The sequence below is a fragment of the Ochotona curzoniae genome, unplaced genomic scaffold (assembly GCF_017591425.1).
Source record: "Ochotona curzoniae isolate NIBS_2020 unplaced genomic scaffold, NIBS_Ocur_1.0 contig_999, whole genome shotgun sequence".
Lineage (NCBI taxonomy): Eukaryota > Metazoa > Chordata > Mammalia > Lagomorpha > Ochotonidae > Ochotona > Ochotona curzoniae.
Window position 1 is genome coordinate 1 of NW_024466638.1, and position 70,590 is coordinate 70,590.

General features: G+C 49.6%; 1 protein-coding gene and 4 long non-coding RNA genes across 5 annotated transcripts; all 5 read left to right on the forward strand.

Annotated features, from left to right (window-relative positions):
• Positions 1-5,343: 5,343 nt before the first annotated feature.
• On the forward strand, positions 5,344-6,755 carry LOC121166242. Its single transcript, XR_005885375.1, has 3 exons — positions 5,344-5,380; positions 5,842-5,938; positions 6,489-6,755. It is a non-coding gene; the product is annotated as an uncharacterized LOC121166242 (long non-coding RNA).
• A 2,085-nt stretch (positions 6,756-8,840) lies between these two features.
• On the forward strand, positions 8,841-10,700 carry LOC121166243. The gene is made up of 3 exons (XR_005885376.1): positions 8,841-8,868; positions 9,546-9,633; positions 10,661-10,700. It is a non-coding gene; the product is annotated as an uncharacterized LOC121166243 (long non-coding RNA).
• Positions 10,701-10,790: 90 nt separating this feature from the next.
• On the forward strand, positions 10,791-12,650 carry LOC121166245. The gene is made up of 3 exons (XR_005885378.1): positions 10,791-10,818; positions 11,496-11,583; positions 12,611-12,650. It is a non-coding gene; the product is annotated as an uncharacterized LOC121166245 (long non-coding RNA).
• Positions 12,651-16,640: 3,990 nt separating this feature from the next.
• LOC121166244 lies at positions 16,641-18,500 on the forward strand. The gene is made up of 3 exons (XR_005885377.1): positions 16,641-16,668; positions 17,346-17,433; positions 18,461-18,500. It is a non-coding gene; the product is annotated as an uncharacterized LOC121166244 (long non-coding RNA).
• A 7,729-nt stretch (positions 18,501-26,229) lies between these two features.
• Positions 26,230-33,611, forward strand: LOC121166241. The gene is made up of 7 exons (XM_040995345.1): positions 26,230-26,359; positions 27,035-27,125; positions 30,214-30,395; positions 31,455-31,590; positions 32,162-32,337; positions 32,605-32,817; positions 33,319-33,611. Exons 1-7 carry the CDS (start codon positions 26,230-26,232, stop codon positions 33,342-33,344), a joined length of 954 nt encoding a protein of 317 aa, XP_040851279.1. The 3' UTR covers positions 33,345-33,611.
• The last annotated feature ends 36,979 nt before the right edge of the window (positions 33,612-70,590 follow it).

Genomic DNA, 70,590 nt, shown 5'->3' on the forward strand with positions numbered 1-70,590 from the left:
GAATGCATCTGAGTTTGGTTTCTGCAGGGCAAAGGAGGCGGCCTGGGGAGAAGGTCCCGAGTGCCAGCTTCCTGGAGCCCACCTTCCAAGGTGCTGTGAGAGAGCAGTGTTTCAGTGGCATGCTGGCCTGGAGCCCTCCCTCTGTGCCCTAGGTCAGCTGCAGGGCCCGTGAGGATGAAGCACAGTGAACAGTGGCAGGTGAAAACTCTGCATCAAGTCTCCACAGCCGTCCCTTGGAGCAGGATGGCTTCTGCAGGCCAAGGACCAGGTGGATGCATGTATGAAGTGCTGTTAGGGTGTGCAGTGCCTGAGCTCAGCAAAGCTTGTCCAAAGCCACGGATCAAGCTGTTCACTGTCAGAGGCGTGCGAATGTGTTTTGGGGAGAGAATACAGGGGCTGTGATCAGGCTGTCACCCCTTGGCAAGAAGCTGTGGTTTACAAGCCTTCGCTTTCTTGCCATTTCTGGTTATCAAGTGCCTGTTGGGGAAGATTGGTGGCACAGACCACAGTATGTTCTAGTCCTCAGATGTTCTAACCGTCATCCAATTGCTTGTTCTGACTCCCGGTTCTTAAAATGTGCTTGTATTTGGAGCTGCTCTAATGTTACAGGGAGGAAGCTCACTCTGCAGCGCTCCTGTTTCCTGGTCTGCTGCTTTGATGTGCAGGTGCTGCTGGGCGAGCTAAGATTTCCGTGGCTTGGAGTACCTTCAGTGTCCTGATATGGTTAGTGATGTCTCCTTTTGCTTACCAGATACCCCCTGGTCTCCCTGCGCTTTCTGAGGAGGAGACTGCTTTGATTGCAGTGGTGGACCACCTGGGTTCCAGTGATATCCACAGGCAGAAGCATGTGCACAGAAGTCCTCACCTGCCTCGATTCCTGGTTGGTGCACCGCAGTATGTAGCACTAATGAATATCTTGTAAGAATCCAGCAAGGACCTGGTGCCACAGCCTAGTGGTTAAAGTGCCGGGATCCCATATGGGCACTGGTTCTAATCCCGGCAGCCCTACTTCCCATCCAGCTCCTTGCTTATGGCCTGGGAAGGGAGTTGAGGACAGCCAAAGCCTTAGGACCCTGCACCCCTGTAGGAGACCTGTACAGCACTGGCCATTGCGCTCACTTGGGGAGTGAATCATTGAACGGAAGATCTTCCTCTCTGTCTCTCCTCCTCTCTGTATCTCTGACTTTCTAATAAAAATAAATAAACCTTAAAAAAAAAAGAAGCCAGCAGCAGTTTGGTTTGGTTCAGTTCTATTCTGACTTGAAGGAAAATGACAAGTTTTAGTTTTAGAAGAGTTCTGGGTTAACGTGAGCAGATAGTGCAGAGACTCCTGGCGTGTCCCACCTTGCCTCAGTGTGGTCTGTGCATCATGGTGGGTGAACCAGAGTGGATGCACTGCTCTCCGCTGGAGCTCCGTGCGTGTGGCTTAGCAGGGCTTTGTGAGGTTGGTCAGTTCCCCAGCAGGTTTTCATAGTCAGTGACTTGACTTCTCACACTCCTCACGGCATCGTTCACAGATTCTTTTTAGTGACATTTATAATCCCTTCTTTGATGGTCTGTGTTATTTTTTAAAAGAATTCCTCAGCAGTGGACAAGGTTGCCTAGATCTTTTTGTGTTAGAAATCTTAAACCTAATTTGGGAAGTCTTAAAGTCTCTGTCTTGATTTTCTTTAAGATTTATACATTTCTGTTAGACAGGTAGATTGGGTTTACACAGTGAAGGAGATACAGAAAGATCTTCCAAGTGCTGATTCACTCATCATATGGATGCAGTGGCCGGAGCTGGGCTGAGCTGAGCTGAAGCCAGGAGCTAGGAACCTCTTCTGGATCTTCCACATAGGCGCAGGGTCCCGAGTCCTTGGGCCAAAAGCAGGGAGCTGGATGGGAAGTGGAGCAGTTGGGACATGGGCTGGCACCCAAAGGGGTCTCAGCTTTTGCAAGATGAAGCCTTAGCTGTTGAGGCATTGCATTGGACTTGATTTTTTTTTATTGAAGTCGAAGACGTTCAGTTGTGCCAGCATTACTGATTGACATGATTATTGCTTGCTTAATAATCACCTGTGCACCTTACCCACAGAGGTCTCCTTCCCCACTCTGCATTGCTTCCCATGAATTTATATATTACTTTACCCTTTCTTTGTTTACTAGCTCTGAGACATTTATTTTATGAATTCATTTATTTTTAAATTTTGATAATCTTTACATAGTTGATTAGCATACAAAGGGTCAAGGCTACAGGAAAGTGGGTAAGACCATTGTTTCCACATTTTTTTTTCTGTATGTGGGGTAAGGAGGAAAATAAAGGGAGAAACCCCACCCAGCCTCATATCCCATCCCAGGGTCCCCGACTCGGGGCATGGTCCAAGGGCACTGCTCAAGTGGTCTTGATAGTTGAGCAGCTTTGGATTGCTGCAAATCTTGTCATTCCAAACATGATGAAATCACTCCAGAATGCGCTGGCTGAAATAGTCCACCTTAGATCTCCATTTGTCCAGATTTTCACTGCCAACACATGGCTGGGGTACTTGATTAATTTTTCTGTCCTCCATGCTCTGTTGTAGTACCAGGTGTCCTCTGCAGGTTCCGATGGACTTCCATATCCTCCATGTGTACCTGGGTATGCTGTCCACTGCTCCGCGTGAGCCTCTGAGGAGGCTCAGCTTTGACGCTTGCACTCCATGGTCAGACCATGGAACTTGCACTTCTCTTCATGGTTGGGGTTCTGAGATCAGTTCAGTTGGAGTGATCCCCAGAGATACTTTTTCTGAGATGATATCTGACCTGATACTTGTGTGTTCATGCCAGTACAAGGTCTGGCACAGTTGGTCGCTCCAGTCAGCTTATGCGTATGCTGGTGGTTGCAATTTCTGGGTCAATTCTGTCTCCAGCCCTGTCTTCCATGCAAAGTAATGGATATTGCAGTCCAGCCTGATTGTGCCCACCATACACTCAACCTTCACACAAATCAGTGGGAGCTTCAGCCTAGTCAGAGCAACCCACAATAATCCCAACCAGGCCTGCCCACTGCCCTGGTTCTTGTGCTTGCCAGTATGTACAGTAGACTGGTCCAGTCTATGACGCATCCCATACATGTCAGCTCTCATACAAGTCAATGGGCATTGAAGCCCAGTTGAACCCAACCAGCCCTACTATCCAGCCCACAGACATGCTGGGGGAGGGGGTGCCATTCTGTCTAGCTATGCCTGCCCCAGTTCTGGTTCTCATGGTCTCCAGTAGGAGTGGAAACCCAAGAGGGAGTAGTGAAATGTAACATTTCATTACTATGACTTCATAAGAAGTCCTCGTGTTACTATAAATTGCTAAATACTAAAATGAAAATAGACACAAGACAGCTGAATAGTACCCTATAGCCATTTTAAGGTGAGTAGAAGCCGTTCATATATAAACTAAAAATGAATTGTCTATGAAGTAGTCACAGGATTTAGTTAAGAACTTGCATTTTTAAAAACATATTGGTTACTCAATACCATGTCAATTAATTCCATAATGTTGTAAATTGTTATGTTGTGGCTTTTAATAGATCGGGATGATGCTCTGCCTTCAGACCAGAGATGGTCTCCCCAAGAAACCGTTGAATTAATCTGGACAGTAAGAAGCTGGACTCTATGCTTGGTATATGCTTCCAATGAAAGACTCTTTGACTGAATTTGAACTGTACTACTGCAACAAGGTGGAGGAATCCACCATGGGGGGAGGGTATGTGGAGGGGTTGGGGGAATCCCAGAACCTATGAAACAGTGTCACATAATGCAATGTAATTTAAAAAAAAAAAGTAGTCCTAGTATTAGTAGTACCAATATTGTGGGACTTTTAAATCCAAATTTAATTAATTCTTTATTTTTATATTTATGGGCTTGAATATATTCAAATTCAGGAAGAAAGAGAGACTGGAGGAGAGAGTGTTGTCATTTGCTGGTCCAGTCCCCAAACATGGCTGAGCTGGCCTGGGCTGGGGCTGAAGCCAGTAACTAGCAGCTCACTTGGGATTACCTCCATGGGTAGCTGGAATCCAATGACTTGAACTCTCAGCAGTGTCTGCATGAGCCAGAAGCTGGAGGAGTGCAGAGATCTGCATCAAGCTCAGGTCCTCCTGTGGGGCAAGGGTTTCCCAGTGTCTTAACCACTCAGCCAAATGCCCACCCTCATTACATTTTGTTCCTTTTGCATTTTTCAAGATGGCTCTGTTTTATTCATTAGCTATAGATGAACATATAACCCTTGTATATTTTAACCCTTGTACTCTATTTCAAAACGTATATAGAAAATAAGCCAGTCTTATAGGAAAATTCGACTTTTCATTTATTGACGTGACCTGACTTTCTTTGTGTCTTTCTATAGTGTCTCACCCCATCATTTCTTCTTTCTGGAATATTTATGCATTTCTAAATTATTTCCAAAGGAAAGGAAGAGGGAAGGGTAGCAAGCAAGAGAGACCAAGAGATCTTCCTCTGCTGAATCACTACCTAAGTGGCTGCAACAGCTAAGGCTGGGTCAGCCTGAAGGCAGGAGACCCGAACTTAATTTGAGACCAGTGTGTTGGTTATGTATCTGCTGTCGTGACTGCCAGAATACACACGCACAGGAACCTGGAGGAGGAAGCCAGGCTGGGACTTGAGCCCAGGCAGGCAGCTGCAGGGGACGATGTTCCTGAACATCTTACATGTTGTGAAGAGACCCAGGCCGCACCAGAGTCCCCAGAGTCTCAGGTCCACAAAGGCTGGACGGGCAGGAAGCCAAGGGAGCCAGGAGGTGAGTGCTGCCAAGTAGGCAGTTGTCAGGCACCAGGTACCAGGCAGGCATGATCATTATCCTCACGATGCTAAGTAGTTAGTGGAGTGCAGTGCCATTCAGTAGGGTCCAGCCATAATGAAAAACAAAAAGGCCAAAATCCATCAGCTTCCAAACCACTGAAACTGTGAAATATATCTTGACACTAGAATGCTGGACTTCATGCCATTCTTTATACCTACACTATCTGTATACGCTTCAATAGCAGGATGATGGATTTGTGATCATTGTTGATGGACTAAACTGTTACAATATAGCAGAAAACAGTAGGGGAAGGGAGGGGAGTAGGGGAAAACCCTGAGCCTAAGGAACTGTATCATAAAAAATAGAGTTAAAAAATGACGGTCCTGGTGCGGCAGCTAGTGGCTAAATCCTCATCTTGCATGTTTCCATTTGGACACCAGCTCATGTCCTGGTCACTCCACTTCCCATCCAGCTCTCTGCTTGTGGCCTGGAAAGGCAGTGGAGGATGGCCCAAAGCCTTGAGACCCTGCATCCATGTAGGAGACCCAGAAGGAGCTCCAGACTCCTGGCTTCATATCGACTCAGCTCCAGCCATTGTGTCCACATGGTGAGTGAACCAGCAGATGGAAAATCTTTCTGTCTTTCCTTCTCTTTGCATTACTGACTTTACAACATTTTTTTTTCCTAAAAAATTGAAGACTTCACTCTGAAGGAAAAAAATTGCCATTAAGCCCTGTTCTGTTGAATTATATGTAAACTACTTGAATCATTTGCTATGTTGGAAAAGTCTGTTGTGGAGCTGAGATGAAAGTTGTGATACATAGGAAGTGTTCTTTTTAGTTGACGTTGGGAGCAAAACAAAGCCCCCAACTCAGAGGAAGGACATGGATACAGGATGCAAGATGTGTATAGACAGGTCCTTAGTGGAATGATGCTCCCACATACAGCCTGGGTGAGGGAAGAGAGGCAACCCAAATCTGGAGTGCCACCCTCTTGAGGTAGAACACAAACAAAGTTTGAAAATGAATTATGTGTTCACTTTGTACTGTCCCCTGCTTCTGTTCCTAGACTATTTAATGGACATAGGAAAGCCTGCCGAAACACAGAGAAGACTGCGCGTGGTTTATAACGTGGCATGTCTCCCTGGAGGAAAAGCCTGGGAAAGGTGGAGTGACTTCCTGGCAGTTCTTGAGAAAGCAACACTTGTTTGAAAGCTAATTCTGCCATCCTGCTTTACAACCACAGAGAGTGATGGGCAGGGAGAGATGTGCTTCTCTGTTATAGTGAAAAAGGCAGGACTTTGAAATCAGTCTTGGGGACCACAACTCCCAAGACTGATGGATGAGGGCAGGTCCCTTTAAAGGGCAGGTGACCTTGTTTACCAGTGGCCCGGGCAACTGGAAGGCGGGGGCTCTGGAGATTCCATGACTCAAACAAACGCTGCTGCTCTAACTGCCTGGCAGTTGGCTGACAAGGAGGGCCTTCGAGCTTAACTTGGGAATAGCTACTGAAAAACTGAATTACAGTTATTTCTGAATTATAGTTTTTATATACCAGTTATATATTAAAAAGTTGCAGTTTCTGTGGGGGGGGGTTCCCCCCCACAGAAGTGTAAGTAAGTACAAATGATACTTAAAGGCACCGTCCACTGCTGATGAGGACCACAGTATTTGACTGATTTTAACTGCTTCTCTGCTTGTGTTTCTTCATGCTAGTCCCTGAATTGGTGAGGTACTGAATTGCGAGCAAGATGGCAAAACCACTTGATCCTATGACTGCCATATCAAATCTCGACATCAGGTTAAAGCAGCTCATTCTAGAAGAAGCTAGAATAGAGGAGAAATTGAAGGCCATCGAACAACAGGAGATAGCACATAGAGCACGCGTGAAACAATTATGTAAGTTCTGTAGCTCCTCCCAACAGAGTGATGAATCATTATGTTATCATTCTGGGTCATGAAATGTTTTCCACGTGTAATGCTCCCATCCAAGTACTAACGAGGCCTGACCCTGCCCAGCTTCTGAGATCAGATGAAATCGGGCGTGGTCAGGGTAGTATGGCTGTAAATTGCACATCTAATTCTTCTGTTGCCTTCATCGACGACACTGTCATTGTTACCACCCTCTGAGAAAATAGTATATATATTTTCTTTAAGTTTACTGAATATGGAATAAGCAAGGCATGAACAGGGAAGTATTTCTGCAACAGTACCTGTCACTGTTACAAGGAAACAAGATATTTCAAAGTAGTTAGTTGAGTATTTCATACCGAAGGTTCTGTTATATGTACTGACATACAAGCTTACATTGCATATAAAATCACACACATATGTACTAGCCAAACAGGCAAATGTGGTGAAGGGTGGCAGGTGGTCCGACATGTAGGGCACAGGGGAATACATTAAGGATTCCAATTGATGGGTGTAGGTGATGTTGTCAGGACCACTGACTGTCCCACTAAAGAGGGTAACCTACTTATGCTGTACCAGTGACAGGCTCCAGTCACAGAGCCATGTGTGTGTACCCCAAGAGGGCTTGCCAAGGCTACGGGTTCCTGGAGTGTCCAGCACCAGGCCCGCTGTGGACGGAGGGCGGGAGGGAGGAAAGGAGGGCACTGCAGACTTTGAGAGGCCATGTGGCCAGCCATCGGTGCCAGGTTGTGCAGCATGTGGGGGGCAGGTGCCCAGGCAGACTGAGGCATGAGCTGAGGGCATGGGTCTTCCATGGCTGCTGGGGCTAGCTCGTTGTGGACCCTCACGTGCGTTGGTCTCACTGAGGCTACCTTGCTCCTGCTTTACAGTGGACTCCGCCGCCGCCGCCTTGCCTCCGTCTTCCCAACTCCGATGGACGACAGGCTGGCAATGACCAAAAGGCAACAGTGGGCACAGGCCGCACCGAGGTGGAGCCCGGGTAAGTGTGTGTGTGTGTGTGGCAGTGGCTGTGGCCATGAAACATGGCTGGCCAGGCCTGAGTGGAATGTGGGGTGTCCCAGGTGCCATTGGAGGAGGCGGCAGGCTGGGCTGTGGAAGGCTGGTTCCTGGTGTTCCAGGAAGGTTGCATTCTGCCCCTGCACTCCAACTCTGCTATGGTCAGGGCCCGCCAGGTCTGTAGAGGCTTTGGCACTGTGCCTTGCCAAGAGCTGTCCCTGGTGCTGGCTGTCAGCCATTTGTGTAGAAGCCCCCTGGGGTGCTGCCTGTGTGCCTCTGGGTCCTGCTGGGTCCTGGGAGCGCAGGGGCCAGAGATCAACCGCCTCGTGGGTTGTGCGTGGTGCCCCATCTCCGTGAGGCCCCATGAAAGGAGTACCCCATCGCAGTCTCTGTTTTGGTGCTGGGCAAAGTGTGGGTGTAGGATGTGTGTTGTTGCTGCGGCAGCTGGTGCAGCCAGCGTCGGGGACAGAGAGCGAGCAGAGAGAAAGGTGGCCAGGGCAGCCCGTGGCGTGTTTGGTGGTGGGGACCGCCAGGGCCAGGCTCATGGAAGTGTCCCAGGCCTAGCATACCAGCACCTTGGTGTTGACCAGCATGCACGGGCTTGCTTCTAACCGGACCCTGACTGAATGCAAGCGGGAGAGAGCAGGGCCTTGGGGTGGGCGGTGAGATGGGGTCCTCTGCTGCAGAACCAGCCTCCTGCACGGCCCCCCACCTCCTGCATGTCCCCACACGGTCCCAGCACCACCCTGCCTGGACCATGGTCCCCAGAGGTCTCCGAGCTCTTTCCTTAACCTCCAGCCGCGGGTGCCCTGGTGCCAGGCATGCGTTGCTGAGGCCCCCGGTTGCATGGGTTGCCACTGCCACGCTGTTTTCCCCTGTGGCCCTGTGCCCTTGGGCCCAGAAGGGAGGCCGAGCGCCAGCAGTGGTGGCTGCTGAGGACCCGGGCCCCTCGGTCCTGCCCTGAGGCCCAGCAGCGCTCACCTCACTTCTTCCCCGTCCTGTCTCCTCAGGGCCAGGTCCGTGGCCCACATTTTCCCACAGAACGCCCGTGCCTACAAGGCTGCAGAAGTGCTGCATGACTGGGCCCCAGAGGCCAGCCCCATGCGCGTGGTCCCCAGCCCTAGCACAGCTGTAGAGGCACCACTGAGCTCGGCCGAGCCGGTGGAAGGTGAGTCATGTCATGGGATGCCGTGGGGCTGCTCGGCCCCAGGGCTGCTCGTTCACGCATGGCTCCTGTGGTGTCCAGAGCCCCAGGACACGCCCCGAGCCTGTTGTGGGCCCAGGCGGGCATTGTTGGTGCTGGTGGCTGGAAGTTGTTCCCAAATCCCTCACCCTCTCGCGTGGCCCCTTTAGCCCTGACCTCCAGGGTGCGATGCCTGGCTGGAACGAGGTGGTGAGGCAAGGGTAGTTCCCTGGGCAATATGGAGCCGGATTCCTGACCTTGGCCAGGAGCGGGCGTGACCAGAAACCATGGGCTTGTGATTGAACGGTCGACCCGTGCATGAGAATAGCTGCAGATGTGCCGTGCAACCGGCCCCATTTGCAGTGCCCGTGTGTGTACCCCAAGAGGGCTTGCCAGCTTGCCAAGGCTACGGGTTCCTGGAGTGTCCAGCACCAGGCCCGCTGTGGACGGAGGGCGGGAGGGAGGAAAGGAGGGCACTGCAGGCTTTGAGAGGCCATGTGGCCAGCCATCGGTGCCAGGTTGTGCAGCATGTGGGGGGCAGGTGCCCAGGCAGACTGAGGCATGAGCTGAGGGCATGGGTCTTCCATGGCTGCTGGGGCTAGCTCGTTGTGGACCCTCACGTGCGTTGGTCTCACTGAGGCTACCTTGCCCCTGCTTTACAGTGGACACCGTCGCCGCCTCCGATGGGCAACAGGCTGGCAATGACCAAAAGGCAACAGTGGGCACAGGCCGCACCGAGGTGGAGCCCGGGTAAGTGTGTGTGTGTGTGTGGCAGTGGCTGTGGCCATGAAACATGGCTGGCCAGGCCTGAGTGGAATGTGGGGTGTCCCAGGTGCCATTGGAGGAGGCGGCAGGCTGGGCTGTGGAAGGCTGGTTCCTGGTGTTCCAGGAAGGTTGCATTCTGCCCCTGCACTCCAACTCTGCTATGGTCAGGGCCCGCCAGGTCTGTAGAGGCTTTGGCACTGTGCCTTGCCAAGAGCTGTCCCTGGTGCTGGCTGTCAGCCATTTGTGTAGAAGCCCCCTGGGGTGCTGCCTGTGTGCCTCTGGGTCCTGCTGGGTCCTGGGAGCGCAGGGGCCAGAGATCAACCGCCTCGTGGGTTGTGCGTGGTGCCCCATCTCCGTGAGGCCCCATGAAAGGAGTACCCCATCGCAGTCTCTGTTTTGGTGCTGGGCAAAGTGTGGGTGTAGGATGTGTGTTGTTGCTGCGGCAGCTGGTGCAGCCAGCGTCGGGGACAGAGAGCGAGCAGAGAGAAAGGTGGCCAGGGCAGCCCGTGGCGTGTTTGGTGGTGGGGACCGCCAGGGCCAGGCTCATGGAAGTGTCCCAGGCCTAGCATACCAGCACCTTGGTGTTGACCAGCATGCACGGGCTTGCTTCTAACCGGACCCTGACTGAATGCAAGCGGGAGAGAGCAGGGCCTTGGGGTGGGCGGTGAGATGGGGTCCTCTGCTGCAGAACCAGCCTCCTGCACGGCCCCCCACCTCCTGCATGTCCCCACACGGTCCCAGCACCACCCTGCCTGGACCATGGTCCCCAGAGGTCTCCGAGCTCTTTCCTTAACCTCCAGCTGCGGGTGCCCTGGTGCCAGGCATGCGTTGCTGAGGCCCCCGGTTGCATGGGTTGCCACTGCCACGCTGTTTTCCCCTGTGGCCCTGTGCCCTTGGGCCCAGAAGGGAGGCCGAGCGCCAGCAGTGGTGGCTGCTGAGGACCCGGGCCCCTCGGTCCTGCCCTGAGGCCCAGCAGCGCTCACCTCACTTCTTCCCCGTCCTGTCTCCTCAGGGCCAGGTCCGTGGCCCACATTTTCCCACAGAACGCCCGTGCCTACAAGGCTGCAGAAGTGCTGCATGACTGGGCCCCAGAGGCCAGCCCCATGCGCGTGGTCCCCAGCCCTAGCACAGCTGTAGAGGCACCACTGAGCTCGGCCGAGCCGGTGGAAGGTGAGTCATGTCATGGGATGCCGTGGGGCTGCTCGGCCCCAGGGCTGCTCGTTCACGCATGGCTCCTGTGGTGTCCAGAGCCCCAGGACACGCCCCGAGCCTGTTGTGGGCCCAGGCGGGCATTGTTGGTGCTGGTGGCTGGAAGTTGTTCCCAAATCCCTCACCCTCTCGCGTGGCCCCTTTAGCCCTGACCTCCAGGGTGCGATGCCTGGCTGGAACGAGGTGGTGAGGCAAGGGTAGTTCCCTGGGCAATATGGAGCCGGATTCCTGACCTTGGCCAGGAGCGGGCGTGACCAGAAACCATGGGCTTGTGATTGAACGGTCGACCCGTGCATGAGAATAGCTGCAGATGTGCCGTGCAACCGGCCCCATTTGCAGTGCCCGTGTGTGTACCCCAAGAGGGCTTGCCAGCTTGCCAAGGCTACGGGTTCCTGGAGTGTCCAGCACCAGGCCCGCTGTGGACGGAGGGCGGGAGGGAGGAAAGGAGGGCACTGCAGGCTTTGAGAGGCCATGTGGCCAGCCATCGGTGCCAGGTTGTGCAGCGTGTGGGGGGCAGGTGCCCAGGCAGACTGAGGCATGAGCTGAGGGCATGGGTCTTCCATGGCTGCTGGGGCTAGCTCGTTGTGGACCCTCACGTGCGTTGGTCTCACTGAGGCTACCTTGCCCCTGCTTTACAGTGGACACCGTCGCCGCCTCCGATGGGCAACAGGCTGGCAATGACCAAAAGGCAACAGTGGGCACAGGCCGCACCGAGGTGGAGCCCGGGTAAGTGTGTGTGTGTGTGTGGCAGTGGCTGTGGCCATGAAACATGGCTGGCCAGGCCTGAGTGGAATGTGGGGTGTCCCAGGTGCCATTGGAGGAGGCGGCAGGCTGGGCTGTGGAAGGCTGGTTCCTGGTGTTCCAGGAAGGTTGCATTCTGCCCCTGCACTCCAACTCTGCTATGGTCAGGGCCCGCCAGGTCTGTAGAGGCTTTGGCACTGTGCCTTGCCAAGAGCTGTCCCTGGTGCTGGCTGTCAGCCATTTGTGTAGAAGCCCCCTGGGGTGCTGCCTGTGTGCCTCTGGGTCCTGCTGGGTCCTGGGAGCGCAGGGGCCAGAGATCAACCGCCTCGTGGGTTGTGCGTGGTGCCCCATCTCCGTGAGGCCCCATGAAAGGAGTACCCCATCGCAGTCTCTGTTTTGGTGCTGGGCAAAGTGTGGGTGTAGGATGTGTGTTGTTGCTGCGGCAGCTGGTGCAGCCAGCGTCGGGGACAGAGAGCGAGCAGAGAGAAAGGTGGCCAGGGCAGCCCGTGGCGTGTTTGGTGGTGGGGACCGCCAGGGCCAGGCTCATGGAAGTGTCCCAGGCCTAGCATACCAGCACCTTGGTGTTGACCAGCATGCACGGGCTTGCTTCTAACTGGACCCTGACTGAATGCAAGCGGGAGAGAGCAGGGCCTTGGGGTGGGTGGTGAGATGGGGTCCTCTGCTGCAGAACCAGCCTCCTGCACGGCCCCCCACCTCCTGCATGTCCCCACACGGTCCCAGCACCACCCTGCCTGGACCATGGTCCCCAGAGGTCTCCGAGCTCTTTCCTTAACCTCCAGCCGCGGGTGCCCTGGTGCCAGGCATGCGTTGCTGAGGCCCCCGGTTGCATGGGTTGCCACTGCCACGCTGTTTTCCCCTGTGGCCCTGTGCCCTTGGGCCCAGAAGGGAGGCCGAGCGCCAGCAGTGGTGGCTGCTGAGGACCCGGGCCCCTCGGTCCTGCCCTGAGGCCCAGCAGCGCTCACCTCACTTCTTCCCCGTCCTGTCTCCTCAGGGCCAGGTCCGTGGCCCACATTTTCCCACAGAACGCCCGTGCCTACAAGGCTGCAGAAGTGCTGCATGACTGGGCCCCAGAGGCCAGCCCCATGCGCGTGGTCCCCAGCCCTAGCACAGCTGTAGAGGCACCACTGAGCTCGGCCGAGCCGGTGGAAGGTGAGTCATGTCATGGGATGCCGTGGGGCTGCTTGGCCCCAGGGCTGCTCGTTCACGCATGGCTCCTGTGGTGTCCAGAGCCCCAGGACACGCCCCGAGCCTGTTGTGGGCCCAGGCGGGCATTGTTGGTGCTGGTGGCTGGAAGTTGTTCCCAAATCCCTCACCCTCTCGCGTGGCCCCTTTAGCCCTGACCTCCAGGGTGCGATGCCTGGCTGGAACGAGGTGGTGAGGCAAGGGTAGTTCCCTGGGCAATATGGAGCCGGATTCCTGACCTTGGCCAGGAGCGGGCGTGACCAGAAACCATGGGCTTGTGATTGAACGGTCGACCCGTGCATGAGAATAGCTGCAGATGTGCCGTGCAACCGGCCCCATTTGCAGTGCCCGTGTGTGTACCCCAAGAGGGCTTGCCAGCTTGCCAAGGCTACGGGTTCCTGGAGTGTCCAGCACCAGGCCCGCTGTGGACGGAGGGCGGGAGGGAGGAAAGGAGGGCACTGCAGGCTTTGAGAGGCCATGTGGCCAGCCATCGGTGCCAGGTTGTGCAGCGTGTGGGGGGCAGGTGCCCAGGCAGACTGAGGCATGAGCTGAGGGCATGGGTCTTCCATGGCTGCTGGGGCTAGCTCGTTGTGGACCCTCACGTGCGTTGGTCTCACTGAGGCTACCTTGCCCCTGCTTTACAGTGGACACCGTCGCCGCCTCCAATGGGCAACAGGCTGGCAATGACCAAAAGGCAACAGTGGGCACAGGCCGCACCGAGGTGGAGCCCGGGTAAGTGTGTGTGTGTGTGTGGCAGTGGCTGTGGCCATGAAACATGGCTGGCCAGGCCTGAGTGGAATGTGGGGTGTCCCAGGTGCCATTGGAGGAGGCGGCAGGCTGGGCTGTGGAAGGCTGGTTCCTGGTGTTCCAGGAAGGTTGCATTCTGCCCCTGCACTCCAACTCTGCTATGGTCAGGGCCCGCCAGGTCTGTAGAGGCTTTGGCACTGTGCCTTGCCAAGAGCTGTCCCTGGTGCTGGCTGTCAGCCATTTGTGTAGAAGCCCCCTGGGGTGCTGCCTGTGTGCCTCTGGGTCCTGCTGGGTCCTGGGAGCGCAGGGGCCAGAGATCAACCGCCTCGTGGGTTGTGCGTGGTGCCCCATCTCCGTGAGGCCCCATGAAAGGAGTACCCCATCGCAGTCTCTGTTTTGGTGCTGGGCAAAGTGTGGGTGTAGGATGTGTGTTGTTGCTGCGGCAGCTGGTGCAGCCAGCGTCGGGGACAGAGAGCGAGCAGAGAGAAAGGTGGCCAGGGCAGCCCGTGGCGTGTTTGGTGGTGGGGACCGCCAGGGCCAGGCTCATGGAAGTGTCCCAGGCCTAGCATACCAGCACCTTGGTGTTGACCAGCATGCACGGGCTTGCTTCTAACTGGACCCTGACTGAATGCAAGCGGGAGAGAGCAGGGCCTTGGGGTGGGCGGTGAGATGGGGTCCTCTGCTGCAGAACCAGCCTCCTGCACGGCCCCCCACCTCCTGCATGTCCCCACACGGTCCCAGCACCACCCTGCCTGGACCATGGTCCCCAGAGGTCTCCGAGCTCTTTCCTTAACCTCCAGCTGCGGGTGCCCTGGTGCCAGGCATGCGTTGCTGAGGCCCCCGGTTGCATGGGTTGCCACTGCCACGCTGTTTTCCCCTGTGGCCCTGTGCCCTTGGGCCCAGAAGGGAGGCCGAGCGCCAGCAGTGGTGGCTGCTGAGGACCCGGGCCCCTCGGTCCTGCCCTGAGGCCCAGCAGCGCTCACCTCACTTCTTCCCCGTCCTGTCTCCTCAGGGCCAGGTCCGTGGCCCACATTTTCCCACAGAACGCCCGTGCCTACAAGGCTGCAGAAGTGCTGCATGACTGGGCCCCAGAGGCCAGCCCCATGCGCGTGGTCCCCAGCCCTAGCACAGCTGTAGAGGCACCACTGAGCTCGGCCGAGCCGGTGGAAGGTGAGTCATGTCATGGGATGCCGTGGGGCTGCTTGGCCCCAGGGCTGCTCGTTCACGCATGGCTCCTGTGGTGTCCAGAGCCCCAGGACACGCCCCGAGCCTGTTGTGGGCCCAGGCGGGCATTGTTGGTGCTGGTGGCTGGAAGTTGTTCCCAAATCCCTCACCCTCTCGCGTGGCCCCTTTAGCCCTGACCTCCAGGGTGCGATGCCTGGCTGGAACGAGGTGGTGAGGCAAGGGTAGTTCCCTGGGCAATATGGAGCCGGATTCCTGACCTTGGCCAGGAGCGGGCGTGACCAGAAACCATGGGCTTGTGATTGAACGGTCGACCCGTGCATGAGAATAGCTGCAGATGTGCCGTGCAACCGGCCCCATTTGCAGTGCCCGTGTGTGTACCCCAAGAGGGCTTGCCAGCTTGCCAAGGCTACGGGTTCCTGGAGTGTCCAGCACCAGGCCCGCTGTGGACGGAGGGCGGGAGGGAGGAAAGGAGGGCACTGCAGGCTTTGAGAGGCCATGTGGCCAGCCATCGGTGCCAGGTTGTGCAGCGTGTGGGGGGCAGGTGCCCAGGCAGACTGAGGCATGAGCTGAGGGCATGGGTCTTCCATGGCTGCTGGGGCTAGCTCGTTGTGGACCCTCACGTGCGTTGGTCTCACTGAGGCTACCTTGCCCCTGCTTTACAGTGGACACCGTCGCCGCCTCCAATGGGCAACAGGCTGGCAATGACCAAAAGGCAACAGTGGGCACAGGCCGCACCGAGGTGGAGCCCGGGTAAGTGTGTGTGTGTGTGTGGCAGTGGCTGTGGCCATGAAACATGGCTGGCCAGGCCTGAGTGGAATGTGGGGTGTCCCAGGTGCCATTGGAGGAGGCGGCAGGCTGGGCTGTGGAAGGCTGGTTCCTGGTGTTCCAGGAAGGTTGCATTCTGCCCCTGCACTCCAACTCTGCTATGGTCAGGGCCCGCCAGGTCTGTAGAGGCTTTGGCACTGTGCCTTGCCAAGAGCTGTCCCTGGTGCTGGCTGTCAGCCATTTGTGTAGAAGCCCCCTGGGGTGCTGCCTGTGTGCCTCTGGGTCCTGCTGGGTCCTGGGAGCGCAGGGGCCAGAGATCAACCGCCTCGTGGGTTGTGCGTGGTGCCCCATCTCCGTGAGGCCCCATGAAAGGAGTACCCCATCGCAGTCTCTGTTTTGGTGCTGGGCAAAGTGTGGGTGTAGGATGTGTGTTGTTGCTGCGGCAGCTGGTGCAGCCAGCGTCGGGGACAGAGAGCGAGCAGAGAGAAAGGTGGCCAGGGCAGCCCGTGGCGTGTTTGGTGGTGGGGACCGCCAGGGCCAGGCTCATGGAAGTGTCCCAGGCCTAGCATACCAGCACCTTGGTGTTGACCAGCATGCACGGGCTTGCTTCTAACTGGACCCTGACTGAATGCAAGCGGGAGAGAGCAGGGCCTTGGGGTGGGCGGTGAGATGGGGTCCTCTGCTGCAGAACCAGCCTCCTGCACGGCCCCCCACCTCCTGCATGTCCCCACACGGTCCCAGCACCACCCTGCCTGGACCATGGTCCCCAGAGGTCTCCGAGCTCTTTCCTTAACCTCCAGCTGCGGGTGCCCTGGTGCCAGGCATGCGTTGCTGAGGCCCCCGGTTGCATGGGTTGCCACTGCCACGCTGTTTTCCCCTGTGGCCCTGTGCCCTTGGGCCCAGAAGGGAGGCCGAGCGCCAGCAGTGGTGGCTGCTGAGGACCCGGGCCCCTCGGTCCTGCCCTGAGGCCCAGCAGCGCTCACCTCACTTCTTCCCCGTCCTGTCTCCTCAGGGCCAGGTCCGTGGCCCACATTTTCCCACAGAACGCCCGTGCCTACAAGGCTGCAGAAGTGCTGCATGACTGGGCCCCAGAGGCCAGCCCCATGCGCGTGGTCCCCAGCCCTAGCACAGCTGTAGAGGCACCACTGAGCTCGGCCGAGCCGGTGGAAGGTGAGTCATGTCATGGGATGCCGTGGGGCTGCTTGGCCCCAGGGCTGCTCGTTCACGCATGGCTCCTGTGGTGTCCAGAGCCCCAGGACACGCCCCGAGCCTGTTGTGGGCCCAGGCGGGCATTGTTGGTGCTGGTGGCTGGAAGTTGTTCCCAAATCCCTCACCCTCTCGCGTGGCCCCTTTAGCCCTGACCTCCAGGGTGCGATGCCTGGCTGGAACGAGGTGGTGAGGCAAGGGTAGTTCCCTGGGCAATATGGAGCCGGATTCCTGACCTTGGCCAGGAGCGGGCGTGACCAGAAACCATGGGCTTGTGATTGAACGGTCGACCCGTGCATGAGAATAGCTGCAGATGTGCCGTGCAACCGGCCCCATTTGCAGTGCCCGTGTGTGTACCCCAAGAGGGCTTGCCAGCTTGCCAAGGCTACGGGTTCCTGGAGTGTCCAGCACCAGGCCCGCTGTGGACGGAGGGCGGGAGGGAGGAAAGGAGGGCACTGCAGGCTTTGAGAGGCCATGTGGCCAGCCATCGGTGCCAGGTTGTGCAGCGTGTGGGGGGCAGGTGCCCAGGCAGACTGAGGCATGAGCTGAGGGCATGGGTCTTCCATGGCTGCTGGGGCTAGCTCGTTGTGGACCCTCACGTGCGTTGGTCTCACTGAGGCTACCTTGCCCCTGCTTTACAGTGGACACCGTCGCCGCCTCCGATGGGCAACAGGCTGGCAATGACCAAAAGGCAACAGTGGGCACAGGCCGCACCGAGGTGGAGCCCGGGTAAGTGTGTGTGTGTGTGTGGCAGTGGCTGTGGCCATGAAACATGGCTGGCCAGGCCTGAGTGGAATGTGGGGTGTCCCAGGTGCCATTGGAGGAGGCGGCAGGCTGGGCTGTGGAAGGCTGGTTCCTGGTGTTCCAGGAAGGTTGCATTCTGCCCCTGCACTCCAACTCTGCTATGGTCAGGGCCCGCCAGGTCTGTAGAGGCTTTGGCACTGTGCCTTGCCAAGAGCTGTCCCTGGTGCTGGCTGTCAGCCATTTGTGTAGAAGCCCCCTGGGGTGCTGCCTGTGTGCCTCTGGGTCCTGCTGGGTCCTGGGAGCGCAGGGGCCAGAGATCAACCGCCTCGTGGGTTGTGCGTGGTGCCCCATCTCCGTGAGGCCCCATGAAAGGAGTACCCCATCGCAGTCTCTGTTTTGGTGCTGGGCAAAGTGTGGGTGTAGGATGTGTGTTGTTGCTGCGGCAGCTGGTGCAGCCAGCGTCGGGGACAGAGAGCGAGCAGAGAGAAAGGTGGCCAGGGCAGCCCGTGGCGTGTTTGGTGGTGGGGACCGCCAGGGCCAGGCTCATGGAAGTGTCCCAGGCCTAGCATACCAGCACCTTGGTGTTGACCAGCATGCACGGGCTTGCTTCTAACCGGACCCTGACTGAATGCAAGCGGGAGAGAGCAGGGCCTTGGGGTGGGCGGTGAGATGGGGTCCTCTGCTGCAGAACCAGCCTCCTGCACGGCCCCCCACCTCCTGCATGTCCCCACACGGTCCCAGCACCACCCTGCCTGGACCATGGTCCCCAGAGGTCTCCGAGCTCTTTCCTTAACCTCCAGCTGCGGGTGCCCTGGTGCCAGGCATGCGTTGCTGAGGCCCCCGGTTGCATGGGTTGCCACTGCCACGCTGTTTTCCCCTGTGGCCCTGTGCCCTTGGGCCCAGAAGGGAGGCCGAGCGCCAGCAGTGGTGGCTGCTGAGGACCCGGGCCCCTCGGTCCTGCCCTGAGGCCCAGCAGCGCTCACCTCACTTCTTCCCCGTCCTGTCTCCTCAGGGCCAGGTCCGTGGCCCACATTTTCCCACAGAACGCCCGTGCCTACAAGGCTGCAGAAGTGCTGCATGACTGGGCCCCAGAGGCCAGCCCCATGCGCGTGGTCCCCAGCCCTAGCACAGCTGTAGAGGCACCACTGAGCTCGGCCGAGCCGGTGGAAGGTGAGTCATGTCATGGGATGCCGTGGGGCTGCTTGGCCCCAGGGCTGCTCGTTCACGCATGGCTCCTGTGGTGTCCAGAGCCCCAGGACACGCCCCGAGCCTGTTGTGGGCCCAGGCGGGCATTGTTGGTGCTGGTGGCTGGAAGTTGTTCCCAAATCCCTCACCCTCTCGCGTGGCCCCTTTAGCCCTGACCTCCAGGGTGCGATGCCTGGCTGGAACGAGGTGGTGAGGCAAGGGTAGTTCCCTGGGCAATATGGAGCCGGATTCCTGACCTTGGCCAGGAGCGGGCGTGACCAGAAACCATGGGCTTGTGATTGAACGGTCGACCCGTGCATGAGAATAGCTGCAGATGTGCCGTGCAACCGGCCCCATTTGCAGTGCCCGTGTGTGTACCCCAAGAGGGCTTGCCAGCTTGCCAAGGCTACGGGTTCCTGGAGTGTCCAGCACCAGGCCCGCTGTGGACGGAGGGCGGGAGGGAGGAAAGGAGGGCACTGCAGGCTTTGAGAGGCCATGTGGCCAGCCATCGGTGCCAGGTTGTGCAGCGTGTGGGGGGCAGGTGCCCAGGCAGACTGAGGCATGAGCTGAGGGCATGGGTCTTCCATGGCTGCTGGGGCTAGCTCGTTGTGGACCCTCACGTGCGTTGGTCTCACTGAGGCTACCTTGCCCCTGCTTTACAGTGGACACCGTCGCCGCCTCCGATGGGCAACAGGCTGGCAATGACCAAAAGGCAACAGTGGGCACAGGCCGCACCGAGGTGGAGCCCGGGTAAGTGTGTGTGTGTGTGTGGCAGTGGCTGTGGCCATGAAACATGGCTGGCCAGGCCTGAGTGGAATGTGGGGTGTCCCAGGTGCCATTGGAGGAGGCGGCAGGCTGGGCTGTGGAAGGCTGGTTCCTGGTGTTCCAGGAAGGTTGCATTCTGCCCCTGCACTCCAACTCTGCTATGGTCAGGGCCCGCCAGGTCTGTAGAGGCTTTGGCACTGTGCCTTGCCAAGAGCTGTCCCTGGTGCTGGCTGTCAGCCATTTGTGTAGAAGCCCCCTGGGGTGCTGCCTGTGTGCCTCTGGGTCCTGCTGGGTCCTGGGAGCGCAGGGGCCAGAGATCAACCGCCTCGTGGGTTGTGCGTGGTGCCCCATCTCCGTGAGGCCCCATGAAAGGAGTACCCCATCGCAGTCTCTGTTTTGGTGCTGGGCAAAGTGTGGGTGTAGGATGTGTGTTGTTGCTGCGGCAGCTGGTGCAGCCAGCGTCGGGGACAGAGAGCGAGCAGAGAGAAAGGTGGCCAGGGCAGCCCGTGGCGTGTTTGGTGGTGGGGACCGCCAGGGCCAGGCTCATGGAAGTGTCCCAGGCCTAGCATACCAGCACCTTGGTGTTGACCAGCATGCACGGGCTTGCTTCTAACTGGACCCTGACTGAATGCAAGCGGGAGAGAGCAGGGCCTTGGGGTGGGCGGTGAGATGGGGTCCTCTGCTGCAGAACCAGCCTCCTGCACGGCCCCCCACCTCCTGCATGTCCCCACACGGTCCCAGCACCACCCTGCCTGGACCATGGTCCCCAGAGGTCTCCGAGCTCTTTCCTTAACCTCCAGCCGCGGGTGCCCTGGTGCCAGGCATGCTTTGCTGAGGCCCCCGGTTGCATGGGTTGCCACTGCCACGCTGTTTTCCCCTGTGGCCCTGTGCCCTTGGGCCCAGAAGGGAGGCCGAGCGCCAGCAGTGGTGGCTGCTGAGGACCCGGGCCCCTCGGTCCTGCCCTGAGGCCCAGCAGCGCTCACCTCACTTCTTCCCCGTCCTGTCTCCTCAGGGCCAGGTCCGTGGCCCACATTTTCCCACAGAACGCCCGTGCCTACAAGGCTGCAGAAGTGCTGCATGACTGGGCCCCAGAGGCCAGCCCCATGCGCGTGGTCCCCAGCCCTAGCACAGCTGTAGAGGCACCACTGAGCTCGGCCGAGCCGGTGGAAGGTGAGTCATGTCATGGGATGCCGTGGGGCTGCTCGGCCCCAGGGCTGCTCGTTCACGCATGGCTCCTGTGGTGTCCAGAGCCCCAGGACACGCCCCGAGCCTGTTGTGGGCCCAGGCGGGCATTGTTGGTGCTGGTGGCTGGAAGTTGTTCCCAAATCCCTCACCCTCTCGCGTGGCCCCTTTAGCCCTGACCTCCAGGGTGCGATGCCTGGCTGGAACGAGGTGGTGAGGCAAGGGTAGTTCCCTGGGCAATATGGAGCCGGATTCCTGACCTTGGCCAGGAGCGGGCGTGACCAGAAACCATGGGCTTGTGATTGAACGGTCGACCCGTGCATGAGAATAGCTGCAGATGTGCCGTGCAACCGGCCCCATTTGCAGTGCCCGTGTGTGTACCCCAAGAGGGCTTGCCAGCTTGCCAAGGCTACGGGTTCCTGGAGTGTCCAGCACCAGGCCCGCTGTGGACGGAGGGCGGGAGGGAGGAAAGGAGGGCACTGCAGGCTTTGAGAGGCCATGTGGCCAGCCATCGGTGCCAGGTTGTGCAGCGTGTGGGGGGCAGGTGCCCAGGCAGACTGAGGCATGAGCTGAGGGCATGGGTCTTCCATGGCTGCTGGGGCTAGCTCGTTGTGGACCCTCACGTGCGTTGGTCTCACTGAGGCTACCTTGCCCCTGCTTTACAGTGGACACCGTCGCCGCCTCTGATGGGCAACAGGCTGGCAATGACCAAAAGGCAACAGTGGGCACAGGCCACACCGAGGTGGAGCCCGGGTAAGTGTGTGTGTGTGTGTGGCAGTGGCTGTGGCCATGAAACATGGCTGGCCAGGGCTGAGTGGAATGTGGGGTGTCTCAAGTGTCAGTGTTTTGGGGCCATTGGAATTTGCTACTCAACGCCGACAGTGTGTTTTGAAAGTTGGATTGTAGACCTGCATGGCACCTCTGGCTGGGTGGGCACCGCTGACCTCCAGAGCCCTTGGCAGGCTGCCTCCCCGAGAGCCCCGTCCGTGGCCGTCAGCCATGGTCTTGAAGAGCCCTGGGGCCTTCCCTGTCTTGCCTGTGTCCCACAGGACCCGGGGATCGGGACCCCTTGTGGGGTGTCCTTGCTGTCACATCTCCATGCATGTGTTGTGTGCAAGTAGGCGGTGAAGCCCGTAGCAGTGTGTATGTTAGTGCCCGGGGAAGTGTGGGTGAAGGATGTCATTACGCGAGTAGCTGGTGTGGCCGGCATGTATCCCATGCACAGAGCAGAGGGCAAGGTGGCCGCAGGATACCCTAGCATCTAGCATGTTTGTTCCTGGGTGTTGCTGGTGTTGGGCGCCTGGGCATGTCCCAAGTGTGCAGAAGCGGGACCGTTGGCATTAGCCAGGCTCCTTGGGCTTGCTTTTGGCTCGATGAGGTGTGTGCCCAAGCGTGAGGGAGCCAGGGACTTGGGGCTTGGGGGTGACGTGGGATGCTGTGCTTCGGAGCCCACCTGTTGGCCTGGACCACGCAGCACAAACACCCCCCACCCAGCTGGACCACAGCCAGCAGAGGTCTCAGGCTCCTTCTGCCAGCTTGCACCTGTAGGAGCAGTGGTGTCCCATGATGGCTGTCTCAGGCCCCGAATGGCATGGTTTGCCACTGCCACGCTGCTTTTCCTTGGGAGGCCAGGCCCTTGTGCCCAAGAGGGAGGCTGAGTGCTGGCGGTGGTGGTTCCTGTGCTCCCTGGGCCCTCAGTGATAGCGCTGAATTCAGCAGCGCTCAGCTGTCTTCCTTCTGGCCTCTCTGCTCAGGCTGGGCTCGGCCCCCCACGAACTGCCTGGAATATGCTACATGTATGACCGCCCAGGAGACCTGTCCTCCCCCTGGGCCGTGTACCAGTGGGCAGCCAGCGCGGGCATCATCTCCAGCCCGAACACCAGTGAGGATGCCCAGCCGTTTCACTGGGCAGAGGCCGTCGAGGGTGAGTCATGTGATGCAACTGCCACAGGGGGAGCTGGCCCTCAGTGCTGTTGGCACTCCTCTCCTGGCGCTGTTGCCCAAGCCCCGGAACACGTGTGAAGTTGCTGTGATCCCAGGCAGACCTGTGTGATGCTGCTGCTGTCTGGGAGTCGTACCCATGCTCCCCTCTTTGTCGCACAGCCAGCCCTTTACCCTGAGGTCCAGGGTGTGTGTCGTTGCGAAGGATGGCTGGACACAGTGGTGCTTGCATGGGCGCTCCAGGGCTGGGTTGCAACCTTGAGTACTGGGGCCAGCGTTTGCCTGAAGCCCTGGCTGCATGGAGGTGGAAGGGTCCTCCCATAGGTTAGGAAACCTAAGCTCCCAGTGTGCCTCAGGCCCCAGGGGCGGTGCACATGTGCTCCCCAAGGGCAGAGGGCTGCTTGCCGAGGCTGCGGATTCCTGGTGTGGGCAGCACCCGGCTCCCCATGCAGAGAGGGAGAGCTGGAGGGAGGGAGGGGAAAGCACATTGGGCTGGCAGAGACCATGCGTGCCAGGTCGGACAGCGTGCAGGCCTGCTGCCCACCCAGGTGGTGAGCGTGAGCTGAGGCCACGGCCCTCCACAGGGTGCTGACGGTGACACGCTGGGGACCCTCGCGTGCTTTGGTCTCACGAGAGTTCCCCTGCCCCTCCTTTGCAGTGGACAACACCGCCCTCTCTGAGGGCCCACCAACCCCCAATGATGACAAAGTTCCAGCAGCTGCCACAGGCTGGACCGAGGTGGACCCGGGGTAAGAGTGTGTTCGTGGCAGTGGCCATGGAACATGGCTGGCCAAGGCTGTGTTGAACGTGGGGTGTGTCTGTGCTGCCTGGGAAGGGCTGTGGGAGTGGGCTGTGAAAGGCTGGCCGTGTGCCAGGAAGGCCCCATTGTAGACGTGCACGGCACCTGTGGTGTCATGGGGCACCGCTGGTCTCCAGAGCCCTTGGCAGGCTGCCTCCCTGAGAGCCCCGTCCGTGGCCGTCAGCCATGGTCTTGAAGAGCCCTGGGGCCTTCCCTGTCTTGCCTGTGTCCCACAGGACCCGGGGATCGGGACCCCTTGTGGGGTGTCCTTGCTGTCACATCTCCATGCATGTGTTGTGTGCAAGTAGGCGGTGAAGCCCGTAGCAGTGTGTATGTTAGTGCCCGGGGAAGTGTGGGTGAAGGATGTCATTACGCGAGTAGCTGGTGTGGCCGGCATGTGTCCCATGCACAGAGCAGAGGGCAAGGTGGCCGCAGGATACCCTAGCATCTAGCATGTTTGTTCCTGGGTGTTGCTGGTGTTGGGCGCCTGGGCATGTCCCAAGTGTGCAGAAGCGGGACCGTTGGCATTAGCCAGGCTCCTTGGGCTTGCTTTTGGCTCGATGAGGTGTGTGCCCAAGCGTGAGGGAGCCAGGGACTTGGGGCTTGGGGGTGACGTGGGATGCTGTGCTTCGGAGCCCACCTGTTGGCCTGGACCACGCAGCACAAACACCCCCCACCCAGCTGGACCACAGCCAGCAGAGGTCTCAGGCTCCTTCTGCCAGCTTGCACCTGTAGGAGCAGTGGTGTCCCATGATGGCTGTCTCAGGCCCCGAATGGCATGGTTTGCCACTGCCACGCTGCTTTTCCTTGGGAGGCCAGGCCCTTGTGCCCAAGAGGGAGGCTGAGTGCTGGCGGTGGTGGTTCCTGTGCTCCCTGGGCCCTCAGTGATAGCGCTGAATTCAGCAGCGCTCAGCTGTCTTCCTTCTGGCCTCTCTGCTCAGGCTGGGCTCGGCCCCCCACGAACTGCCTGGAATATGCTACATGTATGACCGCCCAGGAGACCTGTCCTCCCCCTGGGCCGTGTACCAGTGGGCAGCCAGCGCGGGCATCATCTCCAGCCCGAACACCAGTGAGGATGCCCAGCCGTTTCACTGGGCAGAGGCCGTCGAGGGTGAGTCATGTGATGCAACTGCCACAGGGGGAGCTGGCCCTCAGTGCTGTTGGCACTCCTCTCCTGGCGCTGTTGCCCAAGCCCCGGAACACGTGTGAAGTTGCTGTGATCCCAGGCAGACCTGTGTGATGCTGCTGCTGTCTGGGAGTCGTACCCATGCTCCCCTCTTTGTCGCACAGCCAGCCCTTTACCCTGAGGTCCAGGGTGTGTGTCGTTGCGAAGGATGGCTGGACACAGTGGTGCTTGCATGGGCGCTCCAGGGCTGGGTTGCAACCTTGAGTACTGGGGCCAGCGTTTGCCTGAAGCCCTGGCTGCATGGAGGTGGAAGGGTCCTCCCATAGGTTAGGAAACCTAAGCTCCCAGTGTGCCTCAGGCCCCAGGGGCGGTGCACATGTGCTCCCCAAGGGCAGAGGGCTGCTTGCCGAGGCTGCGGATTCCTGGTGTGGGCAGCACCCGGCTCCCCATGCAGAGAGGGAGAGCTGGAGGGAGGGAGGGGAAAGCACATTGGGCTGGCAGAGACCATGTGTGCCAGGTCGGACAGCGTGCAGGCCTGCTGCCCACCCAGGTGGTGAGCGTGAGCTGAGGCCACGGCCCTCCACAGGGTGCTGACGGTGACACGCTGGGGACCCTCGCGTGCTTTGGTCTCACGAGAGTTCCCCTGCCCCTCCTTTGCAGTGGACAACACCGCCCTCTCTGAGGGCCCACCAACCCCCAATGATGACAAAGTTCCAGCAGCTGCCACAGGCTGGACCGAGGTGGACCCTGGGTAAGAGTGTGTTCGTGGCAGTGGCCATGGAACATGGCTGGCCAAGGCTGTGTTGAACGTGGGGTGTGTCTGTGCTGCCTGGGGAAGGGCCGTGGGAGTGGGCTGTGAAAGGCTGGCCGTGTGCCAGGAAGGCCCCATTGTAGACGTGCACGGCACCTGTGGTGTCATGGGGCACCGCTGGTCTCCAGAGCCCTTGGCAGGCTGCCTCCCTGAGAGCCCCGTCCGTGGCCGTCAGCCATGGTCTTGAAGAGCCCTGGGGCCTTCCCTGTCTTGCCTGTGTCCCACAGGACCCGGGGATCAGGACCCCTTGTGGGGTGTCCTTGCTGTCACATCTCCATGCATGTGTTGTGTGCAAGTAGGCGGTGAAGCCCGTAGCAGTGTGTATGTTAGTGCCCGGGGAAGTGTGGGTGAAGGATGTCATTACGCGAGTAGCTGGTGTGGCCGGCATGTGTCCCATGCACAGAGCAGAGGGCAAGGTGGCCGCAGGAATCCCTAGCATCTAGCATGTTTGTTCCTGGGTGTTGCCAGTGTTGGGCGCCTGGGCATGTCCCAAGTGTGCAGAAGCGGGACCGTTGGCATTACCCAGGCTCCTTGGGCTTGCTTTTGGCTCGATGAGGTGTGTGCCCAAGCGTGAGGGAGCCAGGGACTTGGGGCTTGGGGGTGACGTGGGATGCCGTGCTTCGGAGCCCACCTCTTGGCCTGGACCACGCAGCACAAACACCCCCCACCCAGCTGGACCACAGCCAGCAGAGGTCTCAGGCTCCTTCTGCCAGCTTGCACCTGTAGGAGCAGTGGTGTCCCATGATGGCTGTCTCAGGCCCCGAATGGCATGGTTTGCCACTGCCACGCTGCTTTTCCTTGGGAGGCCAGGCCCTTGTGCCCAAGAGGGAGGCTGAGTGCTGGCGGTGGTGGTTCCTGTGCTCCCTGGGCCCTCAGTGATAGCGCTGAATTCAGCAGCGCTCAGCTGTCTTCCTTCTGGCCTCTCTGCTCAGGCTGGGCTCGGCCCCCCACGAACTGCCTGGAATATGCTACATGTATGACCGCCCAGGAGACCTGTCCTCCCCCTGGGCCGTGTACCAGTGGGCAGCCAGCGCGGGCATCATCTCCAGCCCGAACACCAGTGAGGATGCCCAGCCGTTTCACTGGGCAGAGGCCGTCGAGGGTGAGTCATGTGATGCAACTGCCACAGGGGGAGCTGGCCCTCAGTGCTGTTGGCACTCCTCTCCTGGCGCTGTTGCCCAAGCCCCGGAACACGTGTGAAGTTGCTGTGATCCCAGGCAGACCTGTGTGATGCTGCTGCTGTCTGGGAGTCGTACCCATGCTCCCCTCTTTGTCGCACAGCCAGCCCTTTACCCTGAGGTCCAGGGTGTGTGTCGTTGCGAAGGATGGCTGGACACAGTGGTGCTTGCATGGGCGCTCCAGGGCTGGGTTGCAACCTTGAGTACTGGGGCCAGCGTTTGCCTGAAGCCCTGGCTGCATGGAGGTGGAAGGGTCCTCCCATAGGTTAGGAAACCTAAGCTCCCAGTGTGCCTCAGGCCCCAGGGGCGGTGCACATGTGCTCCCCAAGGGCAGAGGGCTGCTTGCCGAGGCTGCGGATTCCTGGTGTGGGCAGCACCCGGCTCCCCATGCAGAGAGGGAGAGCTGGAGGGAGGGAGGGGAAAGCACATTGGGCTGGCAGAGACCATGTGTGCCAGGTCGGACAGCGTGCAGGCCTGCTGCCCACCCAGGTGGTGAGCGTGAGCTGAGGCCACGGCCCTCCACAGGGTGCTGACGGTGACACGCTGGGGACCCTCGCGTGCTTTGGTCTCACGAGAGTTCCCCTGCCCCTCCTTTGCAGTGGACAACACCACCCTCTCTGAGGGCCCACCAACCCCCAATGATGATAAAGTTCCAGCAGCTGCCACAGGCTGGACCGAGGTGGACCCTGGGTAAGAGTGTGTTCGTGGCAGTGGCCATGGAACATGGCTGGCCAAGGCTGTGTTGAACGTGGGGTGTGTCTGTGCTTCCGGGGAATGGGCCGTGGGAGTGGGCTGTGAAAGGCTGGCCGTGTGCCAGGAAGGCCCCATTGTAGACGTGCACGGCACCTGTGGTGTCATGGGGCACCGCTGGTCTCCAGAGCCCTTGGCAGGCTGCCTCCCTGAGAGCCCCGTCCGTGGCCGTCAGCCATGGTCTTGAAGAGCCCTGGGGCCTTCCCTGTCTTGCCTGTGTCCCACAGGACCCGGGGATCGGGACCCCTTGTGGGGTGTCCTTGCTGTCACATCTCCATGCATGTGTTGTGTGCAAGTAGGCGGTGAAGCCCGTAGCAGTGTGTATGTTAGTGCCCGGGGAAGTGTGGGTGAAGGATGTCATTATGCGAGTAGCTGGTGTGGCCGGCATGTGTCCCATGCACATAGCAGAGGGCAAGGTGGCCGCAGGATACCCTAGCATCTAGCATGTTTGTTCCTGGGTGTTGCTGGTGTTGGGCGCCTGGGCATGTCCCAAGTGTGCAGAAGCGGGACCGTTGGCATTAGCCAGGCTCCTTGGGCTTGCTTTTGGCTCGATGAGGTGTGTGCCCAAGCGTGAGGGAGCCAGGGACTTGGGGCTTGGGGGTGACGTGGGATGCCGTGCTTCGGAGCCCACCTGTTGGCCTGGACCACACAGCACAAACACCCCCCACCCAGCTGGACCACAGCCAGCAGAGGTCTCAGGCTCCTTCTGCCAGCTTGCACCTGTAGGAGCAGTGGTGTCCCATGATGGCTGTCTCAGGCCCCGAATGGCATGGTTTGCCACTGCCACGCTGCTTTTCCTTGGGAGGCCAGGCCCTTGTGCCCAAGAGGGAGGCTGAGTGCTGGCGGTGGTGGTTCCTGGGCACCTCGGGCACCCTGGCCACCAGCCATAGTGCTGAGTTCAGCAGCGCTCAGCTGTCTTCCTTCTTTCCTCTCTCCTCAGGTTGGGCTCTACTCCCTACGACCCTCCCGCAATATGCTACCTGTATCGTGGCCCAGGAGACCTGGCCCACTGGACATTGTACCAGTGGGCAGCCAGCATAGGTGTCATCCCTCGCGCAAACACCAGTGACAAGACACCGTTTTGCTGTTCATATACATGTGTTGGTGAGTCGTTTTAACTGAATTCCTTTCAGATTCTCATCCTCAAGTTTTACCGTTTCTCTGCTCTGTGTGTCAGTTTTCCCTCTGTTCCCTCTTCTTCGCACTTGGATTTCTATATTTCTTGTTGTATTGTGTCTTTTTTGAATGAGTGTAAGTATATTCGGCATCTTTGTCTTCTTTTCCTCTGTTTCTTGATTTCTCTGTTTTTCACAATGTAATTGACTGTGTTTTTCACATCCTGCTGCTGCTCTACTGAGTATGTCTGTTTTGTGCTGTTCCCACCGCCTTGGCATTTCACGGTGTGGCATTGCTGTCTACCCATATCAGCCTCTCTGAATGTCTGCCTTGCTGCTAAATTCAGTTGGGTCATGATTTTGTTTGTTATTTAGTTTTCTCTCATTGCTTTGTTTGTGCAATTTCATAATGTACAGCCACCCTGTTTTGTTGTTATTGCCCAGGCTCGTGGTTAACCCAAAACCCCTTGAGCCAAGCTAGATATCTTGTGCTTTCCTTGCTCACCCACCCTGGCAGTCGTGTCCCCCTTGTGCCCTGCCTTCACCTCTCTCCGTTGCAATGCCTGGCCACAAACCCGACTGTGATTGTAAGTTTTTCTCTGCATTCCAAGGCCTGATAGCTGAACCTCTAAGCCCCCTTGAGAGGTTTTGTGGATCAGCTTGTACCTCGGATAAGTGGTGTATTTTTTCCTTCATTTGTCGCCAACACCAGGCAACTGACCAGCCTTTGAGTGTTGGGGGTATGTTTTGGTACACCTGAATGTTACCATAAACCCAGTATGACGACTTTGGAATCTGAAGACTAGCAGATTTCATGAGATTAGTCATGGTGCAGGGATTGTCCAGTTGTGGGTTTGACTGTCACCAGCCAAAGTCACAAATATATCAGGGGATGATGAATGACAGATGGGATCTTTTTTTCCTTGTTACATCTTGGCTTTGACCTTTCATTGTGTGCCTTCTTTTCTAGTCCTTGATACCTTGAGCAGCGAACTTAGGCAAGAAGGTGTGTGTCTAGAGAATGGAGTTGTATCTGCACACCTGGTGAGCACCCAGCGCAGGTAAGTGTGCCTGGGCCGCTGTGGCTGCTCCTCCGCTGTGCACATCTGTGAATGCAAGGTTCAGAGGTGATCGGATGTGTGTGTTATTTTATGGTGTGAGTGCTGTGCTCCCCCATGTGCCCTTCCCAGAGTGAACTCTAGTCCATCCCAGGGTCCTTTCCCAGCCCTTTCCCACATGTCTGGGAACTGCTGGCTCTTTAGTCTGCATAGAATGTGAGCCCCGATACCTCTAGGTCTTCCCCTTCTTGGGACTCATGTCCTTTGTGGCCTGGACATGTTCCCCCACCTGGAACATTTCTGTCATGGATCCTGTGTTGGCTGCACAAAAATTGTCTGAGCCCTGTCTTCACCCCGGGCTGATCCTCTTCAGTGACCCTTTTTGATGTAGACTGAGTGTAGTCAGCAACCAGGGAGTGGTAGTGGTGAGGCCAAGGGGGGACGGGTAGTTGAGTTGCTCATTGATGTGTCTGAGTTCTCTGGCCAGACCTTGGGCTGGCTGCAGTGTAAAGCTGTTGGCTTGACTGGTAATCTGGACTTGGAACCTGTTCAGCCCCGTGTGTGCCCAGGACCTTGGTACTTTGGACATTGCAGCAGACCCTGGCCTTTGAGTTGCCTCATAGCTAACCACCTAGTCCTAGGTCACCTCATCTCCATAATGCCTACAAACCTTCCTATGTTCCTTCTGTGTGAAGCCGGTAGTGGGTCAGATGGTTTCCAGCTGGTGGGCTGGGTTTGGACCCTTTGAGCATGCTCTGTAAGTCCATGGTCATGGTTTGATATACAGGGAATCCTGGGGATCCAACCACAAAATACTCTGTCATCCTCAGTAACTCTTTTTCAATCTGTCCACAGCCTACAGAGCTCACAGTTCCTCACTGAGGCTGCAATCTGGCCATTCGATACAGAACAAGCAGTGTATTATTGTGCCGTGCTGGCAGGCCCTGTGGACTTCACTTTGGGAATTCCCTGGGCTCCTGGCCAGGACTCTTGCCTGTACCATGAGAGGCCCCAGCGCTGGGCCTGTGCCATTGAAGGTGAGTCTTCCCCTGGGAAACTATGAGCTTTCCATGAATGATCCTCGCAGCAGAACCAACACTGGTGCCTTGCTGCTGCTGCCTGCACTGGGTGCGTCTCAGCATCCAAAGTGGCTACATTGGCCAACCCAGGGACACCCCAGTTGGCCCGTGGCATTTAGGGTTGTACAGAGTGACAGCTGTTACCCCCATCTGTGGCCATCTCACACAGACCTGGCCCCTTATCCTGGACCCACATCCCACCTTGTCTGTTCACCCTTGTTGGGTCAGTGATGCTGCTGCTTCAACCTTAGCCCTGCAACCTGACTTGAACCTTGGGTATGCCTAGACCTACAGTCCCAATGCTGGTAGCTGGGATTATGCCCATGCCCCTTCCCTCCTAGTCTTAGCAGCATGGTGATAGGGGTACACAGAGTAAATTGTGTTGAGTACTGGATGTTTGGCCCAGGTATTATTATGTCATGTTTTCCTCTACAAGAGGGAACCCTGACAGGTGGGAAGATGAAGGGAGTCCCATGGCGGAGGAAAGGTGACTTGCCACCCATCTGGGACCTGGGCATTAGGTCTGTGGGATTGAGCAGCAGATACCCACATGCAGAGGCTTGTGGCACCTGGTGTACAAGGAGCTTGGGTCTCCAGGTAGGGATGGAATGTTCCCCAGGTTGGCAGGAGCCTCGTGGCCAACCATTGCAGGTAAGTCTTCCATGGTGCATGGTTTTTACCCCACCAAGGCCTCCTGCCAGAGTCCAGGAGCCCTGTTTGGCCAGCTGGTCAATCGAGGGCAACCCTGTTGGATCAGCCAGCTATCCTCCTGGGTCCTAGTTTGGCCCTGAGTGCCCAGTCTATTTGACATGGGATTCTGCTTAACAGGTATATTATGCAATGCCCAATAGGGGGCCCTCTGGTGGTTGGCGGAGGCGTGAGGCTGGTCACGGAAGAAGGCTCTCCTCTGACAGGGGTGACTTGACAGTCTAGGCCAGAGGGTGCAAAACAAATGGTGAGACCTTTGTTTCCATTTTTCTTCTTGTCCTGACCTTGCCGCATGTGTGCTTTTTGCAGCATCTGAACCCTGCAGTCCTAAGGCAGACAAGGAGGCAGAACAGGAAGGTGACACCTCGAGCGAAGCACTGCCTGATGAGGAGGTGGTTGTGGAGGAGGGGGACGTGTCTGGAGATTGTAGTGGTGTCCAACACGGGTAAGTGTGCAAGGGTGTCTGTGGCTGCCATCTAGATGTGCACTTCTGTATAGTTAGGGCTCACCAAAGGCAGGGATGTTCACGTTGAGATTGGTGTATTGGGTTAGGGTGTGATGTGGGTATTATTGTCATCCACCATGGGTCCAGGAGGTCCCTTTTCCCAGCTGAGGTCTAGGCTATTCCACAGCCTATCCCAGGTCACCCACATCTCTCAGAATCCCCTGCTCTCTAGCCTGGCATAGTGCCCTCCATGTCTCAGCCCTCCTCCTTGGACCATTGCCCCTGGTGGCCCAGGATGCATGTCCCCTCCTGTAGCATTTCTGACCTCACAGATTCTGTGTTGTCTCCATAACAAGAGGCTGAGTCCTGTCTCAGCCGCCAACCTTGTTTCCTCTACTTCAACCTGACAGGGCCTGGTCTGGACCCCGGGGCACTGTAGAGAGATCAAGGGGCTCTTCTCTGGTGTGCTGGTTTTGTTTTGTTTTGTTTTGTTGTTCTCCTGTGCGCTGTTAATGCTAGGGAGACCTTGCATCCGTCCTTAGTAACGTTCCTTCCCTTTGTCCCTCCATAGAACATCCCAGAAGACTGCCTTGAAGAAATCTGCTATCCCCTCCTGTGACATCTTTGTGAGGGGGCCTCACTGGCTCATGCTCACGGAAGCTTACTACCAGGATATTGATCCCCTGTCTGCGTGGCCCAGGGTCTTTAACACACATCAATATTTCTTTTCTGATGTGCTTCTTGGAAGTGAGTATTTCCTGACTAGTTCGCTTACCTTCTCTTGATCTTTCAGGCAGATTCCAATAGCCATTGGCCCACGATATCCATGCCTCTCCTTTATGGATTCTCCCATTTCTCCAGGTAGAGCCGGTAGAAACATCTCTGTGTATTGAGGATAGTGTAGGTTTGCCATGGTAGCTCCCTAGAGTGCCACTGCTTCCCTGGGTGCCCCTCAGACCCTGCCCATGGCATTGGCACTTGTGAGTCTTCTGAGGGATGTTTTCCTCTTTCCAGGTTTTGTCGTGAAGAACCATTGTCCGTCCTTTAGTGGAAGTGTAACTTCCTACCAGCTTTCGAAGTCTTCACTTCAGAAGGAGCCATCATGTAGCAGCCTCCACCCTCAGGGTGGTTCTATTGAGGAACCACCCAGTCAGACATGTGGTAGCAGAGGGTGGCTCTTATCATCCACCAGAATTTTATTTAAAGTGCTAACGATCATCTATGAAGGTAGGAAAGGTCTGACATGCTGGAACGAGTGATGCGTGTATTGATTGTTGTGGTGTTGTGAATGAACAAGACTTTCTCCCTCATGTCCTCTCAGGGACTCTCTGAGAGTCCCATTGCTGTTATGTGGAGACATGGATGAGAACTTGGGATGAGGGACCAGATCTGCCCCTAGATCTTGGGTTTCCTTTCAAATATTTGTCGTTGAACACGTAATTTCCCTCTTAGTTGTCCTGCAAATATGTATCTGCATCTCATAAAATATGATACAACATCATACAAAGATCTATCCGTATCATGGATGGACTCTTCAGTGAGAGTGTTTGCAGGATGCCTGACTTAGAATTCTTCAGTAGCGTCTGTTTCCTCTTAGTAACTCAGACGGCAGTCTGAAGGAGCTCACATTGGCTCTAGCCTCTGCCACTACCGGCAGTCCCTTCAGACTCAGCTGTCAGCAGGACCTGACCAAGATTCTCATTGGATTTCTCTCTCTTTCCCTCTCAGGTCCCCAGAACAGTATGTGGTTCTAGTGGAAAAAGTCTGGATAACTTAATAAATTGGCTATGTTTCATCAACTATATCGATTATCTATTTTGTTGTCTATGTTGTTTATTGTCAAAAATGCATAGATGATTAACACAAGCACCTGGGTTTCAGGTTTTCTTCTGAAACCGGTAGGCAGGTTTGGTTTTATGCCCTGAGACATTCAAACAAGAAAGGCCATGACTCTATTGTGGCCCAGGGTCAAAATCTGGAAACATGAGAGTCGCCTCATCTTGGCTCAGTCCCCTTTGCTTTGCACACACATGTCCTGCCACCCACACAGGGATCATCACTGCCTCCATGGGCAGCTGTGGCATTCCCTTGTGTGCTGCACAGCATCTCTAGAATCTCTCGGCCAGAGACCCTGGGTCCCTTGACCAAGAACTGGTGCTCACATTCAAGTAGCCATTTTGAACTTGTCCCCGTGACAGGAATCCCTCTGGTATGTAGGCGATAAACAGTAGCTCTGGTAGCTGCCTCCTCTACATAGGACACGGTCCTTACACGGCGCTGTCTTCTCTGTCATTCCTTTCAACTCATGTTCTGCTCCTTAACACGCTGCTTCAGATCCCAGATCAGCAGACTGATGGGGAGTGACATCACACCCCTCCCTTTGAGGTGGCATGTGGAATCGGTGCCCTAGTCTCACTCTATACCTATATTCAGATAACAGCTTCACAAAAAGTTCTCGAAGCTGCACATCATGAGTATAAATAAACAGCAAAGATGTTTTTGCAGGATTATCTTAGTCAGATATTGTAAAATTAGAAACTTTGCAGTGGAATAAAGACTCTTTGATTTTTGTGTATTTGAAACTAGAGGGGGAGATAATGTTCCGTCCACTGACTGGTCTGTCTGTCGACCTGATGTCTGAGCTCTAGATCTGACAGTTCTGTTCACATCTGTGGCATTTAGTATAGAGGAATGCCGACTGTGCAGTAAATGCCCGTTGGTGGGATGGTCTCTGCATTTACAGCTGTGCTAAGAATGCATGCACAGCAAAATCACACTGGTGGGATGGTACAGTGTCCAGGGGGCTGCCCTGAGAATGCGCCAGATTAAAGCTATGATGGTTTTGCATTACCCTTGGTCCAGACAGCCAGGGATACCCCAAAGCATAGAATGTTCCCGTGCATGCCTAGGAGGTGAAGAGGGGCATCAACGTGGAACTGAAGACCTCCCCTGGGCGTCACCTATGTTAGGGGCAGGCAGAGTTCATGTCCCAAGGAGAATGGCTGAACATGAGAGATTACCATTGTAGAAGACGGCAGTCAGTTTCTTTCCCACCGGAACTGCTGCCCTAAAGGGAAGATGTTTAGGAGATTTGAACCTAGACTAGACACTTGCAGAGAGAATAATGGCCACCTGTGCCTGGACAAGTGTAGGTAGGAAGGAAATGGGTGAAATAGTAGGATAGTCTATGGGACAGGAATGTTTGAGACACAACAATCAACAGACCCTTCTGTGCTACTCTAAGATGCTATCCAATCCCCTCTAGGTGAAAGTGTTGGGGGGCTGTAGAATACACACTGAAGGAAGTCCTTGTGCTCAGGTCAAGTGTGCCAGAGGCCCCAAATTCAGACATGCGATAATCACTAGGTTTATTCATTCAGGCAATCCCCACAAACCTCTGAGATATGTTTCTGTATTACCACCAATGGTGCCAATGGTCAGACAACACTAGCAGGCATTGGTTATCTATAATTCCCTGTTGCCTAGCCTTGCCCTAAGGTTTGCTCTGTCTTAGAATGGAGATGAGAACTAGAGTCCCACAAGTGACATCTCATGGACTTCCTTGCCGATGCATTTTGGTTTCTACCAGTGAAGGCACTATAAGAAAAGGCACACCATGGTTTTCTGCTTCAGGCAACCAAAGCTGTGGGGTCAGGAACTTGATACTGCACAAGTGACAGCCATAACTGAGCCTAAGTCATGTCCACAGAGGTTTCAGCAATAAAACAGGAGAAGAAACCATGAGGGAACAAAGAAGAGCAAGGAACACCTGTCACTGGATCCACATGAGAAAGGAACTTTGGGAGAAGGCAGTGTGATCTGGAATGAACAAATGAATGTGCTCAGACTAGGAGAAACAGAAAGAATGTAGACAGCTGTTACAAAGAACAGGCTATGGAGCTGCCCTGAATGGCCGCAAGTTCCTTGATGCCCCATGCAGCCTCATCTTGAGACCCCCAGGGACCCTCAGAGGTAGCCCATCTCCTCTCTCCAGGGAGTTGGGAAGTAGAAGCTGTGCCCTTTTCTCCTGGGTCTTATTTTGCTTGCATTAAGCAGAAGGACCCACTTTTGCCTAGGGCCTCGGGACAGTTGATGGAAGTCATTGGCAGATGCAGCTCTTGGGCATCCATCCCTGCCAAGCACCCCCAGTCCAGAGCGCTTCAGGTCCTGAAATGCATTCTGGCCCTTTAAGCTCTAACCAATGTCCAGGCCACTTCACCACTGCAATGCTCTGTGTGAGCTTTGTGAGAACAACCAGCAGATCCCAAAATGTGTTGGCAAAATATCTTACTTAGCTTTCTTTCAGGAAAATTGGGAATATCCTCTACACACTGTCTTTGCTGCTGTTGTCCAGACACACCTGGCCAGCACGCCTAGAGCCCTGAGCAGAACTGTACTGTCCACAGCCTCTTCTCAATACTACCAGCAACATCTGGGAACTACGGTCACCATGCCACCCTATTGAATTGGGACTAAGGGCAATATTGATCTTGCTGCTACATGCCAATGTAGGTGAGGTTGCCCCGGCAGTCTGGAGCTGGCTACTGAAAGTTGCTATGGCCGTGTTTCAGATAAGAATAGTGGGGCTACTAGAAGGAGTCTTTTGTCTCTTGTAATTGAGTCATGCTAAGCTCTGGGTGCTTGATCAGGTTACTCTCCCAGACGCGTGTTTTTGAGCACTCCCCAACAGTCTCATGAGCCCTATTGCCATCAGGTTTGGTTTACCATCAAACTCAGTTTTGATAGGTATGTACTCAGTGCCAACACAGACTGATCAGATTGATGGATTTTCATGACCCTTGCTATATTCTGGATCCACTATGGATTCCTGCATAGCCCTATTCTTGAGACAGACATCTGCTGAGAGTTCCTAATGGTCCCAGCCCCCATCTGTGGAGATTTCTCCTATTCTGTCCAGGTCTCACAGTCCTGGCCCCAATCATACTACCAAGACCTGCTGACACAATGGTCCGATGATTCACTCAAGTGAGCGCAACGGGTCGATACTACGCTGATCCGAAGCCAGCAGCCTCTTCCGGGTCTCCCACGTGGGTTCAGGGTCCCAAAGCTTTGGGCCATCCTCCACTGCTTTCCCAGGCCACAAGCAGGGAGCTGGAAGGGAAGCAGGGCTGCCGGGATAGAACCGGTGCCCATGTGGAATCCCGGGCGTGCAAGGCGAGGACCTTAACTACTTGCGCCACCGCGCCGGGCCCCTCTTTTCTTTCTTTCTTTTTTTTTTTTTTTTTGCATACAAATTGCATTTGTTTTTAAAGAGTTATTTTATTTTTATTGCAAAGTCAGTTATACAGAGAGAGGAGAGTCAGAGAGGAAGATCTTCCCTCTAATGATTCACTCCCCAAGTGACTGCAATGGCCGATGCTGCACCGATCCAAAGCCAGGAGCCAGGAACTTCCTCCTGGTCTCCCAAGTGAGGGCAGGGTCCCAAGGCTTTGGGCCGTCCTCAACTGCTTTCCCAGGCCACAAGCAGGGAGCTGGATGGGAAGCGGGGCCGCTGGGATTAAAACTGGTGCCCATATGGGATCCCGGGAGGTGCAAGGCAAGGACTTCATTTGCTAGGCCACTGTGCCTGGCCCTGGATCGCATTTTTATTTACTTTTTGTCTTCTTTAAGTGTTTGAAAGTGTCAGATGCTGTTTTAAGTCCTAGCAGTTGTACTCCTTAAATATAACAAAATAACACATGCGCAGTAATACAATCCCAATAGCCCGGAATTAGAAACCCAAAGAGTGAAAGCCCAACTTCATTTTTTTTTCACCTGCATAAAAACTTTCCTCTCCTCGCCAAAGCAATTTTTTACAGTTTGGATGTTTTTATAAGGTGAGACTTATTCATTTTAGCAGCTACATTATGTGCTAGAGAAAATATGAATTACAATATACTTGTTGAGCACTTAAGTTATAATCTATTTCCACTTCTTATGTGTTTAAAGATTTGTTTGATTAGAAGCCTTAGCTACAGAGAGGTGGACAGACAGAGAGGTGGAGAGAGAGAGAGAGAGAGAGAGAGAGAGAGAGAGAGAGAGAGAAGAGACAGAGAGATCTTCCAACTGCTGGTTCACTCTCTAGGTGACAACAACAGCCAAGGCTAGGTCATGCCAAAGCCACGAACCAGATTTTTCTGAGTCTCCAATGTGGGTGGCAGCTAGAAGCCCAAACACTGGGGTCAGGTCATCCTCCACTGTTTTTCCAAGGCATTAGCAGAGAACTGGATCGGAAGTGGAACAGCTGGGGCACAAGTTGGCACCAAATGGGATGCTGGCATCAGCTTTACCCACTCTGCCACCAGCTTTACCCACTCTGCCACCAGCTTTACCCACTCTGCCACCAGTTTTACCCACTCTGCCTCCATGGCAGCCCCTCTTTCTGTTTTTTAATGCTACAATATTTTCTCTTTAGATTTGTGCAGAATTCTATTTAACAGATTTCTGAAATGGCATTGCTGATTGCATGGGATGTGTACTTGAAATGATGACAGATATTTTCACATGACTTAATATTAATTGTGTCAACTTATTTTCTCACTGATAATTAGTGTACAGACACTTAAATAGCCGTAGTAGGTCAGCCAAGCTGATGAGGAGAAATAAAACCATGTTACTCAAATATCAGTAATGACAAGTTTATTCATTTCCAAAAAGATTTTTGAATACTTTTGGCCTCATAATTATTTTCCCCATAGTTTTGCATTGGCCAAATGCATAAAGAGCAACATTGAGAATTAGATGGCCAGACTTGTGTGAGCTCAGATAACAGGCAAGGAGTTTACTCAGCACCCCACACCACTTCTCTTATAATCTAGCTTTAGCATACAGAAGAACAGATTTCATCAGAAGCTGGCAGTACTTTGAATCAAGGATTTTTGTTTTGTTTTGTTGCTATCAGATATTTATGGAAATGCAATTAAAGGTTGAGTTTGACAGGACAGGTATATACTGGCACAGCAGGTTAAACCCCCATTTGGGATGCCAACATCAAATATCAAGTGCTGATGCAAGGCCCGCTTCTAGCCCAGCTTGCTGCTAATGTTCCTGGAAGACAACAGAAGGTCACTCATTTACCAGAGTCCCTGTCATCCTCGTGGCAGCCCGGAAGGTGTCCCTGGCTTCTGATCTTGACCTGGTCCAGCCATGGCTGTTGCATGTACTTGGTAGGGGTGAACCAGTGCCATAAGAATGCTCACTCAGTTTTTATTTGGATTCCCTTGTCTGTATATTATTCCACATTTCGAATGAATTAAAAGAATATTCCAAAGAAAGATGTATTTGAGCAGGAGTCATGGCTCTGAGTTATGCCATCACTGGCAACAACTGCACCCATAGCCCTGGCTACTTTATTTCTGATCCAGCCCTCTGCTGTTGGACCTAGGGGCGGCAGGGATAACCCTGGTGACTGGGTCACTGCCATCCATGTGGGAAACCCAGTAGATGTTCCCAGTTCCCAGGAACTGGCCTTGATTGATGTGGATATTTGGAGAGTGAACCAATAGGGACAAACATCTCTTTATTTGTCCTTTCAACTCTGTCACCTTGCCATTTATCTGATTTTTTATATTCTATTATTTTTAGTATAAATTTTATTTTTGATGATGTTTACATAGTTGATCATGATGGGAAGGATACAGCATTAAGTGGGTGAGGCAATTTTTTCCCAAATTTTCTTTTTGCTCTTCCTGTGTCTTTGGGGAGGGTGGAGATGGAAGGGGAATCCACACCCAGCCATCCATCCACCTCACTATCCAGGGAGGGGAAACAGTTACCCAATGTCATCCCAGGGTCCTCAATATATGGAGCATGCTCTGACAGTTCTTCTGAAGTAGTTCCAATAATTCTGAAATGCTGTTAATCTCACAGATCCAAGGGTGAGGAAATCCTTCCAAGTCCATTCACTGGCATAGACCACCTTAGATACTCCATTCACCCTGAAAATTGCTGTCAATGCATGGCTGGGGTAGTTGTGCAATTTGTTCTGCCCTCCTTCTGCTTTGGTACCAAATGTCTTCTGCAGATGCCAATGGACGGCCGTAGCCTCTATGTGCATCTGGGTATGCCATCCACTCCTCCATCTAAACCACTGAGGAGACCCAGTTCTGACACATGGTCAGACCACAAGTCTGTGTTTCGCCCCATGGTTGGAGTGCTGAGTCCAGTGAGTCAGTTGGGGTGATTCCCAAAAACACCTTGTTGAAGTGATCCCAGACCTGACTCTTGTGTGTGCTTGTCAGTACAGGGTCTGGTTCAGTCTGCCATCCACATCAGCCTATGCACACTTGTAGTTGCTATTGCTGGGTCACTTCCATCTCCAGACCCACCTCTTATGTAAATCTACAGGTGCTATGACCCACCCTAGTCCTGCCCACCACACACTCAGGCCTCATACACCGAACTGCAGAAACTGAAACCTAGTCGGAGGAACCCCAGTGTCCGCCATCACCCCTCCCCACACCCAATCACTGGTCCCTGTGCTTGCCAGTATATGCAGCAGGCTAGTCCAGTCTGTCCCACATCCCATTCAGCTCTCGTGTATATCAACAGGCATTGAAGCCTAGCTCAACCCAGCTGACCCCACTATCCAGCCCACAATCATGCCAACAGGTGCCACTGCCTGTCTAGCATGCCCACCCCCAGGCCTGGCTCTCATGCTCACCAGTGGGAGTTGTAGGCCATTAAAGAGGTGCCCAGTGTTTCCCTACTGGACCTCCCAGTCCCAGATCTACTCTCTAGGTGGTTCTACATTCTAGCTTGACAGGATTTGTCTCCAGTCTCAGCACTTGCCAGCTGATGCTGTGGCAATGGCCAACCAACCTGTACTTACTCTGGCTCATGAATGCCCTGTGGGTACAGCAGGTTGGCCTACTCTGACTAGGCTAACCCCATTCACATGCAGGCCAACAGGGATTGTGGCCCTGCCAGACCTGGACTGCCCATTGTCCCAGCTTTCATGCTTACCAGTAGGGAAGTGGCCCAGCAGGGAACCTCCCTCAGTTCCTACATTGAGCTAACCACCACTCCCTCTCCAACGGGGTCTCATGTGTGGTGTTGGGTACTGCAGCCCAGGTTGGCATAGCTTGCCTCATCGTGGTATTCACTAGAGTGTGCTGTAACCTAGCCCAGGATATACCTGTTTCCAGCTCATGCTGGTGGGTGCTATATATACAGCAAATATAATGCATTAATATCTAAATATATGTATATGTATATATGTATCTATATATGTATTATATATATATGGTATATATAATGCATTAGCCTCTAAAAGTTCTTAACTTATGTATTTGGTATCTGTGATGTGTTTTTTGTTTTGATTTGTTTTTCTTTTACCTTAATAAAGCACTGTTCCTTCATTACTGATGATGGTATGTTTATTGATGCTTTATAGTCCACTCAGCAAAGAACGCTGCTGCTTGTATAAACCCCAGGTAACACATGTGATGCCAAGTACAGTCTACACCTGGCCACAGCACCCTGTGTGATGAGCAGGTGCATCAGGATGGAAAAGCTGTGCCCCGAGGCAACATCCACCCAGATTCTGCCAGTTTATTCACTTGGGCAGCTTCTGGCCTTTCTGCTAGTTCCTAAAAAGCACACATGGTCCATCTGCATCTTCAGCAATAGTCCTAGTTGTCCCCTTGGCCCTGACCCCTTAAAAAGGACAAGGTATTAGGAGTTCTGACAAATGGGCCTGGAGGAGGCAGAAGATGGCTATGTGTTATGCAGAGTTCCAAAGTGCAGTCCTATTCCCAGGAGTCAGGGGCTGCATTCCAGTGGGTCTGTAGACCCTCTATGCTATGAGCTGAGAAGGCTGTCCATGCCCCATCCCATTCCTGCATATCCCAATCTACTCAACAGTCAATATAGTGGGTTTTGAGGAGGATGAAAGATTCAGGAACACTGGGGATGGAAAGGGCTCCCCTGGGGCAGGTTAAGTTGCCCCTTGAGGAACCATTTGGTTTGAGCCCCAGCTATTCCAGTTTTGATCCAGCTCCCCAGCTATTCCAGTTTTGATTCAGCTCCCAATTGCTTTGAAAACAAACAGAAGATGGCCCAAGGATTGGGCCCCTGTTCCCACCTGGGAGACCCAGATCGAGTTTTGGGCTCCTAGTTTCAGCACAGTCTGGCCCTAGCTATTGCAGCCATCTGGGTGAGTGGAATAGAACAAGGAAGATCCTATCAGCCCAGCCCCGCTCTCTCTTACAGCCATTTGGCGAGTGGAACAGCAGGTGGAATATTCTCTCTTCACTGCATCCCCAAATCTTCTATGTATGAGACATCAGCACAGTTATCCTCATACTTTACACTGGGCTAATTGGTGTTTCTTCAAGGAAAACTTCAAATTGCAATGCCCCTGGTCTGATGGTTAGACTCAGACAATTGTGTCTTCATCTTCACACTTGGGCACACAGAATTGTGGGCCAGATGTGATAGCCTACTGGCTAAATCTTCACCTTGCATGCACCAGGATCCCATGTGGGTACCAGTTCATATCCAGGCTGCTCCACTTCCCATCCAGCTCTCTTCTTGTGGCCTGGGAAAGCATTGGAGGACAGCCCAAAACCTTGGGACCCTGCACCAGCTTATTAGACCCAGAAGCAGCTCCTAACTCCTGGCTCCTGGTTTCAGATGTTCTCACTCTGGCCATTGTGGCCATGTGAGGAGTGAACCAGCAGGTGGAAGATCTTTGTATCTCCTTATCACTGTAAATCAGCTTTTCCAATCAAAATAAGTAAATCTTTTTAAAAAATACATTTTCAATAGCTTTTTGTCTGAATGCAGGACTAGCAATAAACATGTACATGAGATTATAATCTTGGTTTCAGAGTAAAGCTAGAGAAAGTTTTAAAATGATTAAGAACTCCAATCTAAGTAAAATTGAATGTCACTCTTGTTTTAGATGTGGAGCATGAAAATTTAGGTGAGACAAATTTTGCCTTTCATTACATAAATCTCCTCATTGCATTAAAAAGATAGAGAAAGTTTAAGTCAGGCTAAATTAGCACTTTTAGATATATTTTTATTTTGAATTTTGAATTATGTGGTACGATTTTTTATAGGCTGGGATTCCCCCCCAAACCCCCAACCCCCTGCCAGATTTTCCCCATTTTACTACAATGGTGTAGTCCTTCATAAGGAATCATAATTCCATCAGTCTCTTATTTAAGTGTACCCCATCATTGTTGGTACAGACAATATCAGACAGTCAAGCATCCCATTGTCTACACGTCCAGCAGTTCCACTGCAAATCCATCTTTTGTCTGAAAGCAGGGATACATGTTCCATTATACCCCCACATCTGTATATGACAGACCCCAGTACTCCATCACTATACATTTTCATAATTGAGAAGCCATGAAAGAAGGTCAATAAATGGTAATGAGCTAGAAAAACCACAACCACCACAACAACATCAACAACAAATTAAAGCACCATAAAAAAGCATGCCATTGAGTAACCAACACATGGATGACAAAAAGTCTCTTGGAAAAATGCCACCTTGTAATCCATGAGCCAGCCATGAATTTGGCAAGAGAAATGAAATTGTATGGAATAAACAAAATTGAAATAAAAAACATCAAAACACATGGGATACAGACAAACAAACAAACAAACAAAAAGTATGGATTAGATTATTGAAATTACACTTTCCATGCTGGTTTCCTTATATAAGAGAGAATATGGTATTTTTTCTTTTGTGATTGACTCAGTTCACTGAGCATAATGGTCTCTAGTTGGGACTGCCTATTTGTAAATAGTATAATTTCATTTTTCTTAATAGCTGAATAATATTCCATGAAGTAGATGTACCACAGTTTCTTTAACCACTCTTTTTGGACCCACATCTGGGTTGTTTACATGTCTTTGCTATTGTAGATTGTGCTGCTGCAAATATAGAATTACATATCCCCTTCTCATATGTAGATTTCACTTCTATTGGGTAAATTCCTAGGAGCAGGATAGCTGGGTCATATGGCAGGTTTATTTGCAATTCTCCAAGCACTCTCCATACTGATTTCCACGGTGGTTGTACTAGCCTACACTCCCACCGGCAGTGAAGGAGGGTGCCTTTCTCCCCACGTCCATGCCAGCAGGTGTTGTTATTTGAGTTCTGGATGTAGGCCAGTCTCCCTGGAGTTAAGTGGTACTTCAACACAGTTTTCATTTGTATCTCTCTGTTCACTAGGGAGCCTGAGCATCTTTTCATATGTCTGTTAGTCATCTGAGTCTGTGTATTTCCTTTGCCCATTTTGTTACAGGGCTTTTGTTTTCCTGCCCCTGGGTTTCTGAAGCTCTTTGTAAATCCTGGATATTAGTTCCCTATCATTTGTGTAGTGTACAAAAATTTTTTCCCATTCTATTGGTTGCCTCTTCACTTTGTTTCCTTTGCTGTACAGAAGCTTTTTAGTTTGATGTAGTTTAAATGAGCACTTTTATAGTTACACGACACATGCATTAGATGCCTGCATCTGGTTTGTAAATACTCTATCATCATGGTTATTCATAAGGGGCTTAAAGTAATTACAAAATACAACATATAAAACATGAAAAATTGATGCTGTCATTCAAGTTTAAATGTCTGGAAAACTTTCAATTTTTATCCATGATTAACTTCCTATCAAGGGAACATAGATAGATAGATACACCGATAGATAGATATATAGATATATATCAGTTTTTTTTTAGGATTATTATATGGCTATTAAAGTACCAGTAGGGCTGGCTGGCATTTGGTGCAGTGGTTAAGATGCTCCATAAGTCATCTCAGGTTCCAGCTCTCTCCCAATGCCAGCTTCCTGCTGATGTGCACCCCTAAGGGCAGCAGGTGGTAGCTCACATGGTTGGGTTCCTGCTACCCACAGGGGAGACCCAGACTGAATTTCTGGTTCCTGGACTGAGTCTTGCCAAGACCTGTCTCTACATGCAATGCCAGGACTATAGACTCTAGTGTATTGCACTGGATTCATTTGTGAATGTTTTGTAAAATTAATAAAACACATCTGTTTTTATGCAGTAGGCAGAGAAGCATCATAGATAACAATCAATACTAAAGACATGTTGTCAAAAATAAATGCATACAAAGTCAGACTTCTCTTATTCTTTTATTTGAATAGTAAAGAGACATTTTTTTCAAACACCTGTTCACTCCTCATCGGCCACACAGCCAGAGACAGGTTGGGCTAAAGAAGAACCCAGGATACAGTCTAGGTTTCCCACATGGATATCAGGAACCAAGTTCTTCAACCATCAGCTGCTCTAGCCTAAGGTGCACATTAGCAGGAAGCTGGATAAGAAGCTGAGGAGCCTGGACTTAAACCAGGCAGCCCAACTGAGGACCAGGTATCCTAAGCAGAATCTTTACTGCCACATGAACTGCCCACCTACTTCTGAGTCTACAGCTTATTCTCAGATTAAGACAAATGTTGATTTCTGCCAATGACTATGTTATAGTCCAACTCCAAAACACTGTTTTCAAACACTGAGCACTCACATCTACAAAGCATTCTAAGAGGTCTGCTAAGGAAAAAGTGACATTCACTTACTAATGAAACTTGAAACTCTCTCAGGGTAAAGACACAAAGAATGATCACAGTAAGGGCTGTTGGGCGTTGAAGGCAAGCTGTCAGTAAAGACAGCCATGTCCCACTTTAGAGTACTTGGGTTCAATTCATGGCTCCGTCTCCTTGTTCTGGATTCTTGATTAAACAAATCCTAGGAGACAGTGATAACTGTTAAGTATCTGGATCCCTTGTCACTCATATGGAGATGTAGACTGAGGTCCAAGTTCTCAACTTCAACCATCCAAGCTCTGACTAGTTTACTTTCAGTGGACTGAAACAGCAATTTCACTCTAATTCATATTTATGTCCTTCCTCCACTCTTTCTCCCTCATTAATATCTTAATTACTCTCTCAAATAGTTCTTATAAACATTTTTACTTCTGCAGATACATTAATAGTACTCAGTTATTAAAAAAATGAAACCTTGTCTTTCCCAATACATATACAAATGGAGATCATCGCGCTTAAAAAAAATAGGTCCCTGAAAGATATATTATGTGTTCATTTGTGGATAATTGTCAGAGCTGAAAAATATACATATATGCATGTATGTATGTTATATATATACATACACATGCATAGATACACACACACACACACATATATACATGGTATTTTGAATTTGGGTCATTTTCTTGGCCTTTGTATTCCTGAGGAACACTACATTTTCTGTTTATTGTTTTTGGAGTTTTTTGTTTAGAGGAAGGTACAATTTATTATAAAGTAAATGGAAGGTAAGTCACTGTAAAAGCTAAAATAGAATAATAAGAAAGGATGGAGGGAAAAATAATGTGGCTAGTATCATGCCTTTAAAATATGCATTGGAATACATAAAATTTCTTAATTTTAGGTATATTAATTTAAAAAGTTTTGTACAAATGACCTCAGCAATTTATCACCAGGCATACAAGACAGATTCATCACCAGACATATAGGACAGCTGGGTGTAAGTTCAAAGGAAGAAGGTAATAGCTCTGACTGGGTGGAGAAAGAAGGTCAAACAAGTAATAAACAGCTGAAATTATAAGGAAAAGAATGTAGAAACAGAACAAAGTTCATCAAGTGTGAAAGCTGCCTTTTTGTAAAAAATAAATTGTGAAGTATTCTTTAGAAGTTCTGTAATATATTAAGTAAAGAATTCGGGATGCAAATAATAAGATATAGCACAGCCCCTTTCTCGTTAAATTTTCAGAAACGTTGTAGCTCAACAGGTTTGGCCATCTCTATGTTTTACCATCATCCCATATCAGAGTTGTTGATTCAAGTCACAGTTACTCTAAGCTTCACAAAGAACTTCCTGCCAATGTGCCTCACAGGGAGGTGGGGATGGATCATTGCCACACACCTAGGAGGCGTGAAAGTACTGGCTCAGGTCTCTGTGGTCTTTGGAGAATGAAAAAATATAAATCATTGTTCTCTCTCGCTCTCTTTCTCATTTAATCCCCTTTTCCAGAATTCAAGTAAATAATCCTTGAAAATAGTTTTCAAAATGTACACATAAACACAACACACACACAATTTTTGTTTCATCTGAACGATGACTTTTGTAGTTACTTATGTGAGGAGAAGATCTATATAATGAGCATTCAACCAATGTTTCACTCTGCATACTCAACAACAAGGAACTGGCCCAGGGCAAAATCTAAGTAAGGAAATCTCAGGAGCTGCAATCAGCAGCCGAACCAAGTTACCCCGTATGTGATGTAGGCAACCTACTTGGCATTCTAAAACACCAGATCAAATGCCAGTGCTGATTTGATTGTTTCGGTAAGTCTATATTACCATTCTTAAATCTGGAAAATATTATTTTGCTGAAATCTAGATGGCACACCTTCTGTATGTACTAATGGTAAAGTCACACTTACAAACGATAAATGCTACAAAAACTAATAGAATATGTATAAGACTGGACTCTAACAGACTACAATTTCTGTCTCTAGCCTTCACTATCTAATTATGTGATCTTGGGCTGTTTTCTCATTATAAAATCTGAAATGGTATAATCCAATTTATACTTATTAAACGGGTTTAGTTAGGAACATGTGCAAACTACTTTTAAGTATCTTGCCTAAAATAGCAAGAATTTAATACACATCATCTTCACCTTTAAAAAATAAATTCTTGCCTTGCATGCATCAAGATTTCATATGGGTACCAGATCATGTTCCAGCTGCCCCACTTCCCATCCAGCTCCCTGGTTGTGGCCTGGGAAAACCAGTAATGTATGGCACAAAGGCTTGGGAAACCATACACTCTCATGGAAGATTCAAAACAAGCTCCTGGCTCCTGGCTTTATATTGGCTCAGCTCCATCGATTGCGACCACCTGGGGAGTCAACCAGCTGATGGAAGATCTTTCTCTCTGTATCCCTGTTCTCTGTAAATCTGTCTTTTCATATAAAATGAATAAATTTTGAAAATAATATGCATAAGTATTTAGAAAGTGGTGAGAAATGGTGAAGAAAACCGAATCTATAATGATCCTAGCTAATTCGCTAATGAATCTTCACTTGAACTCTTGAAACCAAAACAAACAGAATGTCAGAAAGGGGAGGGACCTGACATTCAATATACCACTCTCTCATTCCATGCTCCTCTCAGACTTCTCTTCACTGTAATAGCAATGGTAACACCAGTTAACACTGACTTCATGCTTATCAGTGTCAAGCACTTGACAAACATCCCTGAATGCTGTCTCCACCTCCCTGTGACAGGCACTCCCAGTGGACAGCTACTGTCAACAGCTCCATCTCTGCTCTTCCTTCTAACTGCTCCAAGTTTACAGCCACTTCACTTCCTCATCATGCAGTTCCTCTGCAGGCACAGACAACTAGTTCCCCGGATGACCCTTTCCTTAATTTGTACCAACACTGAGAATCACTTAATAGAACCCTCAATTTTAGAACTAGAAAGGGCTTTAGCTAGCTCTTTTTCCAATCCGATTTATTTGACAATTGAGTAAAATGTCTCAAAGACCTTTCTGTCTCCTCTAGATAACAAGGGACAATCCAATGTCCCAAAATGTAAATGCATAATCATGAGCATATGCACCAAGTTCCTCTAACCCTCTCACCCTCTTCTAGGCTACTTTTGAGGAAGAAAAGTGCTGAAAGAAGACTGTGGGAATAACCACCATTTGATAATATATTATTTCTCCAAATGGAATGTAATACCACTACTGGTTTTTATATACTATCTTTTTCATAAATTTAAATCCCCAGCATTATCTTCCTGAAGGAAAAGCAAAATTTATTTTAAGAAATAGAAAAATCTTTAAGGCAATTTGAAACTTACCCAATTATGGTGGGCTTTTTTCTTATAATGAATAACCTGAAAAACAGAATGCTTGAAAATTAGTTTTCTTCAACAGAAAGAACATCTTGTCTTTAACATAGGAAGTAACTCACAAGCTAAGAAATATTCCACACACATTTTGTGTCAGTAAACACAACTTTATGCAAAATTTCATGGACACATCATCAATTGTGTGTAAGTACACTAAAAGCAGCTAAAATTTGTAATCCATACGCTTTTGGTTTATGCTCCCTTGTCAGTAATCAGCCACAAAAGGAACTGTCAATGAACAGATAACTAGCCTGGTTGAATATGAGACCCAACTGGTGAGTTAGAATCTATTTTTATTTCTGCAATGTAATTCCTTTTGCCAAAGACAGGAGACATGGTGACATGAGATTTTTTTTTTATTACACATTCTTTGAAGCACTGAAAACATGGAAATGACTGAATACCACATGTAACACTTCAAGAAAGATATAAAACTAGTAAAGGAATCACTTTTCCCTTTCCATTCTACATAAAGGCACAGGTTCCAATAAATATATACATACACACCTAAACATGCACAACACACACACAATGAATAAACACACACACACACACACACACACACTTACCCTTCCTTGGTAATAAACAGTGGTTCTTTGCACTCTTCCTTCAGTATCTTTGGCTTTTTTACTGTTTAGAAGATATAAATTTTCAATTATTCATATGTAATCACCATAATAAAATAATATACTCTACTTTACAAATATACATTACAACAAGAACAATCTGAAACAAATAACAAAAACTGCACATGCTGAGAAACATCAAATAGAATTCTCATTTTTTCTTCATCTAATGTAAATTCTACTCATTAAACTTTCCTAAAACAATATTTCATACAATATTGTAAGTACATGATGGAAGATTCATCCAGATATTCATAATGTTTAAGTGGCTATAGGAAATGAATTATTTCCCTCACAAAATTACATGAACTACTGTTTTATTTATTGGGAAGGAAGAATGGCAGAGAGAGGGGAAGAGGCAGAAAGAGAGATCGAGAGAGTCCTCCATTCTCTTGCTCACTGCCCACTCTTCCACTGAAACTGGCTAGGCCAGGCAAAAGCTGAGGAGCCAGGAACTACCCAGGTCTTGCATGTGTGTGTGTGGCAGATACTCAATCACTTGAGCCATCTTTGCTGCCTTCACGTGCAGTGGCGGGAAGTTGGGTTTGAAGCTGAGTATTCTGCAAAGCAGTAGGACTGAAGAACGGCCTGTGCCTTCTAGAAGGGTTAGCCTCCGATGTCTCCAAGACAGCAGACAAGAGAAGAAGTGTCTTTGTCAACAGCCATGGCACAGTTAAAGTCCTTCAAAGTCTCAAAAGGTCAATGTGATTTCAGAAATTTTAAACTCTGTTACCTGAAGTCCTGGCTGCTCCACTTCTGCTCCAAGTAGTATTATTATTTGCGCCTAAAGAGACTCAGTTGGTAACACCAGTTTGCATTTTCTCAGTGCCTCAGATTATAAAAGACAAGTAAAGGGCCACGTGCTGTAACCCAGCAGCCAAAGTCCTCACCTTGCAGTCGCCAGGATTCTATATGGGCACCAGTTCATATTTCAGCTGCTCCATTTCCCACCCAGCTCTTTGCTTGTGGCCTGGGGAAGCAGTGAAGAATGACTCAAACTTGGAACCCTGCACCGTGGGAGAGACCTGGGGCTTTAATCAGCTGCCTGACAACACTTGATTTTATTCTGTGTTTGAATCTGTTCTGTTCTGCTGGGAAGGGACTGGAGTCAGTTTTCACTGAAAGGTGTACTAGTAAGTTCCATTTGTGTTTATGTGCTACAGTGAATGTCTTGTCCAATATAACCTGATTAATCATAAAAAAAAAAATACCAGAGTCCTACCTTTCTGGGGATCTATTTAATTCATTTCAGTTTGCTTTGATCATCTCTCACCACTCTACATATTCTAAAGGTGAATGCTCTCTAATGCCTGAGATGAAGAAAACCGTTTTCTCTGTAGTTCCATATAAATTCTTAATATCATTTTCCTTCAGTTACTGTGAGAACAAGAAAACATTCATGAAACGTAGCCTTTAGGATGCGCTTAGTATTTAGCTGTTTTTGGGGAAATCTTCTGTATGTTAGATTTTTCCTCTTGGAAAGGCAATCCTGCTGTTGTAAACACAGTTCCAATGCCCACGAACTCCTCAAGTCTTGTCAACTCCCAGATGGGTCCAGGTTATTCTAAAAAAAGGGATCTCATTCAGTCATTATGGGCAAGTCACAGTAAGAGACCACTAATCAAGCTAAAGCCATGTTTGTGCACCTGGAACAGTGGCCAGAGAAAGCCTCTTTCCTACCAAGCTGGTGCAGCTTTGGTCCTGGGTAATATCTCAACACACAGGGCTACAGAAAGGAGCTGTTGCTACCACCATTGATTTCCACAACACCTTATTCCTCTCTGGGTTCCTTGCCATTCATCCCTTCAGATCACTGATAAAATAAGGTGTCAGGTTGAAGGTGGAAAAGCCTCTGCCCGCAGTGCAGGCATCCCATATGGGCACTGATCCAAGCTCTGCTTCTTCCACTCCCAATCCGGCTCCCTATGATTGCACCATGGAAAGAGCGGAAGCTGGCCAAGGGCTTGGGTCCCTGCATCCGTGAGAAGGATGGAAGAGGCTCCTGGTTCCAGGGCTCAGACGAGCCCAAATTGGACCAACCTGTTTCTATGAATGCATCAAATACCTTATTCATTTTGCAATGCATTTGGAAATATTATAAAGACAATATTAAGCTTAAATGGAAAAATAATAAGGCATAATCTAGGAATTTTCCAAGATTATGAGCCATGTAGATACTCACTAATATCAACAGCCATATTAAACGTAGTAATTAGCAGATTTAAATTATGCTACCTCCACTTAAACAAAGTTTCATGATGGAATAGCATAAAGACTACAAAGAATTGGCTTACACACTTAAATTCTGGATAATGGTCATTTTATAAAATGATGTCAATAAATCGGACCATGCAGGCCCAGTGCCGTAGCCTAGTGGCTAAAGTCCTCATCTTACAGATGCTAGAATTCCATAGGCACACCAGTTTGTATCACAGCCACTCCATTTCCCATCCAGCTGCCAGCTTGTGGCCTGGGAAAGCAGTAGAAGACGGTCCAAAGCCTTGGGACCCTGCACCTGTGTGGGAGACCCAGAAGAAGCTCCTGGCTCTTGGCTTTGGATCAGCTCAGCTCCAGTTGTTCTGGCCACTTGGGAAGTGAATCAGCAGGTGGAACATCTTCATCTCTGTCTCTCCTTCTCTCGGCAAATCTGACATTCCAATGAAAAACAAATAAATCTCTAAAAAAATTAAATAAATAAATAAATAAAACTGAACACACTCTCTGTGTTTAATCACTTTGGACATATTTGGTAAAATAATTTGAAGGAGAAAGCAAAATCCTTGAAAAATACTGCTACACACTGAATATCTATATGGGCAAATCTAATTTTTATTTACATTTTATCATACGGAAAATACAGTTTCATATGGATATAAGCCATAAATACAAAATTAAAAAAAATTGACAAGATTGGTGATTTCAGGGTGATATGGCCATACACATGCAAGGTGAGCCAATTCCATGAGCCCCAGGGCCGGGACATCTGGTGGGCTCATGTCACCTGGCCCTGGTCCTTCAACCTGCCCACAAGTGAAAACATGTGCTAGTGGACGCAGACTGTGATGTACAGGGCAAATATCGCAGTCCATTGCATACCATCACAGAGAAAGGAGAACAGAGCAGGTTGGACAACTTCCCCAGCAAACAATGATGGAACAAATCTTGGTGAATGGAGACTTGGGGTCAGCTATGGTAGCCAATGGACATTGGGAGGGTTGCCTCACCCTTGGATTGGTGAAACCAACAACATTGCAGAACTATCCAAACCACTGGGTCAGAACCCTCAGAACACGCCCTATAGTGGGGCCCTGGGTTGATACTGGGAGATGGCTCCTCATTCCTGAGTACTGGGACATGTGGGAGGCTGGGTGTGGCTTCTCCCTTTTCTCTCACCCCTTTCCCCAGAGACAAGAAGGAATGGAGAATTAAAAAACAATGATTGTGCCCACTTTTCCTTAACCCTCAACCCTTCCCACCCTGATCAACTATATAATCATCATCCAAAAAATATTAATTTAAAAAACTACAAAGTTAAGATTTCTAGAAAAATTAATATAATGTTTTGTTGACTTCAGAGCAGAAAATATTTTTGGAAAACTTAGAAAGGGAAGATAAACTATTATGTCATTTTTTTCCCCCCAATTTAAAGACTATGACAAGAAATGATGCAAAAAAGCATGGCAAAAGTCCCTGCAGAAAATTAGACTTATGTTAATATAGACGTAAAACTCAGCAAAATGTATTTGCAAAATGAACTCAGCTACTAAGTCAGCTCAGTTAATTTGAACAACTTATTAAAATGACAATTTCCTAAAATCAAATAGTATTTCTAGCAGCTGAATACAAGAAATGTAAGACAATAAGCTAGTACAATGCACATTAACACAACACATAGCATTCGTAATTAAAATGGAATAATCCCACATCGTGTTCAAAATCCTTTGCTACGAATCCGAATGCAGGAATAGAAGGTAATTCTATCAACACAATAACTGACACAAATTAAAAACCAACAGTTGACATTACTTTCATTTGGTGAGAACTGGAAAGTTCCCCTGTTATCCAGAAACAAAACAGGGAAGTCTACTTTACCTGCTGTTATTTAATAGTTTGTTAGCTCTTGTACCCATTGCCATCATCCAGAAAATAGAAAAGGAAAAAGGAAATAAAACTATATTAGTGGAAAGCATGATTCTGTATGCTACAAATAAGGAAAAGTACCTACATGGAAACTAGAAAGAATATACAGGATGCCAGCAAAGTTTCACAACGTCAATTAAACAGAAAAAAACTATATTGAGACATTATAATTTTAAAAAGTATGAGAATTTTCAAAACATTACTTTGTATACCTAGTCGTCTGGAACAATCCCAAAGTTCAGTAACATCAAACCCATCAGAAGGATAACCAGCATTCAGTGTTCACTTTCAGTGCAATATGAACAAAAGAAAAAAGAACTACATTACATACAGTAACATGGAAGAAATTCACAAACTACTGAGAGGAAGAAAAAGCCTTACCATGTGTGCTCGGTAATAGTTATTTCTTTTATTTTTATTTTTAAGGATCTTTGCTTTATTGGAAAGGCAGAGAGAAAGGTGGAGCTGAGCCCATCTGAAGTTTGGAATTTCCTCCACGTGTCCCATATGGGTGCAAGGTTCCAAGGCTTTGGGCCATCCTAGACTGCTTTCCCAGGTCACAGACAGGGAGCTGGATGGGAAGCCGAGCAGAGAGGATGCGAACTGGTATCCACATGGGATTCCAGCAGTTGAAAGGAGAAGATTGTAGCCATTAGGCTATAATGCTAGGCCCGGTAATATTTACTTAAGTGATAGATGTATCCTTTTAGCAATATTATGCTGATGGGTGGAGTTGAAGCTACCATCAATGAAATTGTTACAGATACTCTGCTTGCTGATTGTGTAAGTATCATAATGTGAGAAAATGAACGTTTTTTGTATTAGTGTGCATTTTTTTATATAAATGATATGTCTTCATGAAATGACCGTAACACTGAGGTCGTTTATCCAATATTTAAGGCATAGAGAAGGTTGATTTAATGTCTGCAGGCAAAATGCAGCGGGAAAATACTTAAATTATGTTTAAAACCCAAATTATCTCAGAGCCCTTATCCACATTTGTTTCTTTAATAAAATATTCATAAGAATGGTTCTTTTTCTGTAAAAGGTAAACCCTTTCAGAATAAATGAGATTCCTACATTATAAATGAGAATATGAAGTGGTTTAAAAAAAAACTCCATAAAAATGATCAAAGACACAGTTTTGTCATAGGTCCACTTCCTTGTTTTACACTTTGGCAATATAGCTGTCACGGGGAAGTTAATCCAAATTATACATCATGAAAGAAAAGAAACTAGAGATCTTAATCATCTTCATATCACACAAATACTCCTCTTATATTGCCCTTGATTTTGTGTTTTACTTTGTGATGCATGATCCCTTTGAATACAAAAGTGCTGTTATAGCCAAGTTTGCTTTATTTTGGAATATTTGTCCTTCAAAATGCACCCGTCAAAATTTGTTTACATAGCCGAACTGTTTAAGTGATGATATTTAAGAAGAAATCATAGCCATTTGGGGGGTGTACCAATTTATTTTTAAGAGTTTCTCGGGAAAATGACTTCCAGGTTTTTAATAAACAAAAGGTACATATTCACTTGCAAGCATTTAGAGCAAGGCTCATCAATTTAAATAGCTGTTTTGTGTGCATTCCTCTAAAAAATATAGAGAGCCTAGACTTAAATAAGTGAAATAGGTGGGTCTTATTATTATTATTTTCTTCAAGGTTTATTTATTTATTTTCATTGGAAAAGCAGCTTTATAGAGAGAAGGAGAGACAGAGAGAAAGCTCCCCCATTTTTGCTGGTTCACTCCACAAACAGCTCTAAAGTCTGAAGTGGAGCCAATCAGAAGCCTGGAGCCAGGAGTCTCCTCTTGGTCTCCCACAAGGCTGCAGGGGTCCAAGCACATGGGCCATCCTCTGCTGCTTTCCCAGTCCACAAGCAAGGGGTTGGATGGGAACTGGAGCAGCTGGGACACGAACTGGCACCCATATGGGATCCCAGTGCTTGAAGGTGGAGGATTAGCCATTTGAGCCATTGTGCCAGCCACACTGGTTCATTCCATTTCTGTTACCTAGAGCAATCACTTGCACAGAATTGGAACTGAACAGAGGAACTCTGGACACACATAATCTGGAGCTGCACTGAAATGCACTGATATGGGGCCAGGCGCGGTCACCTAGCAGCTAAAGTCCTCCCCTTTAATGCACTGGGATGCTATATGGGTACAAATTCTAATCCAGGTGGCTCCACTTCCCATCCAGCTCCCTGCTTGTGGAATGGGAATGCAGTCCAGGACAGCGCAACACCTTGGGACCTGGAAGAAGTTTCTGGCTCCTGGCTTTGGATCGGCACAGCACCAGCCCGTTGCGCTCACTTGGTGAGTGAATCATCAGATGGAAGATCTTCCTCTCTGTCTCTCCTGCTCTCTGTATATCTGACTTTGCAATGAAAATAAATACATCTTTTAAAAAAAGCACAGAGAGAATCATAGTGATATTCAATGCTCCTGATGCTTCTCTCTTTTGAACGACTTGAGACTGAAAAGAAAATCAGTGAGAATATTTCCTTAGCCTCTCGTCTAGCTTCCTTTTCATTATCAGCAGGAAGACGAAGATAGAGGATTACCAGAAGCAATACCAAGCACATCTTCTGCATCTATCAGATTCCCTCTGTTTCTCCATTAACATCCTTGGTCTGGGGCTTCCATGTCGAGTGTAGTTACCTTTTGTCCAAGAATTGAAAAATTCCTGCATGAACTTGGAATTACTCTATAAGAACCCTCTGGACAGTAGGACTTGTTGAGTTTGATGACTACTATGTGGTCAGATGAGGTTGAACACCCCATCAGTTTGGTGAATTCCATTTGATAAGCGTCATGGACAGCCTGAGTTCAAGCAGGTCGACCAGAGGCAGGGTCCTGCCTTTACCTAGTGAGGGTTAGGTAGCATGACAGGTACCCTCGTGGGGATGCACCGCCACACCTTCCCGCCATGCTCCACAGGGATCCAGGATAAGGGTGGGTGTCAGCTCAAACACTGCAGTGCTCAGTCTCTGTGAAGTTTCAATGTCCAGAGGGATGGAAAAGAAATAAAGGATGGTTGAAGGTTGAAGATTTTCATATACCTTTGTGAAACATAACAGCCCAAAGGAGCTGATTAGCATAAATTTCCACATCAAAGCTCTGTCTACCCCAATTTTCTAGCACCTGTATACATAATGATAGTTTTAAACAATGAGATATGCTCCCCCCCCCCCAAAAAAAAACAGATCCTGGAGGCAAAACATTCATCAAAAGTTGACTATATATGATATAGATAATGGAAGGATTAGATAAGGAATGCAGAATAACTAGTTAATATGCTAAGAGCGCTCATGAAAGTCTAAATAGCATACCAAAATGGACAATGTACATATTAATATGCAAACAACTACCAAAAGTAAGACATGCTAGGATACCAATATTTTTTGTACTTTTGCCACCTTCAGTTTGTATTTTCAGTCAGATAAGTGTCTTTCAGGATTAATTGATTAAATCTGTCAAGACATAATACATAAACTTTTCCAGATTTTGCTTATGTCTTAATGAAATCTTTCAAGGAGTTAGATGTTCAGTACAAAAATTAGCATGTTCTCTTTCTAGCAATTCAGTTCCCCTCATTGCCACATAAAGTGTCTGTTTCATCTGGCAGACATGTGTGTACCATCCAGCAATTCCAGATTCCTCACACCCATGAGTTCTCGTTTCTTCCTTATTTAACCTCTCTACGCAGAACATAGACTATATGGCTATATGGAATACCACACTCCTAATTATATTTAATAACCAGAATATAGAATACATACGTAGAACAACAGTACAAACCCCAACAACTTCTTTTAAAGACTTATTGTGCCTGGCGTGGTTGCCTAGTGGCTAAACTCCTTGCTTTGAACGTGCTGGTATTCCATATGGGTGCGGGTTCATGTCCCTGCAGCCTGCTTCCCATCCAGCTCCTTGCTTGCGGCCTGGGAAAGTTGTCAAGGATGGCCCAATGCCTTGGAACCCTGCACCCACGTGGTAGACTTGGAAAGAGCTCCTTGCTCCTGGCTTCAGAACAGCTCAGCACTGGCTGTTGCGGTTACTTGGAGAGTGAATCATCAGACAGAAGGTCTTCTTCTCTGTCTCTCCTCTTCTCTGTATATCTGACTTTGCAATAATAATAAATAAATCTTTAAAAAAAACCTTATTTAATTTTACTTGACAGATTTATTGGGAGAAAGAGCAACTAGCTCTGGTGGCTAGACACTTAACACAAGTCTAGTTTGATGAAAGCATAAAATGTACATTGATTTTTCAATATATGTATGGAATATGTCTATCTATATATTCAACATGTATCTTTTCAATATATTTACCTTGTTCCTTGTAAGGGTAGAGCAGCATAGAGAGATCTTCTGTCCATTGGTTTCTTCCCCCAATAGCTACAGAAGTCAGGCTGGGCCAGGCTTGGAAGAGAAGCCACAAATACTGTCTTAGTCTCCATAAGATTGGCGTGAACTCAAATGCTTATGATGTGGGCTTAATCCCTCGTGTGTATTCCAGCTCCTTGCCCTCACAGACATAGGATTTCAAGGCATAGAAGTCCGTGTGTGTGTGTGTGTGTGTGTGTGTGTGTGTGTAATAAACGAGAACAGAATTTAAAATGAGGAAACAGATAATCTCACATAAGCGTGACTTGTCCTTCAAAAACAAATATTCATCAGTGGGACAGAAGATTTTCCATAAAAGAGAAAGAGAGAGCAGTAGCTCCAATGCTCTTGCATAATGGAATACAGAGCTGTGAATTCCTTTAAAAAAAAAATTCTCACCCAAGGTTTATGGTTCAGCATCTTCAACCTCTGCCTGCAATGTTGGCACCTTGTATGAGCACTTGTTTGTGTTCCAGCTACTCAACTTCTGATTCAGCTCCCTATGATTGGCCTTAGAAAGTAGCAGAAGATGACCCCAAAGTTTCGGTCTGGCCCTCATTTTTTTGGTCACCCAGGGAAGCCACCAGTAGATGGAGGCAAACTAGCTCTCTCTGACTTTCAAATAACTAACTAAACAAATAACTAAAATAAGTTTAAAAAGTGAGCCTTACGAGTTGAAATGTCATTGTTTGCACACGTTGAGTGAAACAAGACGCAGCCACGGAAGACGAAGAAAGCATGTCATTCCTGAATACTTATGTTTTTAAAGTATTGATGAGAAAACCGAAAGTGTTTACATGATTTGCTTCTGTGTTTCACTTCTGCTTTCATTTGAGAATAATGAGGCAAAGCCACCCAGCCACAGGTACACAACTAGAACCCACTCCCTCTGAATTTCGTATCATGTTGAGTGTTGACAAACAGTGGGAAATGAAACTAAATTCCAGGTTATTAGGTACCCATAGATATATCTTCCTTGTAAGTGTCCTACGGTAAGATCACCATTTCCCATCTTGAATAATTCCAGCTGTCTTTCATCGGATAAAAGACCACAGTCCACAACGCACCCCAACTGAAAATACTCCCTATTGTCCAACTTGGAGGTCAAAGTCCGCACTTGGATGGTCAACATTGATTCCTATTTTCCTGTTTTGTTAGTTTTTGTTTGTTTGTTTGTTTGTTTATTCTTTTTTCTATATATTTTAAAATTTATGTTTAGTGCAAAGTCAGATATACAGTGAGGAGGAGAGACAGAGAGGAAGATCTTCCGTCCGATGACGCATTCTCCAAGTAACCAGTGGCCGGTGCTGTGACAATCCGAAGCAAAGAGTCAGGAATTTTTTTTCAAGTTCTGCACACGGGTGCAGGGTTCTAAGGCTTTGGGCCATCCTCAACTGCTTTCCCAGACCACAAGTGGGGAGCTGGAGGGGAAGTGGTGCTCCAGGGATTAGAACCTGCACCCATATGGGATCCCGGTGCCTTAAAGGGAAAACTTTAGCTGTTAGGCGGCTGCACTGGGCCCTGTTAGTTTTTTTTTTTTCCTTTGGTTTCGTTTAATTAGAATTACTTGGTGAGAAATCCCTTTAGCTCAAGCTTGAGTGAGAGACTTAAATCATTGATGTACAACGGCATGTGGCATGTTAATGTTTAATTTGTTGTGTCATGTGAAATCACCCGGCAGCAAGGTTGTATCGTGGTCTTACTTTAGATCACTTCGCAGGCACATTGTGCAGTAACTCTTGAAGTCCAGCTAAGAGGATTCACTCTTACAGCTGCTAGACCTCTGCCTTTATCTTACCATTGGCAGAGGTCCCTGGAGCTGCTGAAAAATTAAATACCGTGTTTCCAAACAAAAAAGGCTGAGGCCATTTCCTGTAATTAGTTCATGAAAGAGCATAGAGTTAAGCAGGCTGCCACTGGGGAAGGTGGTAGCTTTGTAGTAAGTGAAATTACCCTTGCTCTCTGCATCTTTTTCCTTCAAATTCGCCAACTCCTTGACAGTCTGTGTGTTTTAAAGATGCATCTAGTTCGTGTAACAGAGGTGCTTCCAACAGCTCAATGTGATCTCAAAGTGAGACTTACAGTGTGTTTTCTAACTCTCTTTGTTTAGTGATTTGCCAATTTGTATTCATCTGATTATAGACACATTAGGCAGGCAACTTACTAACTTTTTACCCTGTACCAACAGTTTAGGAGTCTAACAAATTCCACTGTGCCTTGCTTTGAATTCTTGTGGCCCATGGGAGTTTTTAAATGTGGACAACTCATGGTGTGTTGTGTGGATGTCAGGAGTGTCAAGTGCCAGAAAGGAAAAGAAATAACCCATAAGGTTAGGGAGTGTAAGCAGTGATTTTTATACAGTGCCACTTGTTTCTATTTTGGTTTCAAAATATCACATTGGTGTGATTTTGATATTGATTTTATATCCCCACTGGGAAGAAAAATAAATGTTGTGCTATAGTGTAAGAGGCTTAATCGTGAGACATTGTACAATGTGTGCTGCTGTATCCTGATGCAAAATAGGGAAAGGAAGAGAAGGAGGGAGGAAGAAAAGAAGGAAGGAAGAAGGGAGGGAAGAAGGAAGGAAAGAAAGAAAAGAAAGAAAATAGAGAAAGAGAGAAAGAAATAAAGAGGGAAAGGAAGGAAGGAAAGAAAGAAGAAAGAAAGAAAAAAGAAAATAGAGAAAGAAAGAAAGAAAGAAAGAAAGAGAAAGAAGAAAAGAAGGAAGGAAAAAAATGTAAGTGCGGGAGGAAAGCAAGGATGGAGGATGGGAGGAATGGAAGGAGGGATGAAATAAACAATTCAGAAGAAAATGGCAAAGAAGGAAAATAGAAACGGGGCTAGGCACAAAGCTTTGAGTGTTCTGCACCTGTCTGTATGTGTGCACATTATATGATAAAAGCACAGGGTCAGTGGGGGCAATCTGAGTCATGAGTCCACATCTCAGTGTGTGTTGTGGTGTAGAGCACCAAGCCACCACCTGCAATGTCAGCATCCTGCGTGGCAGACAGTTCGTGCCGCATCTCCTGGGCCTCAGATCCAGGTCTCTGCTACTGGCCTGGGAAAATGAGCAGACAATGATCCGAGGGATTGCGTCCCTGCAGGTCACACGTGAGACCCAGATGAAGCTTCTGGATTCCACCTGGCCCAGCTCTATCCACTGTGGCCATCTAGGAAGGGGGCCAGATAGTGGAAGCGGGCCAGATAGTGGAAGAGCTTGCTCTCTCCCTCTCTGTCTATCTAGAGATAGAGGTAGAGACTGAGAGACGAATATGGATATAGAGAAAGGGGGAGAGGGAGAGAGAAAGTATAGATAGACAGACAGATAGATTTCTCCCTCCCCATGTGGCCCTCTGTCTTTGCAACTCTGCCTTTCAAGTAAATAAACGAACCTTTCTTTTTAAGAAGAATCTTCATCTCCTAGAAGTTCCATGTGACAATGATTCTTTGTTGCCTTGAGTGTGTCCCCTTGCGTCCTGGAGCTCTCCAACAGATGTCAGATAATTTATTATAAACACAAGACGGCCACAGACCCCGTTCCTTTCTCCTGGCCTGCTCCTGCTCCAGCTTTCATTCGTCCACCTGCCACACCAGCTGACCCCCGCACTTATGTTCTGTACCTATGCTTACGAGCGAGAGTAGCACACTTCTTGCACACTTTGGAAAAATATTTGCAATGACAATTTCACAGAGAAAAACAGTTTAAAAATATTTACCTAAAGGAACAAATTAATAACATTTTTTGAGATTAATTTGGATGGGTGATAAATGGTCTAAGTGTATTTAAGCATGAACAATGCCTTGCATAGACTCCGATGTGAACCTTAGAGTTTGACGAAGCCAGGACTAAATGATAAATATCCCAAACTCCTAACATATTATGTCAGTTAGTAAAATCAGATTCAGGTTTGTGTGAGCTAGGCTTGATAATTTTTGAGTTCAAGGTTTTATAATTTTTTTCCTGTTGGAATGATTGATGATATTTTACTGATTAAAAGAACGTTTAATCTCCCATGTCAGAAACTGTTCATTGTAGCTTTCCATCATGATGCTTGCCACAAGACCTTACATAGCTAAGCTGGTCCTGACAGCGTTACTAAGTATGCCACTGGAGTGAACAGGAAATGCTTTCTCCTGGTAATAATCATTAGTCACAATAGAGTGAAAAGAATAGGATTTAAGACTAGAGCTGGGTGTCTGTCATGGCAGTGTAAAGCCAGTTGGGATGAGAATACATATTGAAGTGCCAAGATTTGAGTCCTGGCCCCAATCCCACATTCAGCTCCCTGCCCTGTGCACCATGGAAGGGCACAAGCAATGGCTAAGGCAGCTGGCACCTGCCACTCACATGGGAGAGCCAGACAGATCCTCAGCTTAGGCCTGGCCCAGCCCTGGGTGCTACAGGCATTGAATGCATGGATCAACAGACAAATTCTCTCGTCTCTCTCTCTTTTTTCTCTGTGTGTGCATGCTTTTTAAATGAATTAAAAAGATGAGGCCAAGACCTAGTTAAAATGTTGGCTCTGTCAAAATCCAGATGCAGTAGCTTTAGGCTAATTAATTCCTTTGGTACTATGCCTCTTCTTCTATAGAATGAAGGTAATTTTTCTCAGAGATAGTTCTGAATCTGAAAATTCAACATGAACATAAAGTTATTAACATAGCACTTGACTTTCTGTAGGACGTTAGCTTGTTCGTCTAAAATCCTCTCTGTGCAATCACCTTAATCTTTTAAAGAATGAAACAGACTCGTTTTAGCATATAAAATATAATATTTAGCATATAAAATATAATTCTAAAAATTTGAAAAGGGTGGGAAATGCAATAATATATAAAACATAGTTGAAGAGAGAGTTACACAGAAAGACATAGGGAGGTTAATGTCTTGCATTTGCTGGTTCACTCCCCAAGTGGCTGCAATGCTTGGCACTTGGGCGGGCTAGAATCAGGAGCCCAGAACTCCATCCAAATATCCTACGTGGGTAACAGGGTTGCAAATACTTGGACGAAGTTTTGCTGCTTTCCCAGGCAAAGTAGCATCCAGTTGGGTCAAGGTTGAGCCACAGGGACTCCAACTGGGAATGCTGTATCGTAGACTTCCCTTAATTAATTAATTTATTTTTAAAAGTTTTATTCTCTTTTTATTGGAATGTCAGATATACAGAGAGAAGAAAAGACAGAGAGGAAGGTCTTCCATCCACCGGTTCACTCCCCAAGTGGCTGCAATGGCCAGAGTTGAGTTGATCTGAAGCCACAAGCCAGAAGCTTCTTCTGGGTCTATCACATGGCTGTAGGATCCCAAGGCTTTGGGCCACCTCAACTGCTTTCCCAGGCTCCAAGCAGGGAGCTGGATGGGAACCAAGGTCACCGGGATTGGGATCACTGTGCAAGGTGAGGACTTTAGCCACTAGGCTGATGCACTGGGCCTGTAGGCCACAGTTTAACCTGCCATAATACTGGTCTCTCCAGTTCTGATCTACCTTCTTGCTAATTCATCTGAGAAGGTAGCAGGTGATGGCCCAAGTCCTTGGGTACCACCTTTCTTATGAGCGACCACGATGGAACTCCTGACTTCTGCCTTCAGCCTGGCCCAGCCCTAGCTGTTGGCAGAGCTTTGAGAAGTTAAGCAGCAGGTGGAAGTTCATTGTGCTTTTCCTCTCTCAAAAATATAAGTAAATAAATGTTACAAAGTTAAAATAAAGCTTGCTCTTCTAGATTGTTTTGATGCAGATGTAAACACATTCTAAAAGGCACACTGTTGTTGAGTGATTCTTAAATTACAACATTCTGTCTTCCATTCATGTTCACTTTCAAAGATGACACCATACGGGGTAGCCAAGGCAGTGATCATGATTCCAGGAACTACATTGTCCTGGGACTTCTGCGTGTGAGCTCACAGCTCACTGGAGGATGAGCTCTGCACCTCTCCATGTGGAGACTGGCAGACTCAAGCAGCATAGCCCCATTCTGCTCATGTCCAAGTCTGATGCTTCACTCAGCCTTCGTGTTCCCATCCCTCATGAGTTCTCTTCCTAAATGTGGGTCTTCTTGCCATCAGTCCCGGCTCTCTACAGCACCTAACCTAATCAAAATACGTGTCTGATTTGAGCTGTCAGAAAGGGTTTCCAGGGCCAAAGTCTGTCAACCCTTCCTGATGGACGTTGGTAGCCAAGTGAAGTGGCAAATTTCATGGAGAATTCCCATTAGCCACAATTGCTAGACTCTTGCTTCTAAGGCTTCCAGTAGAGGAATTAGAAGGCCATGGAATCTCATTGTCAGTGAGAACCAGCGCTGAAGCAGTTAACACCATTATCAAGATCCTATTGGGCCCAGCACAGTGGCCTAGCAGTACTAAAGTCCTCGCCTTGAATGCGCTGGGATCCCATATGGGTGCAGGTTCTAATTCCAGCAGCTCCACTTCCCATCCAGCTCCCTGCTTGTAGTCTGGGAAGATAGTCGAGGATGGCCCGAAGCCTTAGGACTCTGCACCCTTGTGGGAGACCTGAAGGAAGTTCCTGGCTCCTGGCTTCGGATTGGCACAGCACTGGCTGTTGCATTTACTTGGGGAGTGGGTCATCGTACGGAAGACCTTCCTTTCTGTCTCTCCTCCTCTCTGCATATCTGACTTTGTAACAAAAATGGCTAAATATTTTTAAAAAGATCCTATCATTTATGTTACGGCCCCTATATAGATGTTTTCACATAATTTTAACTGCAGTTTTATAGAATGGTATAATAGATAAAACACAGCTTGAGTTACTCCACCAGAAGGAACTGGAATTGCATGAGGCTCTAGAGGCAGTTGTTGCCACACAGTTTGTTACGCTGCCAGTAGGAACACGCATGTCCCAAATTGGAGACATCAAGTTCTGTCTCCACTTCAAGACAGATTCTTGCAGCAGCACCCTGGGGAGCAGCACACGATAATTAGAGAACCTGATGGAGTCCTGGATCCCTGGCTTCAGCCTGACCCAGCCCAAAGTGTTATCAGTGATTTGAAGATTGAACTAGCAGCTAGAAAATGTATTTATTTATTTTTGTGTCACTCTAGCTCTTACATAAATAAAAATGAAGAACCAGCTTGGGACCGAGTGGGTTAAGCTGCCACCTGAAATGCTGACATCCTTACATAAATACATTTTCAGCGGTTCTGCCTCCAATCCAGACAACTCCTAACCCTCTTAGAAAAGCACTGGAAGATGGTTTTCTTGCTGGGTTCCTTAGCATACATGTGGAAGCATTTAAATCATTCCAGGCTCCTGGCTTCAGCCTGGCTCAACTCCAACAACTGAGACCATTTGGCGAGTAAACCTGGTAATGAGGGGACAAAGGCATTTTCCCTCTCTATCTCCTGCTTTCTCTGTTACTTTGTCTTTGAGATCAATTTTATATGCTTAGTGGCTACAGTCCTCACCTCGAATGTGGCAGGATCCCATATAGGTACAGGTCAGTATCCCTGCTGCCCCACTTCCCATCCAGCTCCCTGCTTGTGGCCTGAGAAAGCAGTCAAGGGCAGTTCAAAGCCTTGGGACCCTGCACCTGTGTAGAAGACTTGGAACAGTCTCCCGGCTCCTGGCTTCAGATCAGCTCAACTCCAGCTGTTGCGGCCACTTGGGGAGTGAAGCAGTGGACAGAAGATCTTCCTCTCTGTCTCTCCTTCTCTTCGTGTATCTGCTTCCTTCCCCTCCTCCCCCAAACATAAATTTAAAAAATCTTTAAAAATTAAAGTAGGGGCCCGGCGCGGTGGCGCAAGTGGTTAAAGGTCCTCGCCTTGCACGCCCGGGATCCCATATGGGTGCCGGTTCTAATCCCGGCAGCCCCGCTTCCCTTCCAGCTCCCTGCCTGTGGCCCGGGAAAGCAGTCGAGGATGGCCCAAAGCTTTAGGAACCTGCACCCGCGTGGGAGACCCAGAAGAGGCTCCTGGCTTCGGATCGGCATAGTATCGGCCCGTTGCGCTCACTTGGGGAGTGAATCATCGGACGGAAGATCTTCCTCTCTGTCTCTCCTCTCTGTATATCCGCCTTTCCAATGAAAAAATGATAATAATAAATCTAAAAAAAAATTAAAGTAGGCATTCTGTGTAAACCAAATGTGAATTTTCATGACTTGTCCGTTTCGGCACACCTTGCAGTAAATATGAAATTTTAAATCTGACATTGAAAAAAAAAAAGAAGAGAAAAGAAAATAAAACAAAAGAATAGAATAGAATAGAATAGAATAGAATAGAATAGAATAGAATAGAAAAAGGCGCAGCTAACACTGTAGGCATTTTCTTGAAACGAAGTCTTGCGAAATGGTAGTTTCCTTTTCAATTCCACACTCTTAGTTCTTTCAGACTGGATGGAAAATGTTTTCTGACAAGTAGCTGAAATTGTAGCAAGATCCTTTTACAAAGCAGGTTTCGTGATGCTCATAAACCCTGGCATTGGCAGCCGGCACCACCTGGAGTCAGGGTCTACAGGATAACTGAACACTCTTTGGTTGCATCTGTCCAGCTATGTTTCCTCAGCATTTCCCTGGAATGCTCTCCTCTCCTTTTTTTTTTAAGATTTATTTTTAAATTTTTATTGGAAAGGCAGATATAGAGAGAGGAGAGAGAGAAAAGAAGTGAAGAGATTAGACCATTTATAACACTCCGATGTGAATTTTCCCAAGTTTTAAAGAAAGAAGATGGGAGCAGACTAGAGAAAAATATTAATTTGCTAAATGCTTTTTTAATCTCACTGCTCAGGCTTTCTTTGAAAAGCCCATATTGCCTGTTGAGCTATGTACGCCTAACTGCTCGTTTGTATTGAATGTTTGCTTAAAATGAAACTGTAAGTTCATACATCCGAAATTTGTCTCCATTGGAGTCTCTGTAACTGTCCTTGAACCACAAGGTATTTTTATAGTTCATTTATTTAGATTTTCATTAAAAGGAGAGGAGAGGGCTCGGCGCGATGGCACAGTGGTTAAGGCCCTCACCTTGCACGCTGGGATCCCATATGGGCACCAGTTCTAATCCCGGCAGCTCCACTTCCCATCCAGCTCCCTGCCTGTGGCCCGGGAAAGCAGTCGAGGATGGCCCAAAGCCTTGGGACCCTGCACCCGAGTGGGATACCTGGAAGAAGCTCCTGGCTTTGGATCGGCATAGCATCGGCCGTTGCGCTCACTTGGGGAGTGAATCATCAGACGGAAGATCTTCCTCTCTTTCTCTCCTCCTCTCTGTATATCTGACTTTCCAATAAATAAATAAATAAATCTTTAAAATGATTGTGTAGCTTCCAGTTATCACCCATGTAAATGAAACCCAGCAAGGAAGTTTGTCTGTCTGTCTGTCTGTCTGTCTGTCTCTCTCTCACACACACACTCCTCTCCAAACCTACAGTTGTGCCCCAGCCTGTGAGAATGCTTGAGGAAGGTGGAAAGGAAGAGATCAAAGTCAAAGTTGTCCTTTCTTAACTTCAGAGTCAGCCAAGTGTACACGACTCTGGACAGAGAGGAAGACAGACAGAGAAGAGGATATTCCATGAGAGGATTTACACCCCATGTGACTGAAATGGCTGGTGTTGTGCTGATCTGAAGCCAGGAGCCAGGAACTTCCTCCAGGTCTCCAATGTGGGTGCGGGATCCCAAGGCGTTGGGCTGTCTTTGACTGCTGCCCCAGGCCACAAGCACAGAGCTGGATGGGAATCGGGGCTGTCAGGATTAGAAACAGCATCTATATGGGATCCTGGCACATTCGAGGCTAAGACTTTTTAGCCGCTAGGCCACTGCGTTGGGCCCTTTGTCAATTTCTTTCCTAACTGATGTCATTGGCTTCTGATCACTGTTAGGAATTTTCACTGCCAACCCAAGATGCCAGACACAAGGAGCCACAATGAGGTCTTTATATCAGTGGGAGAGGTGGCTCCGGGGAAGGGCTTCATTCCAGCAGGAGAGGTAGCATCAGGAAAGTGAGAGAAAGCAGGGCAGAGCAAGATGGCTGTGGGAAGGGAGAGAAGGCAGAGAGAACAGAGAAATTCCCTGCCATAGTAACAGAACGGGGGGCTCTGAGCAGAGAGCCTGGAGCCGAGAGCTGGGAGTAGGGAGAGCCGAGGACCGAGCGAGGGGAGAACCAAGGACCCAGATACCTTTGTTTGCACAGAGGGAGGCGCCCAAGTGGAGAAGCATGAGCAGAGAGTGGGAAAGCCTCGAGCCAAGGGCTGGGATAGCCCTGAGAGCAGAGAGAGAGAGAAGACGGTTAGGACAGCAGAGGACCCAGACAGAGAATGGAAGAGAGTGTGTTTTTGTAGCATAGGGGCAGGCACTGGGAATATAGGGATGTGGGGACTGGTAGGTGCCATGGTAGGAGGGGACCAGGGAAATGGGGGCCACAAGGGAATCCTGGATGGGGCTGTCAGGGAGCAAACTTGAGTGTGAAACTAAAGAACCAGAAAAGGAAACCAAAACATAATGGAACTGAAAGCCTAAGGAAAACCGAGACTGGAACTTAGGAAGCTGAAGCGTAAGGACAACAACTATTTAAAAGCAGTGGCAGGTGTAAAACGGTTCGGGTCTCCTCAATCTTCAGGGCTGATGTTGGCATCACCCCGTACAGTCACAGCTCAGTAAATTTATTACCAAGCCCTTTGTTAAAAAAAAAAGACTCATTAAAACTTCAACAAAGAGACTATCTATGTGGTAAAAGAAAAGCATTGTTTTGGAACCTAAGAAAAGCAGAAAAGCAAGCAAACAAAAAATATTAAGTCAAAATACCACAGTTGAACAAGCGTGTGAATTGATTGTTGATGAAACGCATTCAACCAAAAGGAGTAGACATTTTAGTTGAAGTTTTTACCACCCTACTCCAGAAGCCTTTCCAGTGCTTGTTCACATACAACTTGTCAGCATCTGTCTGCTGGGATCAAATCGGGAAAGAACATGACAAGAGAATGCATCTAAAGCACCCCGGGGAAGCACTGGTTTAATGTCCTTTAACTTATTCTATTTAATTTGACGGTTGGAAATTTTGTCTCATTTCTCCTGCAGAAGCCGGCGCTTCATTGTGTCGCAGATATTAGCCAAATGCTTTTGAATCATCCGAGATCATCATGAGCTCAGAGTGGCAATGTTATTTAACGGAGATATTTAACAGTGAATGAAAAGAAAATGGTGCTGATCAATACAGTTGTTTGGGCTTCTCACTGCAGCTTCAATCCGCTTACACGTTCATTCGCAATGAGAACGCCATGAGTTGGAGCCTGAGAGTAAATCTACCGAAGTTTCTTAGAGTCATCACATCCATTGTAGCCTACTGTCACACTATGTGTTATAACACATATTGGGTTCAATTTTAGGTTAAAAACTCTTGTAAGGATACAACGTTGTGGTAGACAGACATTTCCTTGCAAGAAAACAAGAATGTTTAATTGCAACCTTTTTTGGAAAGGAGAGTTCTGAAGGATTGTAACAAAATCATCCACCTTTTCTAATACTCGCACTGAGATTTATAGAGAAAGCCTCTGATGTGGCACTTTCTTAGTGGAAGGGATTCATGCTTCACTTGAAAGTCAGAATTCCAAAGAGTTAGAGAGATTTTGCATTGACTCATTCACTTCTCAGATCTGTCAGCCAGCAGTGAGGGTCCTAAGACAGGAGCCAAGAAATGCTTCCTGGTCTCCCATGTGGGCCGGAGGGTCCCAAGAACCAGGGTCACTTTCCACTGCTTTTAGCAGGCTGTTAGCAAGGGACTGCATCAGTTATGGAACAGCCAAGACACAAGTTGGGTACCACATGAGATACGAGCATTGCAGATAGAGGCTTTGCCTGTTACATAACAGTGCTGCTCCAGTCACCTTATACAAAACTCAGATCGAAATGGATCAAGGACCTAAAGATGCATTCAGACACCACCGAACTATTAGACCAAAACAGGAAGCACTCTCCGAGATACAGGGATTGGGAAAATTCCTTACAAAGGTCACCAAAAACAAAGCCAAAATAAACGAAAGGGACTACATCAAACGGAGAGGCTTCTGTACAGCAAAGGAAATGATCAGCAAAATGAAGAAGCAACCAGCTGAATTGGAGAAAAGCTTTGCACACTACACAACTGGTTGGGGATTCATATCCAGGATTTACAAAAATAGCTTCAGCAACGGAACAGCAAAACCAACAAGCCGCTGAAGAAATGGGCGAAGGAAGCATAGGCATTTTCCAAAAGAACAAATTTAAATGGCTAATAATAGACATATGGAAAGATGCTCAGGCTCTCTAGCTACCAGGGAAATACAAACACTAAATTGATGGTCCACCTACCTGCCATGAGATTGGCTTGCACCTGCTGGTATGGATGCAGGGAGAAGGATACCCTCCCTCACAGTTGGTGGGAGTGTAGGCTAGTACAGCCACTATCTAGTTAGTAGGGAAGTGCTAAGACAACTGATCCATCCATTCCCACTTGAGAGAATAAATTTAAAGGAAATGAAATATGCATATGAAAAGTGAACTGCACTCTTATACTTGCTGCAGCACACTCTACAATAGCAAAGACATGGAAACAACCCAGATGCCGGTCAGAAGAGGAATGGATAAGGAAACTGTGGTTCATCTACTCTGTGGAATACTACTCAGCCATTAAAAACAATGAAATTCTATCACTTGCACTAAAATAGTCCTGACTAGAGACCATTATGCTCAGTGAAATAAGCCATTTCCTAAAGGACAAATGTTACATGTTCTCGCTGATATACAACAATCTCCATGCAACATCAAAGAGCAATGCATATATAGGCAAACATGCCTCTACAGATCTTCATGTAGAAGAACTGTATAATAGAAATTATCATATCAACAACTGAATATCATTGTAGTGTGCATCTCTACTCCTGAATAAAAGGTGGACTTCCAAGGAAGCTATTAAATACATCTCAACAATAGGATGCTGGATTTTCTACCGCTGCCTAC

Coding starts and splice junctions, on each gene's coding strand:
- LOC121166241 (XM_040995345.1), top strand. CDS start 26,230: ATGTATGACCGCCCAGGAGACCTGTCCTCCCCCTGGGCCGTGTACCAG. Junction 31,591..32,161: donor TGTAGTGGTGTCCAACACGG/GTAAGTGTGCAA, acceptor GTCCCTCCATAG/AACATCCCAGAAGACTGCCT. Junction 32,818..33,318: donor GCTAACGATCATCTATGAAG/GTAGGAAAGGTC, acceptor TTTCCCTCTCAG/GTCCCCAGAACAGTATGTGG.